Raw genomic sequence first — 72,089 nt, forward strand, 5'->3', positions numbered from 1 at the left:
ACCCAATGAACCCATTTTGCCATCTCATGATTTTTGTAAAACTTCCAACCCCACATGTACATGACCAATTAGACTATTAGAGTATCCACAATTCACGTTTCAATGCACGTTTAAAGAAAATTGAATGTATTGTATGTTGATGGTGTGGAAGTCAAATTAGTGGAGAGTTCAATGTCAGAATGAAAAAAAAAAAAAAAAAAAGTAAGCCCAATTTATATAGTATTACAATAATTAAACTTTATAGAGTCAAATAGATTGTGAACGTTGATATAACAATTAAGCAAGTATAGGTGACAACCATGAGACATATCCAAAGCAAAAATTAATAAAAAACAAATCTAATTACTTGAAATGAAAAAGTATTTCATCTCCGGCAAAAACCACCATAAAACAAAAAATATAACATGAAAACATTAACTGTATTTCCACCTCATTTTTGATCTCCTAAGATTTTCCATGAATCCATAATCAGCCATGGTTTTCTTCTACGTATGCACACAAAATCATAAACCCTTAAACCCAAAAACACCCAAACAAAAACCAAAAAAAAAAAAATGAAGCTTTCCGATTAATCAGAATAAGAAAAGAATACACAAGAAACTAAAAAGAAAACTACAAAATATTTGGAACCTGAGAATCCAACCTGTGTTGCAACTCTTTGACCTTCACTGAAAGTTCAGACTTCTGTTCTTTATAATTCTGAAGCAAATAATCCTTCCCTTCAATCAACTCCTTCAACTCCCCCACTTCCCTTTTCAACATCTCCACTTTCTCCGATTCCATTCCGCTCTCAACCTCCAAATACCCGTTCTGATTCCCCACGCAAATATCCGCAATCGCTTTCCTCAGCCTCTGGATTTCCCTCTCCGATTCAAACAACTCCCTGTTTGCCGATTCCAGTTGCGATTGGAGATGGGCGGAATGGGAATGCTGGGAGCTTAACGAATTCCGGAGTTCCGCAATCTGGTCTTGCATTTCAAGTATCATATCGTCGCGCCGTTTCAACTGTTGTCGTAGTTTTTGGATTACGTCCCGTTTGCTGAAGATGTCGGAACCGGATTCCGACACGCAGGGGGAATCGGAGCTGTTTGAGTGGTGGAATGGCTTTGGTAATTCCAGTCTGTCGGGTGATGACGCCCACATTACGCCGTTTTCTTTGGTGTATAAGGGAGCTGAGACTGTTACTAATGGGAGTGCCATTGGAGGGTCTGTATGTAATTGGCCATTGTGTTGTGGTTTTACCTCTGCCTCATTTTCGGTTCCTGTTTAAAATAGCAATGTACTTTCATTTCTTTGTTGACAAATAGAATGATATATTTCTTTGTTAAGTTGTTTATTTATTTTTGATAAGTAAGCTAGAAGGAATGGTGGATTCCATGAATGAAGGAATCGGAATTGAATTCTGGAATCCACATACAAAAAGGCTTGCAAGGTCTTGTATCAAAACATAATTAAAATAAATGGAGCTGTAAAAATTCATACCAGAATTGCAATTGAAGCAACCATCATCCTGTTCAAAACAATACAAGTTTGAATGTGAATGTGAACGACAGTTTGACCTCTTTCTGCCTGTAAATTTCCCATTCTCTGCATTTAAAAAAAAATATACTGTGAAAATAAAAAACAATACAAGGTGAAGAACGAGTTATCACATTCCATGATCCTCTTTGGTTGGAATTGTCCATTCCATTACATGATGAAAAACAAACAATGGAATGGACAATTCCATTCTTTCATGGCTTACAATACCTTTTAACCCATTTCTGGTATTTTGAGGCTGCTTGGAGTCCAGGGCCTGTTTGAGCCTGTAGCCAAGACGAACTGATATTGTACTTAATAAAGCACCACCTGCTATGAGAATCCAGTTTGGCCCTTGACCCTGAAACTTTCTTTCCCTTTGTGCCCCCAACATGTCATTTGCATTTGGTTTCATCTTTAACTTTTACTCATATAAGGCATGTAAAGACTCGTTCATCCAGATATATAATAACCTGCATTCATGTTTCATCAATGTCAGTCAACATCCAAAGCATGTTATGTCAAATACTCATATGGATATCTTTTTATGTTTTTCATTGTTCAAATGAAAAACTAATAGAAATGGAAGAAAAGATATCATGCTTACATAAAATCTTTAGAACTGATTCTCTACTACAGTCATAAAAGAGAGACTTAACAATGGTTTTAAATCCTCCCACTTAACAATGCAAAATAATACCCTAAATCAAAGACAACAAACTATGATATTGAATTCGAATTCATCAAACTCCTTATGAGGTCAAATTCAATCAAATATGTAATACAAGTACAATCTTCAAATCAGCCATACGTCCATGAGAAAGGATAAATGTTTGTCACCGCAGAAGATACCAATCAAGCCTCAACTAAAACCAACAGAGAATATCCCTAAAAATCTACTTTCCATCAAAACGAAATCAAATACAACCTAGAATAAGAGCCTAATGTCGTAGGAACGAATCAAACGAACTTGAAGTTCAATCAATGAAAAAACGATCGAAGTACCTGAAGGAATCAAACGAAAAAATCACGTAAACAGCAAAAGTCTATGCTAATTGGGTAACTTGGCATACGAAGACTGAAATGAAAATTTCTGTTATGTTGATTAGAAATTAGGGTTTTGTGTGGAAATACAAAGAGGGATGTAAGTCACATACCTTTAAAAAGCAAAAGTGGAAGTATTGATGAAGACAAAAGTGAGCAAGACAGATAATAAATGCGTGAAGCGGACAAGCAATATGTAAAAGACATAGATACATTATAGAATAATGGCTTGAAGTTGTCAAAATTGAGAGAAACACACCTGATGATGAGAAAACCAGCTGGAGCTTCGATTATTGGGGGAATCAGTTTAGGTTAAGTATGGCGACGACCAACGGAAGACCGATCGGAGACCGGTGTAGAAGGGGGGAAAGAAGCGGCGGTGGCGGCGGAGGAGGACATTTTAACCCTATTGTAAAAGCCTTCAAATATAATGCAGATTATCGAGTATACTCCCAGTATTTGGTTGTAAAATATTTTTCTTTTTATAATTATTAAAATACTAAAGTTGATAAAGAAAAGCAAATAGTTTTTTATATAATTTACGATATCTATTCATTAATAAATTTAAAATTAAAATGATAAATACATTGCAAGTGCATTGATATCACTAATCACTAATAATTATAATATAAATTTTAAGGGAAATTAACAAAACTAACAATATTTTAAATTAATATTAAAGAAAATAATCATTCAAAAATAAGCAACAAATCTAAAATGAGTCATTCTGGACTGTTCAAAAAGTTCTTATGAAGAAAAAAAAATGGACTGCAACTTTGGATTTTTGGATCTTTGAAAAAAAAAAATTTGAATTTTAAAAACAAATCAAAAATCCGATTAAAAATTATGGAATTTCAACAAAATACTTCAATTTTTATTAAAATCTAACAGTAAAAAATTAAAGAAGCATAGTAAAATGTAGTATATACAACACAAAAACTTAAAATCAAACATTTTTTTATTGAAAAACGGTAATATTAGACAGTTATTCTGACATTAATATAACTAATTTTTTGAAAACAATAATTGCAAAGAAAAGAACTTTGGAACTTCAAGATAAGTTTGAAATAAGACATTCCGGAGAAAATTGCTATTTATCAAAAACTAAAAAAAAGTTATTTTTGTTAATAAGTTTGTTCACGAGAGATTTTCTAACATGTGCCCTAAGGGCACACATAAGAAGCATTAATTAAACTATTAATTATGATGAATATTACCATAATTAAATATGAAATTTATTAATTATAGAAAATATTCTTCATAATTAATGCATTTACATTTAATTATGATAATATTTTCTATAATAAATAGTTTTTATATGTGCTCTTGGACACATATTAGAAAATCCCAAAAATAATTATTATATAGTTAAAATGATGAAATACATAACTTTTTTTTCTTGTATATCCACTAATATTAAATTGCCGTGAGAAATCTCATATTATAGTAACTTATTTTAATAATTGTACTTATATAGTTTTATCTTAAAACAGCATTAATATTGTTTAGAATTATTGACTAAAGCATATTTTATTTAATTACAAAAAAAAAAAGTTATAATGAATTGCATAGGTTTAAATGAAAAGTCACAATTTATATTGAATATGTGTAGTATAGGTTTAAATGTGAAATGGTTATATATTACTATATTTTTATGTAATTGCATCATAATGCAACCATTATAATTTTTTTGTTATGTCAATATCATCCACCGAAATATTGGTTACAAAATCATAACAAACTGGAGAAAACACCACTAAACTAACCCATAACTTCAAAAGCGAAAAAACAAAATACTACTTTAAGGAAAACTTAAATTGTACTTATAAAAAATGGCAATAGAAAAATAAAAATAAAAGTCATAAAAACCATATATTCAATTAAGTTGTTAGATAAAATTTCTAAAACGTTTTTCTTTTTGCTATTATATATCACGAAATACAACAATTTTATACTTTCTTGGATTTTTACTTAAAAGATAACATATTCCATTGCTATTTTTATATATTCATGCAACCGATAAAGCAATCTGATTGGACCTAGATATGGTATACTACAATTTTTATGAGAACACCGATTTAAAACATGAAAAAAAAATATATAACACAAGTAAAATGCAAATAATGCATTATCCATGAGAAACACATTGCATTCAATAATAATAAAAAAAAAACAGAAAAAAGAAAAAGGAAAAAAGTGAAGAAGAGATCCATGTCTAAAGCCTAAACATACCCTACTTGTACTTTGATTCAAAACAAATGGGGTGTTTAATGACCCTTTTAACCCTACTCCCATCCCTACAAGTCTACAACATTACCTGCCCTATAAATTTAAATTATAATTAAAACAAAATCCTATCTTGGTATATATCCAAAGCCTCTATCACCTTCTTCACAAACAACTTCCTGTGCAACCTATACCTGCATCACAACCAGAAAAGGGCATTTACGTCTTTTGCACATATGAAATATATGAAAATGTCATTTCCGTCTTTTGCACAGATGAGATATCAAGAACCATTCCCCGGGCGGAACAAAAAATAAAAATTTTGTCCTATTGACATCAGACAGACTCTGTCACAGTCACAGTCAGTCCAATGCAGACCAAACACAATACATACTTGATTGCAGCTTCACGTGTGCAGCTCATTTCCGGTGTAGAATCTAGTCAAAATTTTAGAAAATGATATAATTAACAAATAATCAAGAAAAGTAAATTTGCTATAAAATTATAAATTAAGTTACCTAGGATATGTTGATCTTGTTTTGAAGTAGTGGAATATTGTGAAAGAATTTGTTGACATTCTTGTTGAAGAGATTTTACAGCTTTTATCTCTTGACTTGGGATTGGAGGGGTATCCTTTTCAGACCATGTAGGCAGTGTTCTTGCAGCTGCTATAACAGCTCCATCCACAAAACTATTTTCTTCATTTCCTAATTTAGCTGACAAATAAATATTATCCAGCTTCAAAATTGATGTGGAATTATTAAATTTTTTATAGAAAATTAGAAATTGTACCATTATGGTAATAATCTTGGTGAGAACCGAATATGTTGAAGACTGATAAAAAGGAATCTAAATGGATCTTTGCATTTCCAGAGAATGGAAGCACATCCCAAGGATTCTGTAAATATTAAAAAAAAAAAAAAAAAAAAAAAAAAACAAGATTGGAAATTTTATAAAATTAAGAATCAATTAATTATTTTGAGGGAACTTACATCGGGTGAAGAAAGGCCATATCTTTGCATAAGTGTTGTGTTCCTCTGGCCACTCATGTAATTCACTGTCATCTGAAAATAAATAAATAAAGGTTAAAATTTTTATAGTATTGTAGTTTCATTTCTTAAAATTATATTGATCATGATTTTTACCTCTTCCCCTTTTTTAATCCTTTGTCCAGCATTTGTCATCACCTCAAACATTCGGTCTCTGAATCTCCAATGAAAAAAGCAATTTGGCTTGCAAGAATGGTTCAACATATCTGCAAAAAAGGAACATACTTTTGATACTCTGTTTTGATGTAAAGGGTAAAAAAGGAATAAGAATAAAAAGGGTATACCTGCATAGGGAGCAAACATATTTGCATTTTGAATTAATGAACCAATTCTTATTCTGAAATTAATATGTCGTGTTTGTGCCATACTAACGGCCCAAACAAATCTTTCTGGATCTCGGGCAAGCCTTTTTACTTTCAAGGGCATGTTAGAGTGCTAACAACATATAAAAAAAAATTGCTACCATTAGAAATCAAGAAATACGATCAAGATAAGGAGGGTATTCACGTCTTTTGTGCAGACACTTTTTTGGGTGGGATCCATTGCCATTAGTCATGAATCATGATCACAATACAAGGTTGTCTTATCTTGTTTTGTTATGACTTATGCATAATGAATAAGGTATTAAAGGAATGAAAAAGTACCCAATTTTTTATCCAAAAATCTAAGACTCGTGATCTTTCTTTTCTCATGGTTGATGCAAGATTCTCATCATGTAGCTCCATGAGGTCATCCTGTAGTATGCCAATAGAACTAGTAAATGATATTTCAAATTTTGTGTCACAATAATCCGTAATGAGTGTTTGGGTAAAAAGATTATGATTGTGATTTAGGATCAAAAAAATTGTAATAAAAGTAACCAGTCAACATTAATAACTCAAATTGCAAAGAGTTAACCACTTGATTTTAAGATATTATATGTTGAAACTTGAAAGCATTTCCATATATACAAACCTCTGTAGCTAGAAGCAAGCTAGTACACTCTTCAGCACTAGGCAAAAAATCACCATAAAGTTGCCAGAAATTCTTGTCGTGATCAAATGCATATAGAAGAAGACACGCCAATCTCAGGTCCCAACCCGTCTGCCAAACAAATCAAAATCACCAAGTAAGAAAAAGTCATACAAGAAAATGAGAAATACAAAGAAACAAGGTGAAGACCTCTGGATTTGTTGAGTTGATAACGTCAAATATAGGATCCCCGATTGGTATGATATCTGGAAAAAACATCCATGGGGTTTTTTGACTTATAGTTAACATCAATTCCAGTGGGATTTCCATGACAACCTGAGAGATGAAGCAGAAACATGATCTTCATTTATCGAACAATTCAAGAGAGTTTGGACGAAGGAAAGAGCTACAATAAATGCAACATGACTCACCTTGGCACGTTTAGTAGGTTCAATGTCTTTCGAGGCATAAACTCCAAATCCGTCTGGACCTTCCCTGAATTCCACCCCATAAGCTCGCATGCTTCTAACGAATCCCATTTTATAAAATTCAGGGTCTGCGAGCTCCAACTGTTTGATAAAATGTATGTAAGTTGATCAATGTAGAACAGAATATCAATTCTTTATTCCTACACAAAGGGGGCGAAACTCAAATATAGATAAAAAAAACCATTGTTGGACCTTAGAAGCAGGTGTGACTTCTTGTTGAGAATCGGTTTGAAAGAAGGGGAAAGCAGTAGGAGAAGTAGCAGTCTCAATAGTATCAAACGCAGCTCTAGCTCTAATGCCTCCAATTCTCCTACTACAGGTACATTTCTGCATCAAATTGGGTTTTGTTGCCGCCAATCCATGCTTCAAATTCTTCCCTAACTGCTTCAATTCCGACAAAATGAACCCAGTTAACGTTATTGACACGTACATAGATAAAAATGGAGGGAGAGAAAGAGGGAGAGTGGGCACCTGGTAGTTGTAGATGAAGCAATTAATGGATTGCTGAAGAAGAATCGAGGAAACCATTGTTTATTAAGATGTGCTGAATTCAGATTTCAGTGATGAATTGTTGTTGCTTCCATTTTTGGTTCGAATTTCTTGCTGCAAGAAGGGGGGGGAGCTGAGGAGAAACTATTTGAAAGGCCAAAGCATGAACGCGTTATCCTTAACCAAATATTGGAGGAATTTCAGTTAGATCCCCAGAGTATTGCCAAATTTTGAATGTATCACATTAGTTTGGAATAATTGTTATCCGACACCTAAGGAAGTAAGGATGATAAGAAGGGCCCTATAAAATATAAATACGCTATATATGGGCTTTTAAAGTATATTTCTTATACAATAGACCTATAAAATTGTGAGTCCATTTATAAATTAGTCGAATACCATCTGTTTTAGGGCCTAAATGGTTTAATAAATAGATAAATAAATAAATATTGGAATAGAAGGTAGGCCGATATGACTCGATCTGATCATCTTAAATATTTTGTCTGAAGGTCAAGTAGATGCTGCTATTGCTCGTGTCCCCCACTAAAAAACATCTTGGATACACCTCATATGTTTTATTTTTCAACATCAAACCACCCACGGTTGAAACATATATGATTCGAACTTGAGTCAACTCTATTTTAATGTATTTTATACCAATTATCACTTATGAGCAACAAATTTGGATGAAACTTCATTTCTAATGTGATACTTGATAATCTTCTCTAGTGTGCCTTCTTTTTAAAGCACAATAGCTTCATAATATATTTGAAGCTACAAAATGATCAATTTTACTATAAAACTAAAAGGTAGAATGGTAGAATTTATTCTAGAACGGGAAATGTACCATGGTTTTATATTTAAAGCTACAAAAAATTTATAGTGGTTATTACATGTTTCACTATGGAACTTACATAATTAATTTCATGTTTTTAAATAGCCTTTATTAGTGTTTTTGCTCAATTTCTTGTTTAATTTATCCACTAATATTCTATAAAATCTCAAACTAAAACTTCCGATTTCCAAATCTACATGGCCCTTAGTAAAATTCTTATCAAGTTAAAAGTTGAAAACCAATTCGTTTTGACTTGTAGAAGTCAAAGGTGGACTCAATTTGGGAAGCTTTAAGCCTATAAGTATATGTTTGTTGTTGGTGATTTATTTTACTAATAGTATTTAAGTGTAATGGATTACATTGTTGACCAAAATAATCTTGATAAACATTAAACAAGTAAGGGAGATACGGAGTGCATACTTGTTTAAGTTTGTTTAAGATTCAAAGTACATTGTTATTTAGGAGCGAAGCCCCTGGAAGCAGGGTCCAAGGGGTGGCAACCCCTGGCAGGGTCGAAGGGGCCCCTGGCTAGGGTCGAGATTGAAAATTTTTTATTTGGGTTGTATTGCTATGTTAAAAATGCATTAGAAATCCAAATTCTTAAAAAATTGACCCGATTTTGACTTTGGTTTGACTCTTATTGAAAATCCGTTTTTTGTGACAGTTTATGATTGTTGGGAACTGTTTTGTGACAGTTTTGAGACATCAAAATGTTTTCAGACAAGGAGTTTTTTTTTTTAAAAGCAAGAAAGTTATTATTATAGAAATTAAGCTAGCGATTGGCTAGAAGAAAGTTGCAAGCATACCCGAGACGGGTTAGTACACCAATCAAGCCATTTGATTTGATTACCTTTTTCTAAGAAGGGTTAATAATCAGTTTTGGTCATCATTCTTGGTACACTAACGAAAATTATATCAATTTCATTCTCTGTTCTTGTTTCTCTCATTCTAAGTCTTATCCAATTGTTGATTTTGGAAGTACCACCGAAATACTTCAATTTGAAAGTGACTACACAATTCCTAGAATTCTAAAATGCTATTACATTCCAAAAATTAGCATTCATCTCACACCTGGTTTAATACATTCTTCATTCTCTGTTCTTGTTATATGTGTATATGTTAGGGAAGAAAATGGGGCAGGGTTAACCATCCATGTCCCCATCCCCGAGTGTCTAACCTCGTCCCCATCCCCATCCCCATCCCCATCCCCGACGGATGCGGGGAATCAAATCCCCTCCCATTTATATTTTGTGCTTTTCCCCGGCTCATCACCGGCCCATCCCTAACCCATCATCAATCTATCAACATAATAAACTCAACTTACACAAAAAAAAACAAGGTTAATAAGCGATCAAAACCAGATGCCATAATAAAATTATGTTTGCATCAATCATAAAGTTTAACAAGCATCAAAACGAAAAGTGACGATTGACGAACTCTTGGAATTGGGAACATTATTTGATATACACACTCTATCTTTGATGGTCTAATATAGATCAATTCATTTTAGTGGACTTAATTTGTAACACCCGGTTCCTGTTACGTATTTAAATTTAAGTAATGTTTTAATTTACTCTGGGACTCGGCGAGTTGGAGGCCCAACTCGTCGAGTAGACTCGACCTTATGTGAGAGTTTTAATGATCTACTCGATGAGCCGAGAGACCGGCTCGGCGAGTAGGAGCTGTCTGGACAAAACCCTAATGTTTAGGGTTTGCACCCTATTTAAACACTTTATCTCGTCCCAAACCAGCCTCCATCACCCTCCCAACTCAGAGAAACCCTAGATTGAAACCCTAAACCCTTATTGAGTGTTCTTAAGCCTTTTGGTGCTTTTTGTGTGTGTTTGAAGTTGGAGAAGAAGAAGGAAGCTTGGAAGTTCAAGTAGAAGCAAGGAGATCCAGAAATTTTACTTCATTCTCAGCTCATTTAAGGGATTGAGGATTCGAGGAGAGTTGGTTTTCATACCAAGATCAGTGCAGACACTACATGACTTTGAGGTGAGTTTTCTCCTAGTAGGAGTGGGTCTACGGCCACAATGCCGGCCCACAAGTAGGAGTGTTGTATAGATAATTGTCTTTGTGATAATTATCTAGTATTGATATGGGATATGATTATTGTGCCTGATATGATTATTGTGCTTGATATGTTTATTGTGCTTAATATGTGTTAGCAGTAGTAGGGGTGAAATAGTCCACGGGTACCGGTTGAAAGATACCGAAGGGGAGGGTAGCTCCCAGTTACCGGTTGAAAGATACCGAAGGGGAGGTTAGTTCCCGGTTACCGGTTAAAAGATACCGAGGAGGAGCCCAGCTCCTGGCTATGCCTGATAGTTACCGGTTGAAAGATACCGAAGATTATGCATTGTTTGGTATGGGTATGATGGGGGAACTCACTAAGCTTTGTGCTTACGGTTTTAGTTTTGGGTTTCAGGTACCTCTTCATCTAAGGGGAAGGAGTCGGCGGGGTAGCAGCGCATCACACATTCACACATGATATTCCGCATTTGAGAAACCTGGGATTGTACTCTGATATTATACTATTTGATCATATGGTTTTGAGACTTGTGATTTGTGACTTTATGTTTGAAATGATATCAATGCTGTTTTCCGCTAACTGTTTTTACAAGTATTATACTAAAAAAATTGGGTCTCAATTTTGGGATGTTACAAGTTGGTATCAGAGCCTTGGTTTGAGGGATTCTGGCACACCTTCGGGGGTGCCTGGACTCAAACCGAGGGCTTGAAGGGTTTTTACAAGAAAAACAGTTTGCTAAAATTTAAAATAAGGAGTTTCGAGAAAGAACAAGGTATGTGATGCGTGCGACCAGCTGAGCTCAAGTAAGTTTCCCCCAAGATACCCATACATGTTATGTTATGTTATACGATATGATTATGAGAACTGCATGCTAGACTAGGGCTAAGGATACAGGGAGGATGCCTTGTATGCCTGTTATATGATTATGAGAACTGCATGCTAGATTATGGCTAATGATCTAGGAAGGATGCCTTATATGCCTATTGTATGAGCTTATTGAGCTATATGCTAGGGATGGTTAGTCAGCAGTATGGTAGCCTAAGTAGGTTATACTTGGTAATGGTTACTCAATGCACGAATGCTGCTTGCTTTGTGCTGATAGGGGTTTCGACTAGCTTTAACTAACTAGGGAGCGGATATGTGATAGTGTCCGCAAGCTAGTTAGGGAAAGATGGTAGGGACTCCTTGTGCAGCTGATGGCGGAGAGTAGGTCGGAGAGTGCCCTAGGACAAGCCTAGGATGAGATTAGTTGGAGAGTAAAGAGGGACTTGATGAAGTCAAGGCAATTCTTGAGGAAAGTACGGATAGATGTGGAAGGTAGTATGTGTTAGGTTTTGAGCATTATAACACTCCTATGGTGTACATGCAACCCTATAAACCTTGGATCTATGTTTTCTCTATTATACATGCAAATATTAACTATTCCAAGGTTTCATCCTAACTAGCATATTATGAAGCACCTATACTACAAAGTTCTAGTTAGATGACATACCTTTTGATGTAGCTTGATGTCTTCAAGCTTTAAGAGCTTAGCCCCAATAGTGTGGAAGCCTCAAATGGAATCACAAATCACCAAAACACCTTGGAAGAACTTGAGAGAATATGTATGCACACTAAAATCGGCCCACTCTTATTTTCACACACTTGTTTCAATTTTGTGAGCCAAGGACCCCTTTATATATTATGGAGGATTAGGGTTACATCCATGTAAACCCTAATACCCATAACCTTTCATTTACATAGGATCCATGGGTTAAAAGCTCCATGGACCATCCATGAAAGCTTAGCCCAACCTAAATGAACTTGGCCCATTCCTTATATATAAGAGTCCATATTTAATTAGTTCTTTTTGATCACTTAATTAATTCTAAATTAATTCTTGATCAATACTAATTAAATAATATGATTCCATATTAATATATTAGAACTTATAATATATTAATATAAATCATAAATATACTATTCTCAAAAGACTATCCATATAAATTGTGCCGGTGAAGTGCAACCCAAATGGACCATGCCGGGTCGGGTCAAGTACATACCAAATATAGTTATGGACTTAGACATTAATCCAACAGTCTCCCACTTGGATAAGTCTAAAACTATTATTGAGTATGACTTCAAAACCTAACTGGCAATCGTAGCTCTTAAAGCCGCTGTCGAACTCTGACCTTGTCAATGACTTGTCCATTAGATAAGGGATCATATATTCCTCCATTCTAGATATCATATGGACTGAGACATGGATTATAATCATTCTCTCTGTCCATTTGTTGTTTCCCGATTTTCGATTTATGATGACTGACTGATTGAACAAATCAAATCAGTCCTGGCTTGGCCAAGCACTCACATGTGTCATCGCTAAATCATCGAGGGGCCCACAAATATCGCTTTTATCCCGAAGGTAAAAGGAATGGATAAACTTCGACTCATATGGCTTGTTCTACTACTTGTTGAATCATACACAAAGGCACGTTTTATAACATCGAGTTACCAAATGCGTTTTCGTGCAATCAATGTATAACCAACTCATAGTAACAACTCATATCTCTAGGTTTGAAGAATATAAGATATTATCGTCTCATGATCACTCGTGATAAAATCCATGAAGTGATTCAAATGAGCGCGGGTTGAATCCAATACTCAGAACTTATGAGCACTCATGATTGTTGTAGCACCACTTTGTCCACCAACTTGGACCTCTACAAACCAACCCATGACAGTCTTGATTCATATCTACTTCCAACATATGACCGACTGTGGATGGTTTGAATAACTTAATCATTCAGGAAGAGCGGCTTAGTTATTCTGGAAGTCAAAACATGCAAAGTGAAACACAAGAATAAATGAATCAAATATGGTATCAAACCCTATGAATATAAATAAACACTTTTATTTATCACCATACTGATTACTCATTATTCATTGTTTCGGTTTTATCAACTTTATACTTGAATTAAAAACACTAGTTGTCCCATGCTCCAAGCATGTACACTATGTTTTTCTTAAACAATAGCTTTGCCATACACCAAGTATGCACTCTATGTTTGTCTATGATCCTTACTTTGTGAAATAAACCAATTGAACATAATTTCAATGATTCTAATTTCACACTCCCAACTCCTTATCGAAAAATGTGAGAATTTCAAATTCCTATCATTTATCGAAATCTGTTTAGATTTTAAACTTATATGCACTGACCCTCCTGTAAGGAATATGTACAAAGTCACAAAGACTTGTCAACAGTCATTATAAGGTATTCCAATGGAGATCAACTCCATGGAAACTAAGTCTCATATTCAAAGTACATTGCTTTGGACATGCTTCTTGCATTAAGTTTTCTAATCTTACACAGATAACTTCCACCTATGGAGACAACTCCATATTCTCATTTTGACTATCACTTCTGAATAAGAGATGCCACTTTTCAGAATATGTCAATATGGTCCTTCCAAAATTAGCACTATACTTTCAACTGTCCCTGAGCAACCAATCTTTGGTAAACCTCAAATTGTCCTCGACAATTGCTTAATCATTTTAGTCATATCCAATTCTAGACCTTTTCCCTTCTTAATGCCTCTGGGCATTTGGAAAAATTTAGAAATGACAAATATTATAGCACATGCAATCGATCCTGTACCCAAAGCAAATGGTACACGATTCATAAAGACATGATTCTAGACCAGTCTTTTGCTACAATATTTTTATTTGCCATGTTTTCAAAATTTGACTATGAAGAGGGATGCCGTAATCATAATTGAATTTTGAGAACGCAATATATAGAATTTCCTTAAGTTGAACCAATCCAACATGAAATTTATATATATATTCTTGACTAAAGATGATTAAGGTCTCAATCTAAGCCTTTAGAACTGAAATGAAGTATATCCTCTCCCTTAATTATAGCAAAACAACTTTTTCAATCCCTGCAGCCTCACGAATTGAAACTTTTGTTTTCTATAATTAACATTGCTAACTTGCAATACTAACAATAATTATCATGCTCCCACTAACATGATGATTATTAGCATAACACTTATGCTCCCACTAGCTTTGACATGTACTCAGAAATCAGTTGGACTTCTAGAAATCAATACTTTATTGACTTTCTTACCAAAGTTCAGCTTTCTGATACGAGATGCTTTGATAAAACTTTATCAAAATCATACACCTTTCCTTAGATAGCATGCATGTGTGTCTAAACAATTTCAGAACTATGAAAAGGGATGCCGTAATCATAGTCTCAATTGTTTAGATCTTTTGCCATCTGCTTCAAATCTACTTGGTGGAAGTGTTTCCTCACCATCATTTTCATGAATCGGAGAGAAACCTTATGACCCTTAGACTTTATGGTGTATGTGTTCTTATCCATGTGAATCGTCAAAATCATAGTCATAAGACAAGGATAATGACAAATCCAAACTCATATGGACTGAACTTATGGATCCTTAACTTCTTGCCACCTGGCAGTACAGGGTCTGCCATTGCTTCCAAGTTGTTATGCAACCAATTGAGAACTTTCAGAACTCCTATGCAAAGCCAACTTTAACTGGAATGGGCACAGAATATGTCAACATAATAGGTTATAAACATCAAGTCGTGTGCTAGTGAAGAACCTCAAGTTTTATTCTTGATTAATTCTTGAAATTCTTTTTAGGATCTTTAAGACTCCCACTATCCTCTTGACATATAAGACTATCTTGCCAAATATTCAAGAGATAGTGCGGATTCTTTATCAAGACAAACACTTCACACAATTGGCCTTAGTTGGTCTTTGTTTTATCCAAAACATCACAACTTACCAATTTCAAATGTACAAGAGTAGAACACTTTTACTCTTACATTTGACAAGTGTTTTAAACCTTTCTTTAAGATATGTCACTCAAGTTACAATCTTGGAGTATGACTCTAAGAATTGTTTTGGAACGAAGTATGACTCATCTTCCTGATCTAACCATTTCAACAATTCATGACTCATCTTCTTAGTCATAAGAATGCACTAAGATGACCTTTAGAGGACTAATTGTGATATGATTTCTAAATCATCAAGATGATCACAAACATGATACTAAAGTACTCTCCCATCTTTTCAGATTTGAGAAACTTTTATCTTTCTGCCTAATTTGATTCTTCCCATTCGTTCTGCCATACATTGAGACTTTTCCAATGTTTCAGAATTATACTTAAACTTGTAAGTATAACCATATTTACTAAACTTTAGTAAATCAAATAGTCTTAACGAGCTTTGTGGTGGACATGACCAGTGCACAAGAATGTGTACTCGATCCCTTTAGTCCTTCACTTGACTCACACATCCATGTGAACAAGTAATTAGTCTTGGATTTTCCAATGCTTGAAAGTTCTCATTCATCATACTATTCAACTTGCATGATTCCAAGTTTCGGTCCAATTGAAACTTGGGTGATGAGGAACTTTCCTGATTTGGTAAATTTTGACACTACCACAAATGAAAGAATCAAATCAATTTTCCAATATTGTTGTCAGTGGAATCATATAAGCAACAATTTTCCACAAATATCATTGTAAGGATACTTCAAATAAATAAAATTAAACAATTTTCTTTTATTTTAAAACTTTGCGGAAAAACTTATCCTTACAATCCACATGGAAAATTGTTGTTATCTATTCCTTAGCAATATATCATAACTTCTTAAGCAACTGCTCAAAATTCTGATGCGATCGAAATCCACCTTCGCGATCAGAATCAGCATATACTTCCTTTAAGATTTCTCTCTATTCTTTGATTCTTAAAACATCAACATGTGACCCAGTCACATCATGTAATGAGGATCTCAGAATAGAACTTAACAAAGTTAGATAATGGGCTCTACCTGATGTAGAGTCAAACTTATTGACTTTAACATCCTTAGGTAAATTTGGCAGCTTTGCAATCAACGCCCCTTCCTTTGGCAAAATAAACATATGGACCCTTTGGTAATGGGACTATCTCAGACTTAGCCTTTCTCTTTACCATTTGGTCAACCGGGTTGACTATGGCCAATCCCTTTCCATTGGGAAGAGAATGCTTTTTCTGGATTTCCAGTGTCACCATTGTCACTGTCCATAAAGTTTTTGGGAAGTTGATCTTCTAATCAAATTTGCTTTACTATCGTTCCAAATCATTGCTGATTCAGCAGCACCAAGCAAATAGATATGATCATTAAGGTTCATGTCATAGTCTGTTTCATAGTAGTCCTAAAGGAACTCACTATGTGACTTAGAAAGTGATTGAACATCCAACTTTCTCAAGACTTTGACACCCAACTCTCCCGGCTTGTCAATATGTGACTTCATCTCTAAGATGTGATCACACATAGACCTTGCTTGCCATTAGGGCTTGAGTGACCTTGAACTTGTGGGTTAGGGAGAATAATTGGAGGAGGTGGAGGAAGAGAAGTATGACTTCCATGAGCCAAACTCGGGAAGTCATATTCATTAGGAAAGCTTGGTTTGGGAAGATCATTGTTGTCTAAACCAGACATCAACAATGGGAGAAATTCACGTAAAGTTGATTTAAGTCCTTAATATAACACCCAATATGATATATTAAGGCTAGGACCCAACAAACTATTTTATAACTTGGAAGAGGGATGCCGTAATCCAATCTATAAAATATTTGAAGGTAGGTGAATGACGATTCACCAATTTCCACCAAGATAAACGAAATGTATTATTAGGTTTTAATTGGTTTTGAAACTCCTAGATTCTTTTGAGATTCATTGAACTTTTCAATGGCATGTTTCAATCTCGAGTGTGCCCTTCAGGTTTTGTGACTGGGATGCCGAGGATCACAAAACAAGGTGTGAAGTAACCATGCAAATATATTTGGTACCCTTAATATTTACCCCTCAATCGATGTGCCGGTTAACCACACACGCTCCAACGATACTATGATAAACATTAAGTTACCCTTTGCCTACCTTGTTAAGTTCAGGTTAGTGTGCCGGTTAACCACACACGCTCCACTAACAGCTTAAACAAAATACAAAGTGTAATTTCATGGATTAGCACCTTATTCACATTTTCCTAAGTAACTAAGATTGAGAATTTATAAGTGTTTAGTTACTTAGTATTTATCATTATACTTATAATGAAGGGAGAATTATAGTCCTTGTCCTACCTGTTCGGCTAACGACCCTCCACCGGTCAAGGAAGCGGTGAGTGAGAGTGGACACCCATTAAACTGCCATTTTATAGGCAGTAACCTTATACCCCCCCTTATAGACCGGCTTCGTGAATGAGGCTTACTAATGGTAAGACGACTTGCTCTTATACATATAATATATTAAACTTCTAATATTATAATAGTATAAGGGTGTATTTTAGACATTTAAAATACTTGGTGGTTTAATCTATTAATTAAACTAGACTTTTAATTTAATTAAACTCAAACCATATATTTATGGATTTAATAATACTCTTTTAATTAAACGCTTTAATTAACTATTAATAAAGTCCATAAGAGTTAATTTGAACTATTCAACAAAACATCATAATTCCAATTATTAAACTCAAAATTGAAACCATTTAATTAATTGTTTAAGTTATGAACCCAAGAGTTTTAGAATTCAATTCTTTTTTTCATAAAAAACTTTTCTCAAATTTCAAAACTTGAGGGCAAGTTTTGTAATTCTTGAAAACCTTTGGATTCCATAACTTATGGAATTAATGTTGTTTTATGATGAAACTTTCCATGTTCCATAACTTAAGAACAAGTTATGGAATTCTTTAAAACATTAACACCAAATTTTGTAACTCCATAAAAACTTTGAATCAATTTTTTTTTTAAAAAAAACTTTCATATCCATAACTTATGGAAGTTTCAAAAACCCTTAAGATCACAACTTTAAAAAAAAACTTTTGAGCTCCAAAATTTTATGACAAAATATGTAACTCCTAAAACATTTAGATCAAACTTTTAAAACTAATAAAATAATCATATCATTTTATCTTTTACTAAATTTGACCTAATTCAACTCATATAACAAATGATTCAAATTTTACAAATAATTCGTTTTTCACAAAACAAGTAATTATCTTAAAATTTGACAAACGTCATGTTTTTTTTTCCTTTTTTTTCCAACTTGAAAATAAAACATTTGCATCAATATAACAGAAAACAACCCATGGCTCTGATACCACTGTTGGGTTTTGAGCATTCTAACACTCCTATGGTGTACATGCAACCCTATAAACCTTGGATCTATGTTTTCTCTATTATACATGCAAATATTAACTATTCCAAGGTTTCATCCTAACTAGCATATTATGAAGCACCTATACTACAAAGTTCTAGTTAGATGACATACCTTTTGATGTAGCTTGATGTCTTCAAGCTTTAAGAGCTTAGCCCCAATAGTGTGGAAGCCTCAAATGGAATCACAAATCACCAAAACACCTTGGAAGAACTTGAGAGAATATGTATGCACACTAAAATCGTCCCACTCTTATTTTCACACACTTGTTTCAATTTTGTGAGCCAAGGACCCCTTTATATATTTTGGAGGATTAGGGTTACATCCATGTAAACCCTAATACCCATGACCTTTCATTTACATAGGATCCATGGGTTAAAAGCTCCATGGACCATCCATGAAAGCTTAGCCCAACCTAAATGAACTTGGCCCATTCCATATATATAAGAGTCAATATTTAATTAGTTCTTTTTTATCACTTAATTAATTCTAAATTAATTCTTGATCAATACTAATTAAATAATATGATTCCATATTAATATATTAGAACTTATAATATATTAATATAAATCATAAATATACTATTCTCAAAAGACTATCCATATAAATTGTGTCGGTGAAGTGCAACCCAAATGGACCATGCCGGGTCGGGTCAAGTACATACCAAATATAGTTATGGACTTAGACATTAATCCAACAGTATGGGCCCGTACTACTGGAAGTAGAGGATCCGTACTCGAATCAAGGAGGGCTGAGATAGAACCAGGGAACTTGGAGTGTGTGTGAGACCTATTGAGAGTATGAATGATCCTGATGTTTATGCGTTTTATTTCAGTATGGCGATTACGCGACATGGAGCAGGAGGTTCAGGGTCTGGATCAGGATCAAGATCAGGCTCGGGTGCAGGATCCAAGCAGGTTGATGACGGGCTACGCAAGTTCATCGCGTTTGAGATCACGAGAGGTATCCTTGAGGCGACCCAGTTATTTTCGGGTCGATCAAGGAGGGGATTATTGAGCTGATGGAGGATCGCCTCCGGACATTCAAGAGTGACTTGGTGTCCAGCCAGTCGGGTTCGCGCACACTGTCCTTCAAGGACTTCAGGGGGAGTGGTGCGCCAGACTTTCACGGGTGAAAGACCCCATTGTGGCCAGGAGATGGATTGCAGACATCGAGTCTGCACAGTTGACGAGCTTCTTCCCGGAGGGGTCGAAGGTCCGATTTGCTGCAGGTTGTTTGAGGGATCGAGCTAGAGATTGGTGGGAGTTAGTGGGTGATTCACTGGGGGCCCCAGCCATTGAGGCTATGACTTGGTCAGATTTTGTGACCAGGTTCAGGGCTGAATTTACGCCGACTGTGGAGCTTCAGCAGCTGGCTAGAGAGTTTCTTGATATGAGGCAGACTACTGAGACTGTGGCGGAGATCACCGCCAAATTCCGGGAGAGGACGTTGTTGGTACCTCAGTACGCAGGGGATGAGGAGATGCGGAAGACCCGCTACCATGATATGTCGAGGGCTGACATTCGGGAGCATGTCAACTATTCTGCTTGCCCGACTCTGGATTCCATGATTTCCAGGGCAAGGGAGAGGGAGATTGATTTAGAGCGCCTCAGGAAGAGGGAAGCGGAGACAAGACAGGTTGTTGGGGTTTCAGGGAAGAAACCCAAGGGATTCGACGCTAGGTCGAAGGGCCAGCAGGGCCGAGACCGCTGTGGGAAATGCGGTAGGTCACACGAGGGAGTTTGACGCACTGGGTCGGGATCAGGCTGCTATAAGTGCGGCAAGACCGGGCATTTTGGTAGGGTTTGTACTAATCCTACCCCCACTGTTCAGATGTCAGACCTGATTTGCTTCCATTGCAATCAGAGGAGCCATAAAAAGGCCAACTGCCCCAGGTTGATAGCAGCAGCAGCAGCGCCAGTGGTAGCGCCAACTCCAACGACTACACGGGTTACGGATGGCCGGAAGGTCAAGTCAGAGGCTCTAGTGGTGAGGAGCCGAGCTTTCCAGTTGACAGCCGAGGAGCCACGCGCCGCACCCGATGTGGTGACGGTTATGGTTTCTTCTCTCTAACTTTTTTTATATATATGTCGCTTGTGATTTTGATGTATTATACTATATGTTTGTTTAGGATCGTTCCATGTGAACAGTATCCCGGTTCAGGTGTTGTTCGATTCGGGTGCTACCCGATCATTTGTCTCTCTTGCGCTTAGCAAGAGGTTTCCTGAGTCCAAGGTTTTCAGAGATTGTGTTCTGAGGATGTACGAGGAGCGTTACTTGGTAGATTTGGTTCCCATACCATTGCGGGGGAACAAGGTTATCATAGGGATGGATTAGTTGAGCCCCAATGGGGGCAGTGATCGACTGTGCGCAGCAGTTGGTTCGGATCAGGACCCCAGGTGGGGGAGAGCTGGTGATTCAGGGCGAGAGGCCACAGAGTGGACCAGCTTTATGTTCAACAACGAGGGTCAGGCGCTACCTCCAGCAGGGTTGCGTGGGGTATGTCGCCTATGTTATGGATACCCGGGAGGTGGGTCAGGCGACGGTGAGTGATGTGTCAGTGGTACGAGAGTACGCGGATGTATTTCCGGAGGAGCTACCTGGGATACCTCCGGAGAGGCAGGTGGAGTTCAGGATCGACTTGGTCCCTGGTGCGGCCCTGATAGCCAAGGCACCGTATCGGTTGGCTCCTCCTGAGATGCAGGAGTTGTCTACACAGCTGCAGGAGCTGTTAGACAAGTGATTCATCAGACCGAGCAGTTCGCCTTTGTCACAACTGGCATTTAGCTAGAAAATTCTATTCCTGTGTAACCATTCAACTATTGTAAAACTTATATTCTAAGTAAATCTCACTCAATGCATATTTAAATTCACCATTCATGTTCATCAAAGAGTCTGAAGCCCTAAGATCCATGGTTTAAGTTCATATTGGACTAGGAGTTCCTTATTGGGCCTAATGGACCAATAAGCACCCAATTCAACTTTATTGGACTTAGAAGCCCTAATTGGATCCTAATTGGACCCAATTCAAAAATCTAAAACATTTTGGACCATTTGGGCCTAGAATGATTCATTTAAACCCTAATGCGCCTAATTGGGCCATAACTAATCAAATTAACCCTAAACGACCATAAATCCATTCCTTTATACAATTTGGGCCGTGAACTACTCTAAAGGCCCAATGGGCCGAAAACTTTCTCTATGGGCCTTAAAAATCTCGAACCAAGATTTGAAGTGGGCCAAGTTAATCCATTTCTTCTCCCTTTAGCCCACTCTCGTCCCATGTTAAAAATAAATAAATAAATATAATACAAGGGTGATTAGTGAGGTGCCACCTCACTAATAACCTTTATTCAACCATGCAATATACACAACATACATCTATGAACTCTCATGTTTCCATGCACCTATCATCTCAACTCTCTTTCCCTCCCTCTTCTTCTATTTTCGGCCGAGACCACACAACCACACCACCATCTTCAATTTTCTCTTCAAACTCTCTCAAACACTCAAGAACATCTCCTTCCTTTCATCAAAATTTTCGAGATTTCCAAGTGCTTCAAGAGGATCTTTCACTAACATCACCAACCTTGGTAAGTTCTTACTTAGATCTATGGGTTAACTTCTTGAATTCATCCAAAAATCTCTTCTTAACCCACATTATTTCGTGATACATACTCTTGGACCTCATAGAACTCGAGATCAACTCAAGGAAACTTACTAGGATCGAAAACTCTCTCCATTTCTTCTTCAAATCGAGAACAACAAAGCAAAGGTGAGTTCATACCCCCTTGTTTTCGGTTTTCATATGATTTTTGGGGGAGAATACAAGTAAAATGTGTATATCTATGTGTTATATGCATCTTTAGTGTGAATTCTTAGTTTATTTGACAAAAATGTGTTAGATCTTAGTGATTCTCGAAATTTTAAGCATTATGTAGCAAAGATCTAAGAACTATAACACTATATATATATATACATATATATATATATATATATATATATATATATATATATATATATATATATATATATATATATATATATATATCATATTACCAAGCCAAAGGAGAACACATGTTTAAGATGCAAAAGAATTCAACAAAAAACCTTGTTAAAGGTCAAAATTGTCAAGAAAACAAAAGATAAGGGTAAAAAGCGAAAATTCTGTTTTAAAGAGGGCCAAACGGGTCCTACATGTATAAAAAGGTATTTTTATGCTAAACATACTTTTACAAGGGTCAAAAATGCAAATTTAAGCTTATTGGGCCAAACTTTTGGGCCTCATGGCCTTTGGGCCCAATTTGCGAAAAAATGAGGTTTTGAGGTTTAAAAATGTTATTTTGGCAAAATTTTGAGTCATAAATGTAAATAAACCAAATTTAGAGGTGAAAATATCATTTATTCTCAATTTGGACCGAGACGGGCGACCTAGTCATATCATGCATGGTTATAACGGCTCATATAAGGATTCAATACCAAAAGATAACCATTTGAAGATAAAATATTTGATTGTGTTAATGCAAACGACTTATTTAACGATACAAGAAGTTAGACGTTATTATAAAACAAAAAAATATCGGATTTTCTGGGGAATTTATTTATATACAATTATCATTTATTCAAAATACAACGAACCTAAACTACACTCTTACAAGTTTTATCTATTAAATTCACACATGCATTTATACTCGATTTTCACATCATTTTTAAAACATTTTACAGAGAATATCGGATTTTCTGGGTTTTTTACAAAAGATACAAAGACTTTTACTCAAATATACTTATGAACTCACCAACATTATATATGTTGACCGTTTTCAAAATAACTTGTATTCTCAGGTAATCGTTAAGCTGGAAGATATGCAAGTGTGTCTGGTTTTGTTTATGTAACATCACTTATCGTACTTTGAACAATTAGAACTTATGTATTTTAACAATGTACTTGATGTGAACAATGCTGGTTGTATTATGTAATGTTGGTGATGAATGTGTTATGTTTCATGTATATTCATTGTAATGATTATTCAATTGATAGTCACACCAGCCCCCGAACGTTTCCGCCGTCTGGTTTGGGGGTGTGACAGGTTGGTATCAGAGCAATGTTTATAGTGAACTAGCATATCTAACCATACATGATATGCAACTATAAACACAATGGGACTAAATAACTCTGAACAAAACAAAAATCTCACACTTATGTGCGCATACTAGGATAACAATCTAACAACATCTAATAAAAGCTTCTGGAGGAGATCGAACACTATGATTAAACCTGGGCAGTTATGTAGTCATATTAGGGATAAATATAGTCTGATCAACTATATTTATTCAGAATATGACCAACATGTGTTCGGGAGTAATCATAGCGGGAAATGAATCCAAAAGCCTACCTTACTCTCCAAAACTCTAGGGAACTCGAATTTAAATAATTAAAATATACTATAGGAATAATCAAAACATGACTTGTTCCCGCGCCCCCATGCAGCCGCCATGGATGATGATCAGCATGGGGCGCACTTCTACCAAGCACTAGTGGCTCAAGGGATGCTTGAGGAGGATCCCGAAGAAAGGCAAGGGAGAGCGCATGATGCTGGACCCGACGTAGAACAGGAAGAATATGTGGTAACTGATTTCGAATATGACAAATCTGACCAGGAGTTAGATGAAGAGAAGGACGTAGAGGAGGCACGTAGTGAACCCCACCTATCAAAAGCCGCATCAGATCCCCGAACGGTTCAGAAGGATGATACAGACTATCTACGCTCCCTCTAGGAAGCAATTATCAGCCTCAAGCTTCAATTTTTTATAGCTGAAGCAAGGGCTGTACGAGCCGAGCAAAGGGTAGAGGTAATCACCCAAAGAGGTGGATGAATTGGCTGAACTCCTGATACGTCAGCTCGACTATTGAGTATCATTGTCATCTCCTCTGATAGGACTTGCTCTACTACTTGCTATATAGGTCTCACCGTTTGAGGAATAAGCCGTATCCCCTACTAATATTATGTTTTCCCCCTGGCGCACTCCACCATGACTAGGACATGCAGTAGCTATCGTTAGTATTAGGTTTCTATTAGGCGTTTTATGTTATGTACTACCGACTCTATGTTTAAGTGATCACACTACTCATAGAGCCGTTATTGTTGGATAAGGTGTCTAAGTCCATAACTTATTTGGTATATACTTGACCCGACCCGGCATGGTCCATTTGGGTTGCACTTCACCCGAACTATTTATATGGATAACATTATGAGAAGAGTATATTTGCGGCCTACTAATATATTATAAGTTATAATATATTAATATGAAATTATATTATTTAATTAGTATTGATCTTAAATTAATTATGAATTAATTTAGTGATCATAAGGTGACTAATTAAATAATGGGCTATTGTACTTATATAGTGTGGGCTAACACTCATTAGGAAATGGGCTAAGCTTAAATGGGAGTCCATGGATGATCCATGGAGCTTTTAACCCATGGATCCTTGGAATAGGAAAAGACATGGGTTATTAGGGTTTGCATGGTTCATAACCCTAATCATCTACACTATATAAAGAGGTTTATGGTGCTTGAAAATGACTATGTGTGTGTGCATAAGGTGTGGCCGATTTCTAGAGTATTAGAGTGCTCTCTCATAAGTTTTCCAAGTTTGTGGTGATTTGTGATTTCCATTTGAAGCATTCACATTATTGGTGCTTGGCTCTCAAACTCCCAAGGAATCAACTTACTAACAAAGGTATGTAATTCTTCTAGTATCTTTTATGTTTAAAAGTACCCCATGTATGCTAGATAGGTTATGAACCTTGGAAAATTATTTTGCATGTATTTTAGACAAACATAGATCCAAGGTTTCTAGGGTTGCATGAACACCTTAGGAGTGTTAGTTTGCTCAAAACCCAACAGTGGTATCAAAGCCTAGGCTTGTTTGTTTGATACTTGATGCAAACTTGTTGAAAAACTCAAGTTTTCTGCATTCTGCAGCATGAACTCGCCGAGTCCATGGGGGGACTCGCCGAGTCCATGAGTAAATTCATCCTACTCGTCGAGTAGGTTCGTGCACTCGACAAGTAGAAGCCTCAGAATGCAGATTTTCGAGTTTTGCTGCTGGAAATGGACTAGAAACATTACCCTAAACTGTTTTGGTGTTATAAAACCTGTTTTAGATGGTGTAATGTTTATGCTAATCCATTTACAATGGCTTATATCAAAATTGCATGATAATATGTGTTCATATGTTCTTGGAATTTTTGATATGATGTTCATGTTCTTATGAATTATTGTTAGATCATAGGAATTATTTGCTAAATTGTTTATTGATAATTCTTGATCATTTATGTGTTTTAATGGAGTCCATAATTTGTCCTCAAGTTATGGATTTCCAAAGGTCACTTACATTTATGCACACTTAAAACACATAAGTTACATGAAAATGAAGAGTCTTCATTTTATGAACCTTTAATTCATAAGTTATGAAATGAAAAGTTTTGAATAGTTTCAAAACTTGTCCTCAAGTTTTGGAATTTGTAAAGTTACACACACTTTAATATACTTTAATTCCAAACCCTTAGAGTTTTAAAAGTTAAAATTCAGCCCTTATACTATTTATAACATTAATGGTTAATTATTATATATATGTATAAGATTAAGTCGTTTTACCGTTAGTAGGCCTCATTCACGAAGCCGGTCTATAAGGGGGGTATAAGGTTGTTGCCTATAAAATGGCAACTTAATGGGTGTCCATTCTCACCCACCGCTTCCTTGATCGGTGGAGGGTCGTTAGCCGAACGGGTAGGACAATGACTTTAAATTCTCATTAAAAGTATAATGAATATTATAAAGTAACTAAACCTTTAATAAATTCCCAATCTTAGTTACTTTAGGAAAATGTGAATATGGTGCTAACCCATGAAATTCACACTTTGTACCTTACCAAGTCGTTGGTGGAGCGTGTGTGGTTAACCGGCACACTAACTTGGACTAGTAAGGATCACGAAGGGTGACTTAATGTTTATCATAGATCGGTGGAGCGTGTGTGGTTAACCGACACATTGATTAGGTGATAATATTAAGGGTACCAAGTGAATTTGCATGGTTATTCACACCTTGTTTTGTGATCCTCGGCATCCCAATCACAAAACTTGAAGGGCACAATCGAGATTGAAACATGCGATTGAAAAGTTCAATGAATCTCAAAAGAATCTAGGAATTTCAAAGCCAATTAAACCTAATAATTCATTTCGTTTTCATGGTGGAAATTGGTGAATCGTCATTCACCTACCTTCAAATATGTTATAGCTTAGATTACGGCATCCCTCTTCTAAGTTATAATATATTGTGTTGGATCCTAGCCTTAATATTACATTTGGGTGTATTATTAAGGATTCAGTATATCTAATCTAAACTTGTTTTCTTCTTTTCAGATGTCTTCCAACAACAATGCTTCGGGCTCTAACCCTACTGGCTCCTATTCCCTCATGAACCTCTGTGGGAGGGTCATCTTTGATGGTTCCAACTTCATGGATTGGATCCGGAACATCAGGATGGTCACTCGTTACGAGGACAAGGAATATGTCCTCGATAAGGAGCTTGATGAGTCCATTGCTACTCCTGAGGAGGTCGCTGAGTATCAGGTACATGAAAGAGATGCCACCAAGGTGGCATACATCATGATGGCCACCATGACAGCTGAACTCCAAAAGTCCTATGAGGACTATTACCCTTTTGAGATGCATCAGGATCTGATGGAAAGGTACCATCAGAGTGCTCGTCAAGAGCGGTATGAAATAATCTCCTCCATGATCACTACCCGTATGAAGGATAGCGAACCAATCACGAGCCACATGCAGAGAATGCAAAGGTATGTGGACCGTCTAATGAAACTGAATGTGAACTTCCCTGAGGAGTTGGCAATTGATATCATTTTGCACTCCTTGCCCTCGTGTTATGATCAATTTCGTATGACATACCACATGAACAAGGAGGAAGTCACACTCAGTAAGCTTCAAGGACTTATGAAGACTGCCGAAAGTGGTCTTAAGAGTAAGTCGGTTACTACTCCTACTCCTACTACTACCCCTGTTTTGGCTATCGGGCAAGGCAAAGGGAAGAAGAGGAAGCACCCTTCGAAGGGTACCAAGGGAAAGTCCCTTGAAGGCTCCTCATCTGGAACCAAAGGTGGTTCTATCACTCCTTCTGCCATCCCTAAGGACGCTGAATACTTCTACTGTCAAAATAAGGGGCACTGGAAGCGAAACTGCCCAAAGTACTTACAGGATGTCAAGGATGGGAAAGTGAAACCATCCCATGCAGGTATTTACACTATATTGTCTAATAACTCACCATATTCTAATTCTTGGGTTCTTGATACAGGTTGTGGTATTCACATCTGTTGTGACTTGCAGGGCCTAAGAAGAAGTGAGGATGTGGAGCACGGAAAGATAAACTTAATCATGGGGAACAAGAAGGTTGCACCTGTTGCCAAGATTGGAGTTTATACTTTGTTGCTAGATAGTGGGTTAAAGTTAGATTTGAATAAATGTGTGTACTCATCTGAAATGGCAAGGAATATTATTTCCTTTCATGCTTTGTACAAACAAGGTTTTACCTTTTCTTTTGATAATGAAGTTGGTAGTATTAATGCTTTCTTTAATAATGTTCTTTATTTTAAAGCATTACCTTGTGATGGTGTGTATGAAGTTGTATCGGTTGTAGATAGTTTAGGAAATAATGTATTATGTATTGATTCTTCTACTAGCTTGGATAAAGCATCTTTGTGGCATTGTCGTCTTGGACATGTAAGCAAGAAATGCATAGGCCAGCTCCAAAAGGATGGAGTCTTGGAGTCGTTCGACCTCAAGTCGGATGATAGTTGTAAGTCTTGTCTACTTGGAAAAATGACAAAATCACCCTTCACTGGTACTTGTGCAAGGGGTGAGTTGTTGGACCTTATACATACTGATGTATGTAGACCATTCAAAACCGCCACAAGGGATGCTAATCGCTATTATGTGACTTTTATTGACGATTTTAGTAGATATGGTTATGTCTACTTAATCAAACATAAGTCAGAAACTTTTGAAAGGTTTAAAGAGTTTAAACAGGAAGTAGAAAATCAATTGGGCAGGAACATTAAGATGCTTCGATCCGATCGAGGTGGTGAGTATCTTAGTACTGAGTTCCTCGACTATCTTAAGGAGTGTGGGATTGTCTCACAATTGACACCTCCCAGGACACCACAGCTGAATGGTGTAGCTGAGAGGCGTAATCGAACTTTGTTGGACATGGTTCGCTCTATGATGAGTCGAGCTTCGCTACCAATATCTTTTTGGGGGTATGCCTTAGAGACTGCCGCCCACATCCTTAATCTAGTCCCTACAAAGAAGGTTGCCAAAACACCTCATGAAATGTGGACTGGGAAAGTTCCCAATTTGGACCATATCAAGATTTGGGGTTGCGAGGCTTTCGTGAGGCGCGAGACTCATGACAAGCTCGAACCTCGAAGTGAAAGGTGTATTTTCATCGGCTACCCACAAAAATCCTTTGGTTACCTCTTCTACAGACCCAGTGAGAATGTGGTATTTGTGGCTAGGAGAGGGGTCTTTCGAGAGAGAGAGAATTTATAAACCAAGGAGACAGTGGGAGGCAAATTGACCTTGAAGAAATTCAAGACTCAATTGGTGAAGGAACCTCAGACACTAGCAATCAACTTGAGGAGGAAATTCATGTTGATCCAGCTGACGAGTCTATACTTCCGAGGAGTTCCACAAGGGTTAGGAACACACCTGAGTTTTATTATGGATTTCATATTACTATGGAAGGTGATACATTTATCAGTGACGGTATACTGGTAAATCTGGATGAACCTAACAATGTTAAGGAAGCCATGGCAGGCCCAGAGTCTGCTAAATGGAAGGAGGCTATGGACAGCGAGATACAGTCCATGTATGACAATCAAGTTTGGAACTTGGTTGACAATGTACCAGGCCGTAAGACAGTCGGGTGCAAATGGATCTTCAAGAAGAAGACCGGCATGGATGGAAAAGTGCACACTTATAAGGCTCGACTGGTTGCGAAGGGTTTTACTCAGACTCAGGGTATTGATTATGATGAAACCTTTTCACCAGTAGCAAAGATTAAGTCTATTAGGGTTATGCTAGCCATTGCTGCATTTCATGATTATGAAATATGGCAAATGGATGTCAAAACCGCTTTCCTTAACGGAAAGTTAGCTGAGGATGTTTACATGAATCAGCCAGAAGGTTTTGTCAGTGCAGAGTACCCCAATAGAGTGTGCAAGCTTGAGAAATCCATTTATGGATTGAAACAAGCATCTCGAAGTTGGAATCTTTGTTTCGATGAGAAGGTCAAAGAGTTTGGTTTCTCAAGAAGTGAAAATGAGTCCTGCGTGTATGTCAGAGCTAGTGGGAGTATAGTTAGCTTTTTGGTACTGTATGTGGATGACATACTACTCATAGGAAATGACATCCCAACCTTGCAGGAGGTTAAGTCCTGGCTTGGGAAGTGCTTTGCTATGAAGGACCTTGGAGAAGTTGCCTATATCCTAGGGATAAGGATATTAAGAGAAAGGAGTAAAAGACTAATTGGACTTAGTCAGAGTATCTACTTGGATAAGGTGTTGAAAAGGTTCAACATGCAGAATTCCAAGAAAGGAGAATTACCGATCCAAAGCAATGCCAAACTGAGCAAGGCTCAGAGCCCGAGTACAGAAGATGAGATAGCTGAGATGAGTCGATTACCTTATGCTTCCGTTGTTGGCTCGATCATGTATGCTATGACTTGTACCCGTCCTGATGTGGCCTTTGCTTTGAGCATGGTCAGCAGATATCAGGGGAACCCTGGCAAGGCTTATTGGACTGCGGTAAAGAATATTCTCAAGTACCTGCGGAGGACTAAGGATTGGATCCTTACCCTTGGTGGGAGTGATGACTTGAGAGTAGTAGGGTATAGTGATGCTAGCTTTCAGACTGATAGGGATAACTTCCGCTCTCAGTCGGGCTGGGTCTTTACCTTAAATGGAGGGGCAATCACTTGGAAGAGTTCCAAACAGGAGACTGTAGCTGATTGGACTTGTGAATCAGAGTACATAGCAGTGAGTGAAGCGGCAAAGGAGGCGATATGGCTGAGGAACTTCATCGGAGACCTTGGAGTTGTACCAGCTATTAAGGAGCCTATGGAGATTTTCTGTGACAGCAATAGTGCGGTTGCCTTTGTTGGATTAGATGTCTAAGCCCATAACTATTATTGGTATGTACTTGACCCGAGAGTAGCATGGTCCATTTGGGTTGCATATCATCAGGACAATTTGTTAGGATGGACTTTTAAGAGAAGGTTATTTATGGTTTATTAATATATTATAAGTTATAATATATTAATATGAAATCATATGTTTTAATTAGTATCGATCAAAAATTAATTTGGAATTAATTTAGTGATCAAAAGAGACTAATTAAATCTATGGGGACTAATTATGATAATTAGTTATATTTATATGTGTTGGGCTTATGATCCATGTTGGACCAAGTTTATGTATGGATACATAAAGAGTTGGGCCACATGAACCATGGATCATAAAACCCATGGGTATGGATTATGGGTTATACCCATGACCCTTGGAATCCTACATATAAATAGGTTACTCCATAGCCAAAATCACCACTTCTTTTCTTAGAGAAATATGGAGGTGTTTTGGTGCATGGAATTCTCTCTCAAGAGCCACCTTTGTCCTAGGTGTGTTGTGATTCCATTTGAGGCATTTCATACTATTGGTGCTAAGCTCTTAAGGCCAAATACATCAAGACTTCAAGCCACATAAAAGGTATGTTTCCCTAACTAGTATATTATATGGTTTATGTCAAATGCATGCTAGTTATAGGTTTAATGCCTTGGAAACCATTTGCATGTATAATAGAGAAAACATAGATCCACGGTATTTAGGGTTGTATGTGCACCATAGGATGTTGTAGTATACTAAAACCCAACAGCCTTAGCCAAGGAACCAAGAGATCATGGCAGATCCCGACACATTGACAGAAAATATCACTTCATAAGACACAAGATAGAAGAAGGACTCCTCGTGGCTAAGAGGGTATCGTCAGATGAGAACCCTGTGGATCCCCTTACGAAGGGACTGACAAGGGTAAAGCATTTGCAACATGCGAGACGCATCGGGCTGAGGGACGATATTAGTTTTACAGATTAGATAGTTATTACTGAAACTTGTAAAATGTAATCGACGTTTGATGATGAATAAAAGTTATGATTTATTTATGAGTAAGGTGTTGCTATCATTGTCAATTATTTACTATTGTTTCAGCTTTGCATGTTTTGACTTCCAGAATAATAAGTTTATTCAAACTCTCCACAGTCGGTCATATGTCGGAAGTAGGTATGAATCAAGACTGTCATGAATTGGGATTGTAGATAACTAAAGGTGTTTAGCCATAGCAATGGTTGCTACAACATTCATGAGTACTCATAAGTTATGAGTATTGGAATAAACCCACGCTCACTTGTATCACTTCATGGAATTTATCTCGAGTGATCGTGAGACGGTAATATCATATAAGTCTTCAAACCTAGAGATATGAGTTGTTACCTATGAGATGCTTGTGCATTGATTGCACGTAAACACATCAGTAACTTGATGTTATAAAACGTGCCTTTGTGTGCAATTCAATAAGTAGTAGAACAAGCATATGAGTCGAAGTTTATCTGTTCCTTCTAGAAATAGAAGAGATATCTGGGCCCCTCGATGATTTTGTTTTGACCTATGTACCGGGCCCGGTCAGAACTAAATTGATGTGTTCGATTAAGTTCTTTGTCAAACAAATCGGAAATCGGGAAACAAACTGCTGGACAATAAGTAAGACATTGTTCCATGTATTTGTCCGGCTGATATCATGAGAGCAGAGGATTATGTGATCACTTATCTAAAATGGCGCTTCATAGTTCAACAGAGTTTTCGAGAGCTACGATTGCCGGTTGGTTCCTGAAGCTATATAGGCAAATACAGTTATCAGACTTATCCAAGTGGGAGACTGTTGGATAAGGTGTCTAAGTCCATAACTTATTTGGTATATACTTGACCCGACCCGACATGGTCCATTTGGGTTGCACTTCACCCGAACTATTTATATGGATAACATTATGAGAAGAGTATATTTGCGGCCTACTAATATACTATAAGTTATAATATATTAATATGAAATTATATTATTTAATTAGTATTGATCTTAAATTAATTATGAATTAATTTAGTGATCATAAGGTGACTAATTAAATAATGGGCTATTGTACTTATATAGTGTGTGCTAACACTCATTAGGAAATGGGCTAAGCTTAAATGGGAGTCCATGGATGATCCATTGAGCTTTTAACCCATGGATCCTTGGAATAGGAAAAGACATGGGTTATTAGGGTTTGCATGGTTCATAACCCTAATCATCTACACTATATAAAGAGGCTTATGGTGCTTGAAAATGACTATGTGTGTGTGCATAAGGTGTGTCCGATTTCTAGAGTATTAGAGTGCTCTCTCATAAGTTTTCCAAGTTTGTGGTGATTTGTGATTTCCATTTGAGGCATTCACATTATTGGTGCTTGGCTCTCAAACTCCCAAGGAATCAACTCACTAACAAAGGTATGTAATTCTTCTAGTATATTTTATGTTTAAAAGTACCCCATGTATGCTAGATAGGTTATGAACCTTGGAAAATTATTTTGCATGTATTTTAGATAAACATAGATCCAAGGTTTCTAGGGTTGCATGAACACCTTAGGAGTGTTAGTTTGCTCAAAACCCAACAGTTATGCTGCCGGATTTTTATTTTCCTTATGCACTGTATGTCATCTGGCAAATTTTCATGTATCAAAACTATTAGTATTAATGAAAATGCTTTATGTTTTATCATGACATTGTTATCTGCTATGTGTTTTACTTCCTTGTTTTATGTCAACGTGTGAAAATACTTAAGTACATGTTATACCCATAGTCTATAGGATCACAAACTAGCAAAAACCATAGGCACTCAACATCTTTCCGTTCCATGACAGAAAGATGCCTCAAAGACCCAACCGTGGAAACAACGCAACACCGACCCCACCTGAGATAAAGTCGGTTGCATTCCAGGCAACAGTGTCCGTCGCGGTCACTGCAGCACTTGCGCAGATTCGCAATGGAAACAACGGAGAAGGCAACGGGCAGAGAGACGGAAGCACCAATCAAGGGACGAACCACGGAGCCGCACGAGTATGCACCTACAAGGATTTCGCCAACGCCAAACCTCGGACCTTTAACGGGACAGGAGGCGTAATAGCCCTGAAGAGATGGATCGAGAAGGTAGAATCCGTCTTCGAGATCTGCGGATGTCCGGATGAGTGTAAGGTCAAGTTCGCAGCCTGCACGTTCATTGACCAAGCTCTCTCCTGGTGGAATGGTCACGTAGAGGCCATGACACTCTCGGTGGCAAACGCGATGCCTTGGGAAGAGCTGAAGGAGATGTTGTTAGCGGAGTACTGTCCTAGAGGTGAGATTCAGAAGATGGAACAAGAATTGTGGAACCTCACAATTCAAAACTCCAACATCGACGCATACATATCACGGTTTAGCGAGTTATCTCTTCTGTGTCCCGGGATGATCACCTCAGAAGGGAAAAATATTGAGAGGTTTATCTGGGGATTGACTGCACCTATCCAAGGGAATGTCATTGCGACAAACCCTGAGATGTTTGATAGCGCCAAGAGACTGGCCAAGAAACTGTATGATCATGGCAACAAGAAGGGTGCCAAAACAGTGGAAACGGAGGTTAAGAAGGAAGAAGAGAACAAGAAAGGGAAAAACAACAAGAGAAAGGGAAGGTAAAACTCGGAATCATCTAAGAAGCAACAAACGGTGTCTGCTCATGCTGCAACACAAGCTACCACCACATCACATGCTCCAGCCTCATCCACACCGAATGCTTCCAAGCAGTACTCGGGAAATCTCCCCAAGTGTGACAAATGCAACTTCCACCATCATGGAGAGTGTAGAGAGATGAGTTGCACAAGGTGCAACCGGAAGGGCCATACAACAAAGTATTGTAGGACTCAGCTCCCACAGAACCAGATGACGAACAACAACAACAATAACAACAACACCAATGCTGGAGCCAGCTATACCTGTTACGGATGTGGGAAGACCGGGCATTTAAGGCGAAACTGCCCCAACGCGAACAATCAAGAGGCAGGAGCAGCAGGGAGAATGCTGACAATGGGTCAGGGTGAAGCAGTGCAGGACCCAGCCGTAGTCACCGGTACGTTCCTACTTAACAACTCGTATGCATGCATCCTATTTGATAGTGGGGCGGAACGAAGTTTTGTTAGTAATAAATTCAAACACTTACTAAATCAACAACCCCGGAAGCTCAACGAAGCCTTTACGGTGGAAATGCTAATAGGAAATCAGAAACAATAGAAGATATCTATATAGGATGTACGTTAGCACTAAACAATCACACCTTCCAAATAGACTTAATGCCTGTAAATATTAGGAGTTTTGATGTGATCATCGGCATGGATTGGTTAAGCCCCCATCATGTCGATATTATGTGTCACGAGAAGGCCATTCGCCTTCATCTTCCTAACCACGAAACCCTAATAATCTACAGAGATAAACCCGACACAAATCTTCACCTTATCTCATGTATCAAGGCACAAAAGTGTCTACAAAAGAGGAACTACACATTCCTTGCTCACGTGGTGGACAAAACCAAAGAGGAAGCAAGCATTCGCAACATCCCAGTGGCGTGTGACTTCCCGTACGTGTTTCCAGAAGATCTTACGGGAATACCCCCAGAGCGGCAAATCGAATTCCGAATCGACCTAGTGTCTGGAGCCACTACAATAGCCAAATCACCCTATAGGTTGGCCCCTGCTGAAATGCAAGAATTATCAAGCCAACTGGGCGAACTCCTGGAGAAAGGATTCATCAGACCCAGCTTCTCGCCGTGGGGAGCTCCGGTTCTTTTCGTTAAAAAGAAAGACGGATCCTTCAGGATATGCATCGACTATAGGGAATTAAACAAACTCACCATCAAAAACCGGTATCCACTTCCATGAATTGATGATCTATTTAACCAGCTTCAAGGAGATAGTTACTTTTCAAAAATAGATCTGAGATTCGGTTATCATCAACTCAAAGTCCGAGATGAGGACATTCCTAAGATTGCTTTCCGAACTCGATACGGTCACTACGAATTTGTCGTAATGCCCTTCGGTCTAACAAATGCCCCCGCTGCATTTGTGGACCTCATGAATCGAATATGCCGCCCATTCCTTGAAAAATGCGTCATCGTTTTCATCGACGATATTCTCGTGTATTCTCGAAATGAAGAAGATCATAGCCAACAACTTTCGACAAATTTTAGAAACCCTACGGGCTGAAAAGTTGTATGCGAAACTCTCCAAGTGCGAGTTCTGGCTCCGTAGTGTAAACTTCCTGGGCCATGTAGTCAGTCAGAAAGGAATACATGTGGACCCCTCCAAAATCAAAGCAATCGAAAGCTGGGCAGCTCCGGCAACGCCAACGGAAATTCGTCAATTCTTAGGTCTCGCAGGCTACTACCGAAGATTCATTCAGAACTTTTCCAAGATAGCCAAACCTTTCACCACGTTAACCCAAAAAGGCGTACCCTTCAATTGGACCGAAAAGCAAGAGCATGCCTTCCAAACCTTGAAGCAAGCCCTCTGTAGTGCTCCAGTGCTATCCTTACCGGAGGGAACCAAAGACTTCATAGTTTACTGTGATGCTTCAAATCAGGGTTTAGGTTGTGTCCTCATGCAACGAGAGAAAGTAATTGCTTATGCATCCAGACAACTGAAAACGCATGAAGTAAATTACACCACGCATGATCTAGAACTGGTGGCGGTGGTCTTCGCTTTAAAAATTTGGAGGCACTACCTATATGGTACCAAGTGCACCATCTTTACATACCACCAGAGCCTCCAACACATTCTAAATCAAAAGGAGCTAAACATGAGGCAGCAAAGATGGGTTGAGTTGTTAAACGATTACGAATGTGAGATCAAATATCATCCCGGCAAGGCTAACGTGGTAGCCAATGCCCTGAGCAGAAAGTGTTGGATTAGTGTCTAAGTCCGTAACTATATTTGGTAAGTACTTGACCCGGTTGTGCATGGTCCTTTTGGGTTGCCTTCACCATAGCAACTTGACAGGGTGATTTATGAAAAGAGAGAAGATATTATGATTTATTAATATATTATGAGAATAATATATTAAAGGAATAATCATATTATTTAATTAATATTAGTCATAGATTAATTAAGAATTAATTTGGTGACTAAAAGAGATTAATTGAATATAGGGGACTGAACTGCAATTATTGGATAATTGAGTTATTGGGCTGGGGAACCAATGGAGCAAGGGGCGAACGAAATTATGATGGGAGTCCATCATATTTTCGTCCATGGCCTTAATCCAGAAGGTTCCATGGGCTGCTTGGTGATTAAGTTGTCCATTAGGGTTTTGGCTGAAACCCTAGAAGCTCACAGTATAAATAGACCCCTTGGGTTGTGGAAATCGGCTACACTTGCTTCCTTGGAACCCTAGCGCCGATTTCATACCTCTCTCCTCTCTCTAAATCATCCTCTTTCTAGTTGGTGTTTGTAAGCCATTAGAGGAGTGACAATTGTGACTCTAAGCTCCAAGACAAGAAGAATCAAGAAAGCTACAAAGAGGTAATCATCTAGATCTGAGTTTCTTATGTCTTATTTGAATTGTATACACTAGATCTAGGGTTTGCAAGACTTGGATAAATTACATGTTCAATAGAGAAACCTAGATCCAAGCATTAGGGTTTGCATGTGCACATAGGAAAGTTCTTATGGCTCAAACCCATCAGTGGTATCAGAGCCTTGATTGGTTTCTATTGAATTGATGCCTTGTTTATTTGTTCAAGCTTTGAAAAATCGTTTTTTCTGCCCCCTGACTGACAGACTCGGCGAGTCCCATTGTGGACTCGACGAGTCCATAAAGGGACTCGGCGAGTCGGAGCGACTGTCAGAGTGATTTTCGGGATTTCTTGCTGTTTTGCTTAAGGATTCTTACCTAAATCGTTTTGGTTTAATAAAATCCGAATTTTATCACATGTTTGACAATATCCTTAACAAAACAAAAGATAATTACCAATTGTTTAAATATTAATTTCCTTATTTGATAATAATTGATTATTTGAATTAATTGTTGAATTATCTTGCAAGTAATATTGACTAGGTCAAATTTAGATAATTATTAAATTAATTGGTTAATTTATATTATTTGCTATTTGATCCTTTGTGTTTTGAAAAGTTCAAAAACTTGTCCTCAAGTTTTGAAATTTAAATTTTGTGATTAAAAGTTTAATTTGAACTATTTAAATTTCAAACCTTAGAATTTTACAAGTTTCAAAATTCAACCTTATACTTTATAGTATTATAAGATTAATATATATGTATAACTTAAATGCTAGTCTTACCGTTAGTAGGCCTCATTCACGAAGCCGATCTATAAGGGGGGTATAAGGTTATGGCCTATAAAATGGCCGTTTAATGGGTGTCCATTCTCACCCACCGCTTCCTTGATTAGTGGAGGGTCGTTAGCCGAACGGGTAGGATAGGGCAAACTTTCCTCATTTAAAAGTATAATGAATCTATATAAAGTAACTAAATGTTTTTACAAAATTCCCAATCTTAGTTACTTTAGGCAAAAGTGAATTTGATGCAATTCCATGAAATTACACTTTGTACCCTTGCTAAGACGTTAATGGAGTGTGTGTGGTTAACCGACATATTAATTGGGTTCTAAGCAAAGGTGGCAAAGAGTGACTCATTGTTTATCATAGTTCGATGGAGCGTGTGTGGTTAACCAGCACATCGAATAGGTGACTGTAACAATGAGGGCGCCATGTACATTTGCATGGTTATTCACACCCGCTTTGTGATCCTCGGCATCCCAGTCACAAACTAGAGGGGCATATCGAGATATAAACATGCCATTGAAAAGTTCAATGAATCTCAAAGGATCTAGGAGTTTTTCAATACATTTAAAACTTAATCTCTTTTTCGTTTTTCATGGTGGAGAATTAGTGAATCGACATTCACTTACCTTCAAATTATTTGCTTGTTAGATTACGGCATCCCTTTTCTAATTTGTGAATAATGTTGTTGGTTCCTAGCCCTAATTTCTCATTTGGGTGTTTAATTGAGGAATTCATTTCTAATCAAACTTTGTTCTTTTTCCTTTTCAGATATCGAACGTCAACAACAACGCTTCTGGTTCAAACTCCTCTGGCTCATTCTCACTCATGAACTTGTGTGGGAGAGTGATCTTTGATGGGTCCAATTTCAATGATTGGATCCGCAACATTCGCATGGTCACTCGCTACGAGGACAAAGAGTATGTTCTCGATGAGAAGCTGAAGGAGATTGACATCAACACTGCCTCTGCTGAAGAGATCGCGACCTTTGAGGCCCACGAGCGTGATGCCACGAAAGTCCGTTGCATCATGCTAGCGACTATGACTGCAGAACTCCAAAAGTCCTATGAGGACATGTACCCCTATGAGATGCACCAAGATCTGCTGGACCGGTACCACCAGAGCGCTAGGCAAGAAAGGTACGAGATCATCACCTCGATGATCACTACCAAAATGGGTAATGGAGAGTCCCTTACCGCTCATCTGCAAAAGATGCAGAGATATGTCGATCGCCTGCTAAAGTTGAATGTGAACTTTGATGAAGAGCTGGCAATTGATATGATCCTTCACTCCTTGCCTCCCTGCTATATCCAGTTCCGCATGACCTACCACATGAATAAGGAGGAGGTCTCCTTGAGCAAGCTTCAGGGCTTGTTGAGGACTGCTGAGAGCAACCTCAAGGATAAATCTGTTGCATCAACTCCAACTCCCGCTGCTGCTCCTGTCTTGGCAATAGGACAAGGGAAGGGTAAGAAGAGGAAGGATCCCTCAAAGAGCCACCACAAGGGAAAGTCCCAAGATGGTACCTCTTCTAGTGGAACCAAAGTTGGTTCTGCTAAACCCAACTCTAACCCTAAAGAGGCAGAGTGCCACCACTGCCACAAGATAGGGCATTGGAAGAGAAGTTGCCCAGAATATCTGCAGGCCATCAAGGATGGGAAGATCAAGCCATCTTTCGGAGGTATTTACACAATTAAATCTAATGGTTTATCACATGCTACTTCTTGGGTTCTTGATACAACATGTGGTTTTCACATATGTTCTGATTTGTAGGGACTAAGAAGAAATAGGGATGTGGAGCATGGAAGGATGAATCTGATCATGGGAAACAGAAGATCGTCGCCTGTCACCAAGATTGGAGTATATTCCTTAGTGCTTAGTAATGGATTAGATTTAGATTTAAACAATTGTTGCTATTCGCCAGATATGACAAGAAACATCATTTCATTTCATGGTTTATATAGACAAGGTTTTAGATATTCTTTTGATAATGAAAAGGGTTCTATTGTGCTTATCTTAATAATGTTTTATATTTTGAAGCATTGCCTTGTAATGGAATATATGAAACTGTGATGGTTGTAGATAACTTCGGAAATGATGTGTTGTGTGTGGATTCTTCCAATAGTATGGATAAAGCATGCTTGTGGCATTATCGTCTTGGACATGTCAACAAGAAACGGATAGCCCAACTCCAAAAGAATGGAGTGTTGGAGTCATTCGACCTTAGGGATGATGACGTATGCAAGTCTTGTTTACTTGGAAAGATGACCAAGTCACCCTTCACTGACACTTGTGCGAGGGGTGAGGGTTTATTGGATCTCATACATACAGATGTATGTGGACCCTTTAGATCCACCATAAGGGATGCGAACCGCTTCTATGTAACTTTCACAGACGATTATAACAGATATGGGTATATCTACTTAATCAAGCACAAGTCAGAAACCTTTGAAAAGTTCAAAGAGTTCAAGCAAGAAGTGGAGAATCAGTTGGGCAGGAAAATCAAGATGCTTCGATCTGATCGAGGTGGAGAGTAACTAAGTCTTGAATTCCACGACTACCTCAAGGAATGTGGAATAGTTTCACAATTGACGCCACATAGGACACCGCAGTTGAATGGTGTAGCTGAGAGGCGTAATCGAACCTTGCTAGACATGGTTCGTTCCATGATGAGTCGTGCTTCACTACCTATCTCATTTTGGGGGTATGCCTTAGAGACTGCCGCCCATATCCTTAACTTAGTCCCTACGAAGAAGGTTGCCAAAACACCTCACGAGATGTGGACAGGGAAAGCTCCCTCGTTAGCACATGTCAAGGTTTGGGGTTGCGAGGCTTTCGTAAGACGAGAGACTCACGACAAGCTCGAACCTCGAAGTGAGCGATGTATTTTCATCGGCTACCCGCAGAAATCCTTTGGATATCTCTTCTACAGACCGAGTGATAATGTTGTCTTCGTTGCGAGAAGAGGGGTTTTCCAAGAGCGAGAACTCATAAGCCAAGGAGACAGTGGGAGATAAATTGATCTTGAAGAGCTTCAAGAGTCGAGCGATGAAGGAACCTCTAACACTGGCGCTCAACCTGAGGAGGAAACTCCGGTTGAACCGATTGACAAGTCCTTACCTCTTAGACGTTCCGAAAGGATTAGTGTTCCACCCCAGTTTTATGGTTTTCATATTACTACAGAAGGGGATACGTTCATTAGTGATAGTACACTAGTGAATCTGGACGAACCTAACAGCTATAAGGAAGCCATGGCAGGCCCGGAGTCTGTGAAATGGAAGGAGGCTATGGACAGCGAGATTCAGTCCATGTATGACAACCAAGTTTGGAATTTAGTTGACAATCTACCAGGTCGTAATACGGTCGGGTGCAAGTGGATCTTCAAGAAGAAGACTGACGTGGATGGAAATGTGCACACTTATAAGGCGCGATTAGTTGCGAAGGGTTTCACTCAAACTCCCGGAGTTGACTACGATGAAACCTTCTCACCAGTTGCGAAGATAAAGTCTATCAGGGTGATGCTGGCCATTGCTGCATTTCATGACTATGAAATATGGCAAATGGATGTCAAAACCGCTTTCCTTAATGGGAAGTTGGCTGAGGATGTTTACATAGCTCAGCTAGAGGGTTTTGTCAATGCGAAGCATCCAAATAGAGTGTGTAAGCTTGAGAAGTCCATTTATGGACTTAAGCAAGCGTCTCGCAGATGGAATCTTTGTTTTGATGAGAAGGTCAAAGAGTTTGGTTTTCTGCGAAGCGAGGACGAATCATGTGTATATGTCAAAGCCAGTGGGAGTATAGTAAGCTTCCTCATATTGTATGTCGACGACATACTACTCATAGGAAACGACATTCCGACATTGCAGGAGGTTAAGTCCTGGCTCGGGAAGTGCTTTGTTATGAAGGACCTCGGAGAAGCTTCCTATATTTTGGGAATAAGGATAGTGAGAAACAGAAGTAAGAGACTAATAGGACTTAGTCAGAATACTTACTTGGACAAGGTACTAAGGCGTTTTAGTATGGAGAATTCAAAGAAAAGGGAGTTACCAATCCAATGTAATGCCAAGTTGAGTAAGACTCAAAGTCCGAGTACTGAAGTCGAGATAGCAGAGATGAGCCGAGTACCTTACGCTTCTGTAGTTGGCTCGATCATGTATGATATGACTTGTTCTCGCCCTGATGTGGCCTTCGCTTTGAGCATGGTCAGTAGATATCAAGGGAACCCTGGCAAAGCACATTGGACCGCAGTCAAGAATATTCTTAAGTACCTTCGGAGGACCAAGGAATGGTTTCTAGTCCTCGGTGGGAGTGATGACTTAAAGGTGCGAGGGTATAGTGACGCCAGTTTTCAGACCGACAGGGACAACTACCGTTCGCTGTCGGGCTGGGTCTTTACCCTTAATGGAGGAGCAGTGACTTGGAAAAGTTCCAAACAGGAGACCGTAGCTGATTCAACGTGTGAATCAGAGTATATAGCGGCGAGCGAAGCGTCAAAGGAGGCGATATGGTTGAAGAACTTCATTGGAGACCTTGGAGTTGTAGCGGCCATACAAGAGCCTATGGAAATTTTCTGTGATAATGAAGGAGCGGTTGCCTTGACCAAGGAACCGAGAGATCATGGCAGATCTCGACATATCGATAGAAAATATCACTTTATTTGACATCAGGTGGAAGAAGGACTCCTCGTAGTGAAGAGGGTATCGTCAGAGGATAACCCAGCAGATCCGCTTACGAAGGGATTGAGCAGGGTTAAGCACTTACAGCATGCTAGGAGCATCGGGCTGAAGGACGATATTAGTTTAGATTAGATAGTTAAGAAATATGTAATAGATAAATTGTAATTAACATTTGATGATTAAATAAAAGAGTATTATTTATTAGTAATGTTACTGTCTTATGTTAATCATTTACCTATTGTTTCATTTTGCATGTTTTGACTTCCTGAATAATTGAATTATTTGATAATAATCGAATTATTCGAACGGTCCACAGTCGTTCATATGTTGGAAGTAGATATGAATGAAGACTGTCATGAATTGGTGTGTAGATTGTCTGAAGAGTATTAGACATAGCAAAAGTTTGCTACAACGTTCATGAGTGCTTATGAACTTAATTTGAGCATTGGAATAAACCCACGCTTGCTGGAATCGCTTCATGGAATTCATCACGAGCGATTGCAAGACGGTAATATCATATGGTCTTAAAACCTAGATATATGGTTTACTGTTTGCTAGTTGGTTGTGCATTGATAATGCGTAAACGCATCAGTAACTTGATGTTATAAAACGCATTGTTGTGTATGATTTGATTGGTGGATAGTAAATGCATATAAGTCGAAGTTTATCTGTTCCTTTTATCCTAAAAGGGTAAAAGCGATATCAGGGCCCCTCGATGATTTGATTTGACTTATGTGTCGGGCCCGGTCAGGACTGAATTGATGTGTTCAATTAAGTTCTATGTCAAATGAATCTGAGATCGAGAAACTAGCTGATGGATAATAAGTATGACTATGTTCCATGTAATTGTCCACATGATATCTAGAACAGAGGATTATATGATCCCTTATCTAAAGGACAGGTTACTGATAAGATCAGAGTTTGACAGCGTCTTTGAGAGCTACGATTGCTAATCAGATTAGGCTTGCATTTGTAGTTACTAGACTTATCCAAGCGGGAGACTGTTGGATTAGTGTCTAAGTCCGTAACTATATTTGGTAAGTACTTGACCCGGTTGTGCATGGTCCTTTTGGGTTGCCTTCACCGTAGCAACTTGATAGGGTGATTTACAAAAAGAGAGAAGATATTATGATTTATTAATATATTATGAGAATAATATATTAAAGGAATAATCATATTATTTAATTAATATTAGTCATAGATTAGTTAAGAATTAATTTGGTGACTAAAAGAGATTAATTGAATATAGGGGACTGAACTGCAATTATTGGATAATTGAGTTATTGGGCTGGGGAACCAATGGAGCAAGGGGTGAACGAAATTATGATGGGAGTCCATCAGAAAGGAGAATGCAAATCGTCGTGTGAAGACTCTGTCGATCACCATCCAATCTCATCTGGCTTCGCAGATCAAGGAAGCTCAATTGGACGCATTGAAGCCAGAGAATGTCGCTAGTGAATCGCTACGAGGAATGGAGAAGGAGCTTGAAGTTAAAAATGATGGAACCCATTACTTCATGAATAGAATCTGGGTTCCCAAAATTGGGAGATTTAGAGAGATAGTCATGCATGAAGCCCACAAGACGCGATATTCTATTCATCCGGGGTCAGATAAAATGTATTCGGATATCAAGCAGCAATATTGGTGGCCTAATATGAAGGCATAGATAGCTACTTTCGTGGGCAAGTGCCTTACTTGCGCCAAGGTGAAAGTAGAATATCAAAAACCCTCGGGACTATTGCAACAACCAGCGATACCCGAGTGGAAATGGGAAAGGATTACTATGGACTTCGTGACCAAATTGCCAAAGACAGCGGACGGATTGGATGCTATATTGGTAATCGTCGATAGATTGACAAAATCCGCTCATTTCCTGCCAATAAAAGAGTCATACAAGATGGAAAAGCTGACCCGAATCTACATCAAGGAGGTCGTGAAGCTCCATGGAGTGCCAGTATCTATTATCTCGGATCGAGATAGCAGATTTACTTCAAGGTTCTGGCAATCTCTTCAGAAGGCAATGAGAACACAGCTAGATATGAGCACCGCCTACCACCCGCAGACGGATGGTCAGAGTGAGCGTACCATCCAGACACTCGAGGATATGCTCCGAGCTTGCGTGATTAACTTCGGCAAAACATGGGATGCCCACTTTCCTCTGATCGAATTCTCTTATAACAACAGTTACCATACGAGCATCAAGGTTGCTCCCTTCGAGGCTCTCTATGGTCGTAAATGTAGATCGCCCCTATGCTGGGCCGAGGTGGGTGACACTCAACTAGCAAAAGGGAAATCGCTAGCCAGTGCTCTTACAGGACCCGAAATCATTCGTGAAACAACCGAGAAGATAGTCCAAATCAAAGCTCGACTTCAAGCATCGCGAGACCGACAAAAGAGTTATGCTGATAAGCGACGAAAGCCACTAGAGTTTCAAGTCGGGGATCGCGTACTATTAAAAGTCTCTCCTTGGAAGGGAATGATTCGATTTGGGAAAAGAGGAAAATTGAACCCGCGGTACATTGGACCGTTCAAGATTCTTGCCCGAATTGGTCCAGTGGCTTACAAGCTGCAGCTACCCGTCGAGCTCAGCAACGTACACCTAGTGTTCCACGTCTCAAATCTGAAAAAGTGTCTATCAGACGAAACCCTTGTCGTCCCTTTAGAAGAGATTGAGATAAACGAGAACCTCCTGTTCATCGAAGAACCAGTCGAGATTATGGATAGAGAGGTGAAGCGTACAAAGCAAAGTCGCATCCCGATTGTGAAGGTTCGATGGAGCGCGAAACGCGGACCGGAATTCACGTGGGAACGTGAAGATCAGATGAATCAGAAATACCCTCACCTATTCACTCCTCCACAATCCTAGTTTTCGAAAGAATTTCGGGACGAAATTCCCTCTAACGGGGGGATGATGTCACAACTGGCATTTTAGCTAGGAAATTCTATTCCTGTGTAACCATTCAACTATTGTAAAACTTATATTCTAAGTAAATCTCACTCAATGCATATTTAAATTCACCATTCATGTTCATCAAAGAGTCTGAAGCCCTAAGATCCATGGTTTAAGTTCATATTGGACTAGGAGTTCCTTATTGGGCCTAATGGACCAATAAGCACCCAATTCAACTTTATTGGACTTAGAAGCCCTAATTGGATCCTAATTGGACCCAATTCAAAAATCTAAAACATTTTGGACCATTTGGGCCTAGAATGATTCATTTAAACCCTAATGCGCCTAATTGGGCCATAACTAATCAAATTAACCCTAAACGACCATAAATCCATTCCTTTATACAATTTGGGCCGTGAACTACTCTAAAGGCCCAATGGGCCGAAAACTTTCTCTATGGGCCTTAAAAATCTCGAACCAAGATTTGAAGTGGGCCAAGTTAATCCATTTCTTCTCCCTTTAGCCCACTCTCGTCCCATGTAAAAAATAAATAAATAAATATAATACAAGGGTGATTAGTGAGGTGACACCTCACTAATAACCTTTAGTCAACCATGCAATATACACAACATACATCTATGAACTCTCATGTTTCCATGCACCTATCATCTCAACTCTCTTTCCCTCCCTCTTCTTCTATTTTCGGCCGAGACCACACACCCACACCACCATCTTCAATTTTCTCTTCAAACTCTCTCAAACACTCAAGAACATCTCCTTCCTTTCATCAAAATTTTCGAGATTTCCAAGTGCTTCAAGAGGATCTTTCACTAATATCACCAACCTTGGTAAGTTCTTACTTAGATCTATGGGTTAACTTCTTGAATTCATCCAAAAATCTCTTCTTAACCCACATTATTTCGTGATACATACTCTTGGACCTCATAGAACTCGAGATCAACTCAAGGAAACTTACTAGGATTGAAAACTCTCTCCATTTCTTCTTTAAATCGAGAACAACAAAGCAAAGATGAGTTCATACCCCCCTTGTTTTCGGTTTTCATATGATTTTTGGGGGAGAATACAAGTAAAATGTGTAGATCTATGTGTTATATGCATGTTTAGTGTGAATTCTTAGTTTATTTGACAAAAATGTGTTAGATCTTAGTGATTCTCGAAATTTTAAGCATTATGTAGCAAAGATCTAAGAACTATAACACTATATATATACATATATCTATATATATATATCTATATATATATATATATATATATATATATATATATATATATATCATATTACAAAGCCAAAGGAGAACACATGTTTAAGATGCAAAAGAATTCAACAAAAAACCTTGTTAAAGGTCAAAATTGTCAAGAAAACAAAAGATAAGGGTAAAAAGCGAAAATTCTGTTTTAAAGAGGGCCAAACAGGCCCTACATGTATAAAAAGGTATTTTTATGCTAAACATACTTTTACAAGAGTCAAAAATGCAAATTTAAGCTTATTGGGCCAAACTTTTAGGCCTCACGGCCTTTGGGCCCAATTTGCGAAAAAATGAGGTTTTAAGGTTTAAAAATGTTATTTTGGAAAAGTTTTGAGTCATAAATGTAAATAAACCAAATTTAGAGGTGAAAATATCATTTATTCTCAATTTGGACCAAAAATGTAAATTTTTCAAAAAATGGGCCGAAAATGTAAACTTTCACCAAAAAGGGGCTGAAAATGTATCATTTTGGGTCAAAACTGTAAATTTACCAACATTTGGGACAAAATTGCAAACTTTTATAAATTATGGACTAAAGTGTCATTTTTACTAAACTTTGGGCCTTAATTAAAGATTTGAGTATCATTAGCCAAAAATGTCATTTTTACAAAATGAAAGCCTTTTATCATCAATCTATTAAGCCTCGAACTAAAACAAACAATCGAATCAAAAGAACGAACGAATTACGTCAAAAGCTATTTATTGGGTCCAATATACACATTTCTTGGCCATTGGGCCCTAAGGGCCCAATTAAGTGTGTATTGAGCCCAATATTTTCCATGACATGTTTATTGGGTCTTGTGGCCCACTTACATGTTAATTTGGGCCTAAGTTATGGATTACATGTTTATTGGGCTTTTGTGGCCCATTTACATGCCTATTGGGCCTAAATTACCCTTTTACATGTGATTGGGCCTTTGTGGCCAAATTTCATATTAATAGGGCTTGGAATGGAAATTTTCATTTGTTAGTAAACCGTAATGATACCCTTATGTAATCATTAAAATCCGTAAACATATTCAAGTACCTTTCGAATACCAAAAACACCTCACAAATACGTAAACATTGAACATAATACAAAGAGAGGTTAAGAATCTAGTGAGACTTGTCGGTTGGCACCACTGAGTGTACTATCGTAGCCTGTAGCTATAATCAGAGTTTCCTGTTAGGAAAGCGGGAGTTTGTGTATAGATCTATACGGGGTGACCCCCCACGCCTTAGCTGTTCGCTATAGCTAGACTAGGCCAGTCTAGGGCGACAACATCCTTAGCAAGACCGACATTTGGAAAAATACCAAGACGGACAACCTAGTCATATCATGCATGGTTATAACGGCTCATATAGGGATTCAATACCAAAAGATAACCATTTGAAGATAAACTCTTTAATTGTGTTAATGCAAACGACTTATTTAACGATACAAGAAGTTAGACGTTATTATAAAACAGAAAATATCGGATTTTCTGGGGAATTTATTTATATACAATTATCATTTATTCAAAATACAACGAACCTAAACTACCCTCTTACAAGTTTTATCTATTAAATTCACACATGCATTTATACTCGATTTTCACATCATTTTCAAAACATTTTACAGAGAATATCGGATTTTCTGGGTTTTTTACAAAAGATACAAAGACTTTTACTCAAATATACTTATGAACTCACCAACATTATATATGTTGACCGTTTTCAAAATAACTTGTATTCTCAGGTAATCGTTAAGCTGGAAGATATGCAAGTGTGTCTGGTTTTGTTTATGTAACATCACTTATCGTACTTTGAACAATTAGAACTTATGTATTTTAACAATGTACTTGATGTGAACAATGTTGGTTGTATTATGTAATGTTAGTGATGAATGTGTTATGTTTCATGTATATTCATTGTAATGATTATTCAATTGATAGTCACACCAGCCCCAGGACGTTTCCGCCGTCTGGTTCGGGGGTGTGACAGCCTTGGGGAGCCCCGATACTGTTTGTGAAAAAGAAGGACGGGTCGCATCGGATGTGTATAGATTACTGGGAGCTGAATAAGGTAACGGTAAAGAACCGTTACCCACTCTCGAGGATTGATGACCTCTTTGACCAACTCCAGGGAGCATATTGGTTCTCTAAGATTGATTTGCGTTCAGGATATCACCAGATGAGGGTCAGAGAGGAGGATGTGTAGAAGACTGCCTTTCGGACACGATATGGTCACTATGAGTTTGTGGTGATGCCTTTCGGGCTCACTAATGCTCCAGCCGCGTTCATGGATCTCATGAACCGTGTGTGCAGACCGATGTTAGATCGATCGGTGATAGTTTTCATAGATGACATCTTGGTCTATTCCAAGACTCGGGAGCAGCATGAGGAGTACTTGCGGGAGGTGTTGGATACCCTGAGAGGGAGAGCTTGTATGCCAAGTTCTCCAAGTGTGAGTTCTGGTTGTGCGAGGTGCAGTTTCTTGGGCACCTTGTAAACCAGAACGGGATTTCGGTCGACCCGGTCAAAGTGGAGGCCGTGATGAGGTGGGAGGTCCCGAGGTCTCCATCTGAGATTCGGAGCTTCCTGGGATTGGCAGGTTATTATCGGAGATTCATTCAAGACTTCTCCAAGATAGCCGTGCCCTTGACCCGGTTGACAAGGAAAGACGTTGTCTTTCGCTGGGGGCCTGAGCAGCAGGCCACATTCGAGATGTTGAGACATCGGTTGTGTGAGGCGCCAATCTTAGCCCTGCCAGAGGGTGTGGAGGATTTTGTTTTGTATTGCGATGCGTCCATCTCGGGTTTGGGCGCGGTATTGATGCAGATGGGGCATGTTATCGCCTACGCTTCGAGGCAGCTGAAGCCTCATGAGGCGAACTATCCGACACATGATTTGGAGTTGGGGGTAGTTGTTTTCGCCTTCAAGATTTGGCGTCATTACCTCTATGGGGTCCGCTGTACTATTTACACGGACCATAAGAGTTTGAGGTACCTTATGGATCTGCCGAATCTGAATATGAGGCAGCGTCGGTGGCTTGATGTGGTGAAGGATTACGATTGTGAGATCCTCTACCACCCGGGGAAGGCCAATTTCGTGGCCGATGCGCTTAGCCGCAAGGCAGCACCGATCAGAGATATCTGCATGAGGATGACTGTGGTGACTCCGTTGTTGGAGCGGATTCGAGAGGCACAGCAGGAGGCTATGAAGGAGGAACATCGTAAAAGTGAGCGTATTGTGGGCCAGGTTTCCTCCTTCGATTATGACAGCCGTGGATTGTAGACTCCACACCGTAGAGTGTGGGTCCCATATCATGGAGGTGTGTGCCAGGTATTGATGGAGGAGGCGCATAAATCCAAGTTTTATATCCATCCAAGGGCGACGAAGATGTACAGGGATCTTTGTCTTGATTATTGGTGGCCCTGCATGAGGAGGTATGTAGTTTGGTTCGTTGAGAGATGCCTGACCTGCAGAAAGTTCAAGGCCGAACACCAGAGGCCTCACGGCAAGACCCAGCCGTTGGATATTCCGTTGTGGAAATGGGAAGATATCACAATGGATTTCATCACAAAGCTTCCCAGGACCGCGCGGGGAGTGGATTCGATTTGGGTCATTGTGGATCGATTGACCTAGAGCGCCCGTTTCATTCCGATTCAAGAGAGCATTTCGACCGAGAAGTTGGCCGACATCTATATCAGAGAGGTAGTGGCTCGACATGGGGTGCCAGTTTCGGTGATTTCCGACAGGGATGTGCGGTTCACTTCCAGGTTCTGGAAGAAGTTTCATGACGAGCTGGGTACTCGTCTGCATTTTAGCACCGCTTTTCACCCGCAGACGGATGATCAGAGTGAGCGGACCATCCAGACTCTGGAGAATATGCTGCGGGCGTGTGTTTTAGACTTCGGAGGTAGTTGGGATACTTACCTTCCTTTGGCTGAGTTTTCCTATAATAAAAGCTATCATACGAGTATTGACCGTCCTCCCTTCGAGATGTTGTACGAGAGGAAGTGCAGGACCCCGATATGCTGGGGTGAGGTTGGTCAGAGGGCATGAGGAGTACCGAAGTGGTACTCAAGACTACAGAGAGGATCCAGCAGGTGCGGAGCAGGCTTCAGACCGCTCAGAGTCGGCAGAAGAGTTATGCCGACAGGTGTCGTTCGGACCTGGAGTTCCAGGTCGGGGAAATGGTGCTCCTGAAGGTGTCGCCTTGGAAGGGCGTCATTCGGTTAAGGAAGCGGGGCAAGCTGGGCCCCAGGTACATTGGACCTTTCAGGGTTGCAGACCGGGTGGGCAAGGTGGCGTATAGACTGGACCTGCCAGCCGAACTCAATCAGATTCATTGCACTTTTCACGTCTCCCAGTTACGGAAGTGTCTGGTGGACGATTCGGCAATGGTGCATTTTGAGGACATTCAGGTGGATGGCAGCCTGAATTACATCGAGCGACCAATAGCTATCCTCGACAGGAAGTCGAAGGATCTGAGGAACAAGAGGGTCTAATTGGTGAAGGTGCAATGGCAGCACCGCAATGGCTCGGAATGGACTTGGGAGCCGGAGGACGAGATGAAGGAGCACTATCCCGAGCTTTTTCAGGGCTTAGCAGCAGACTTCGAGGACGAAGTCTAAAATAAGTGGGGGAGATTTATAACACCCGGTTCCTGGTACGTATTTAAATTCAAGTAATGTTTTAATTTACACTGGGACTCAACGGGTTGGAGGCTCAACTCGTCGAGTAGACTCAATCTTATGCGGGAGTTTTAATGATCTACTCGACGAGTCGGGAGACCGACTCGGCGAGTAGGAGTTGTCTAGACAAAACCCTAATGTTTAGGGTTTGCACCCTATTTAAACACTTTATCTCGTCCCAAACCAGCCTCCATCACCCTCCCAACTCAGAGAAACCCTAGATTGAAACCCTAAACCCTTATTGAGTGTTCTTGAGCCTTTTGGTGCTTTTTGTGTGTGTTTGAAGTTGGAGAAGAAGAAGGAAGCTTGGAAGTTCAAGTAGAAGCAAGGAGATCCAGAAGTTTTACTTCATTCTCAGCTCATTCAAGGGATTGAGGATTCGAGGAGAGTTGGTTTTCATACCAAGATCAATGCAGACACTACACGACTTTGAGGTGAGTTTTCTCCTAGTAGGAGTGGGTCTACGGCCACAATGCCGACCCACAAGTAGGAGTGTTGTATAGATGATTGTATTTGTGCTAATTATCTAGTATTGATATGGGATATGATTATTGTGTTTGATATGATTATTGTGCTTGATATGTTTATTGTGCTTAATATGTGTTAGCAGTAGTAGGGGTGAAATATTCCCCGGGTACCGGTTGAAAGATACCGAAGGGGAGGGTAGCTCCCAGTTACCGGTTGAAAGATACCGAAAGGGATGTTAGTTCACGGTTACTGGTTGAAAGATACCGAGGAGGAGCCCAGCTCCTGGCTATGCCCGATAGTTACCGGTTGAAAGATACCGAAGATTATGCATTGTTTGGTATGGGTATGATGGGGGAACTCACTAAGCTTTGTGCTTACGGTTTTAGTTTTGGGTTTCAGGTACCTCTTTATCTAAGGGGAAGGAGCCGGCGGGGTAGCAGTGCATCACACATTCACACATGATATTCCGCATTTGAGAAACCTGGGATTGTACTATGATATTATACCATTTGATCATATGGTTTTGAGACTTGTGATTTGTGACTTTATGTTTGAAATGATATCAATGCTGTTTTCCGCTAACTGTTTTTACAAGTATTATACTAAAAAAAAAATTTGGGTCTCAATTTTGGGATGTTACATAATTCAAATTCAATAAATGGATATATATATATATATATATATATATATATATATATATATATATAGTCATCAAAGCGGGGGTGGGGCGGGTTGAGGCCAGCCCCATCCCAGGTTTTAGCATAATGGGGATCAACTGGGTTCCCCACTAGGTCAGATGAAATTGTGATCCCTATTGTGTGTTGCTTTTTCCTAAAGTATGAAATATACTTTTGTAAATATTTAGATTTCTTCGCACGGATGTTTAAACAAAAGCACATAATATGTTTTTATACTTTTTGTAGTTAAGTAGTTTTAGGGCACGAAGTTAATAAATTGCACATCCAAAATCTTTTTGTAACGATAGTGTATATAGTGTATACCCATTTTAGAAAATTTGGATATGTCACTATACATATAAAAACACATCTATACCATAATTTACATAAAAAAGTTAACATAAGTACATAACTTAATACATTGCATACTCAAATTACTCAAAATCCTTCACAACCTCTAATGCTTGGTTTTCTAACAACTTGTGAGGAGGGTAGTACTGAAAGCTTGATACATCATCCGCACTTACATACACAACCTTGAATACATCGTACTTCATAAACACCGTAGCATCATGAAAACAATTTTGTAGTATTTCTCGATGATCATTATTTAGTGCAAATGAATAACACGATTGCAAGTTCTTCCACACGTAGAAATTGATCACTGTTGATATGCTTTCATACTTTAAGCAAACCCCGGCCACAGTCCCATTCATCTTGTGAAAATAAGATTGAAATACAGAAAAACACGTGTACACAAAATCTTGTTCGTTCATTTTGTTCATTTTTGTGTCCGACAAAAGATGGGTTGTGTTGAAACATACAATGTCACCCGTTGAGAACTTTGCAGCTGGGGACCCGTCCCTAGCCTCCCCACCATACGCGACCATAAAGTCATGGTCGAGTAAGACAGCCATGCTTTGTAGATTAGCCAAAGCCAAAAGCTGCAATAAGAAAAAATGATTCAAGTCATGTCATGATCTAATAAGATGTGGCTACTCAATTATAGCATTGAAAACTTATTTGTATTTTTAATTTATTCTATTATAAATATTATACTTTCAGTTTTTCCCTTTATCAAAATATTATATTTTGAAAATCTATCCAATTATAAGATTGAAAATTGATTTATATTTGAATAACATTGCTATAGTTTGATAAAAGTTTCAAAACATGTAAAATGATATAATAAAAAAAATGAAAGTACGTAAGATACTATATATGAAATTAGCTTCCAGGTTAAAATTAAGATGCTGTATATAATAAACAGTGAAATGAAAGTATTTATTATCATTCAACTTACAAGAGCTTCATGTAGGAGTTCCTTGTTCTCATTAGATCTCTTGATCCATGCTCCATACCATATGATCTGAAGACCATAAAAAACAATGAATATACTGGATTTGCTTTAAATTAAAATATACATAAAACCACATATTTCTTAAAGAAAGGACAAGTATATGCATGATATATATATATATATATATATATATATATATATATATATATATATATATATATATATATATATATATATATATATATATATATATATATATATATATATTATCAGGTATCTTCTCCATCTCGGGACGATGACAACTATTACGAGTTCAAATCACATCAATAATGATTAATGGCTGTTTCCCTTCTCAAATAGAGAAAAATAACGAAACATACAATTCTCATTAATTAGATTCAAAGATAAAACCTAAAGACTTAACTCATGAGCCAAACTGTTATCACGTAGTTCGAGCTCAACTCAGTTAAACTACTTCATCAATTTGGATTTGAAAGTAAATATAACTTCACAATATCGAGATTTTCAACCTATATGAATTTGTATGTGCGTGTGTATGTATAGAGAGAGAGAGAGAGGGGGGGGGGGGGGGGGGGGAGGGAAGGTATATACCATGTTGCCATGGATGCTGTTGAAGATGGAAGAATGAATGCAGCCAAGTCTTTCCGTAAAAAAAGAAAACTGTTTCAATGTGTCCACAAGGTCATCAATTATGGCGACTGTTGGCCTCAAAACGCAGATGAATATGTCCAGATTCTTGTTGGTGAAAGGCATGAAGCAAGCCATGTGTGTGTGTGGGTTTTGGTGTGTGTAATTCGTAATATTGGATCTGAAAAGAATTGTGAAGGAGATATAGGAGGAGATTGCAAATGGTGGATAATTAATTTGACCAACAAAATGGATGTGCACTGGAGACTACTGGCCGTTGAATTCCATAAAGGAATGCTCTTCTAGTCGCATTTGGCTTCTTTGCCTTCCATGCAACCAATTATTATAATCACCAATTAATTAAATCAAAAACTATGTTTTCGTGTTTTATGAGAGCAAACTACACATAAAATAACATATTTACAATCAAATATGATTTTATGGAATGATTATTAAATCAAAGTTTAAGAACTTGTGCTATAAATATATGGTAATGTCATAAAAAACATTAATTTTTTTCCATTTTCTTATCCTTGTTTTTCAATTTTGTTCGATGTTAACAATTTCTCCGTCATCTTAAGATTACCCGGTTGCCGGCTAACATGACATGTTAACGTGTTACTATTTGATGATGTGACGTTGACATGGTAAGATGACGTGTCACTATATTTTGGTGACATCACATTCTGAATGTCAAATTTTAAAAAATAAAAAATAAAATAAAATAAAATGTAGTTGACTTTTGTGATAGTTATTCCAAATTTAGTGACTTTTGTGCAAATTGTCTCCTCGAAAATTCCAACACTACATTCAAATTGCCCTCTTTATTCTTGATTCTGGAAGTCGATATAGCAAGCTAAGGCATTTGTACATCTTAAGTAGTCGAACACCTTGGATCTGCCAACCTTTGCAATGCCTATTTTCCCAGCTATCCAAGATATCCTTTAGGGAGGAGGGAGTCATTTCCTCCCAACCCACTGTCACATCATTTTTTCTCTTTTATTTTTCTTCATCTTTCTCAACCCACAACACACGGAAACCCTATCTTTTTGAACTCACTCAACCCACTCAATTAAAAAAAAAATACAAAACAATCAAAGATAAAATCTTAATTAGCAATAGAGTTACCGACGGTACCACTCCCGCTTCAATGGGTTGGTTAATTGGTTTCACGAACCCACTTTATCATCTCTCTCTACTTTCCTTCTCTCATTTTCTCTTGTACCATGTGTTTTAAAACTTGTACCTTAGTTGTTTTGTATTTTTTTTAATTGGGTGGGTTGAGTGGGTTGAGAAAGATAGGATTTCCGTATGTTGTGGGTTGGGAAAGATGAAGAAAAATAAAAGAGAAAAAAATGATGTGACAGTGGGTTCGGTGGGTTGGGAGGGAACGATGTATCTTAGTTGTTTTGTATTTTTTTTTAATTGAGTGGGTTGAGTGGGTTCAAAAAGATAGGGTTTCCGTGTGTTGTGGGTTCGGAAAGATGAAGAAAAATAAAAGAGAAAAAGTGATGTGGTAGTGGGTTCAGTGGGTTGGGAGGGAATGACTCCCTCCTCCCTTATGCATATAGAATCTTCTCTTAGGTCTCTCAAGATATACAAGTATGTGCTATACCTTCCTAACCCTTTCGTGATAAAGCTCTAGTCAAAGTTACTAGTTAGGCGTTTTTAAGGAATTAGAGTTGAGCTGACATCCTTGTATGTATGTGTTTTAAGCTCTGATCAAATGTTTCTTGAAAGAAAGTCATATCCTAAACGTAGTGCAATTAAACTTTTCATTTGTATCATTTTCCTGCAATCTAAAAAGGACTATGTCTCGCCATGGAGGAAGTTCGACCCATCATGTTTCATGAACTCGGTGGTGGCAACAAGTATCTTGTGAATTGTAGAAACATCAAGAGCATTCTGCATAAGACTCAATTACATTATATAATTTTCAATACACATATTATAAAGTTTATGAAGGTGATGACAAAGGATTATATTCCATGCATGAATTTTTAATGCCGTCCATTCATAATTAAAAAAAAAACATAATGGAAACATTTTGCAAAACTCCCATCTGTTAAGATCCAAAAGATAAAGAATACATCATTCCTTTTGAATTTTGGTCGCATAAAACCCAATAATCACCAAGATTAACACCATATTTTATTTATAGTCTTGTACATCCTAAACTTGACACTTCTTGCCTCTCTTTTACCATTTATGCTTTATGTTCGGACCTATCCACCATGCTGCTTTGATTCTACATACATATCAATTACATGTATCAACCTCGATTAAGCCCACACAACTACACCCATCATGTCCACCCATAGTTTCACTTAGTATTTACCTTTGAAATAATCATCAACCTCATTTCCCCACCTTTGCTTACGTTTTATTCCCCTCGTTTAATCATCAATGGATTATAAAATATCATTACATCATTGAAGCTTAAACACTTACTCCCTAATGGTTATCTAATTAAAAATAAGAATATGATGCTTGATTCAAAACACTTTATAGATTCATATGTTACCTTACGATCCGATGTAAATAGCCGCTATAATCCTCTGTCATCACCTTCATATACTTTATAATCCATGTATTTATGCATTAAGACTTATGAAGAATGTTCTTGATGTTTATATGATTCACCATACGACTTATTGCCACCACCAGATTCATGACACATGATGGTTCGAACTTCCTCTATGTCGAGACAATCTCTTTCAGATTGCAGGAAAAACAATACAAATGAAAGGCTAACTGAACTACGTTTAGATATGAGTTTCTTTGTATAATTGTTCTCGTAGTCTTCATCATTTTTTTAGTCCTTTACTGGATCCACATCATATATATATATATATATATATATATATATATATATATATATATATATATATATATAGAGAGAGAGAGAGAGAGAGAGAGAGAGAGAGAGAGAGAGAGAGAGAGAGAGAATTAATGAACGAATCTGAGTCACTCATTTCGAATCTACCACTAAAACATTCCAGCATATCAGACCGACGGAACAGATCTATTCATATATGAATATGGCGACGGTGGTTGGTGGTGGCTAGTGGCGGAGGTGGTGGCGGCGGCGGTGGTGGTGGTTTGCGGCGGAGGGGAGGTGATGGATTCATATATAAATATTACTCATCTTCCGCCGTGCCGGTACGGCTAAACATTTTGCAGCAATATAAATGATTGGTTGAGAATGATTCCTCAATTCTCAACATTTTTTTATTTTTCTCAATTGAACTATATATATATATATATATATATATATATATATATATATATATATATATATATATGGTGAGGTTCAATAGAGAACCATAATTAACCAAGGAACCAAGGAACCAATCTTTTTTTCAACTTTTAGAACTTATTTTTTATCAAAAAAAAAAAACTAAAAATACAGAAATTCATAACTTTTTATCCTTTTTCCAATGATATCAAATTCGATTTTTTTTACATCAAATTCACAATGTGAATCTTTGAAAATTCACAATGTGAATCCGGATTCACACGGTGAATCCGAAAAATATTTTTCACATTCACATTGTTAATATATGAATTTAGATATTTTTAGATTTTTTTTTCGATAAAGAATAAGTTCTAGAAATTGAAAAAAAGATTTGATTCCTTGAAAAACCAATAATTATGGTTCTCTATTGAACTTTTCCATATATATATATATATATATATATATATATATATATATATATATATATATATATATATATATATATATACTATTATATTTTTAGACCGACTAAAACTATTAAAATCTTGAAAATAAGAGTAAAATAATTTCACTAATAAAAACAAAGTACAAAATCAGAACCAATATGGAGAATCCTTTGACTGTCCTATTAGTAGACTCGTGTTCTTGTTGCTAACTCGAAGTCAACACTAAATTGTCTTCAATTTTGAGCTTAGATTCAACATTTTATACATTCCATTTGTTTGAATTTTGACACATAATTGAAAATTATAATAGGATATTGGAGATGATCCGACATGTCCATCCTTTAGGCCGTCCTTTTTACACATAATATGATCATCATTTTGCTATATACATAAATTAATCATTTGTGAAATAACTAACATCCTCCCTATCAAATAGTCAAAGTGCAATTCGTCCTTTTGTGATAATTATAATACGATCTCAGAGCGATTTTCTACAAATTTGTCGCCTATGACTTGTAATCAATGGTAGAGATAAGAGTTAATCATGTGTTGTGAAGTGGAAATCATGTGTTGTGAGGTGGGATGCTGTGAGGTGGGACATTTTTACCACATTCCATTCACTGTCTGTACTCATTTCCTTTTTTACCACAAAAGTATGATTCTTTGCTATATTTTTTTTAATAATTTACTTGATAATAAAAAAATAAAAACATTACATTGCACTAACTGAAAAAAACATATCATAATATTAAAAAAAATCCTAAACATTTAGGAAAAAAAATAGAAATCTTAAATCTATAAATTAAAAAAAAAAAAAAAACACATCAAACGACTTCACTCCATTCACTGCCATATAAACGTCATGTCATTTTTTATCACAAAAGTGTGATTCTTTGCTACATTTTTTTTTAATAATTGAATTTAAATAAAAACTTCATTTTTAATAAAAAAAACATAATATTTCATTACTTGAAAATAAAAAAAATAAAAACATTACATTGCATTAATTATCATAACATTAAAAAAATCCTAAACACTTAGGAAAAAAAATAGAAATCTTAAACCTACAAACTTATAAAAAAAAAAAAAAAAAAAACAACAAAAACAACACATAATCGCCTTCAACTTTAAACCTACTTTGCATAACGTTTTTTGGCGTCAGGTTTCATCGTCATAACAGCTTCAAGCTCCTCCCCGGTCATGTTCGATGTGTCCTTCATTAGTATCTTCATGTCACTATCAATTTGTGTCTAAAGCTCTCTTTCGGAAGCAATTTGCAAAATTTTGTCAATTCTTTCTTTTATACCCTTCATATCCTCTCCGATTTCTTTCAAGTCATCTGAATCTGATGCTTTGCATTTTCGTTTGATTTTTGCTTTGTCATTTCCCATTGGTCAGGAAGGTGGTGAAACTTGAACGGGTACAACATCGTTGAGGTCGAAACCAACACGAGCATTGGGTGTAGTGTGGTCGGATTCAGATATTCTTAAGCGTTTTGAACCACTGGCGTATGCTCTTCGGATGTTTTGCTCACTTGCCATTTTTTGTTATCTTTCACGAGATTCAAAAAGTTAATAAACTTGAAAGCCTTCTTCTTTTCTTTTTGGTACATTTTTAGAGCTTTCTTCAAAATCACTTCATCACTTTCTCCGCTTTTTCATTGATGTTTCATGTTGTTATACAAATCATTAAACAACATGACTTCCTTGCTTGTCTCCCCCCCTTTTTAGTAAATTTGGTGTTTTGAACGATAGTCGGGAAGCTTCGTTTATTTGTGGAACATTTTTGTAACCAGCATCCAAAAACAGTAATGTTTTTGGTCTTTTCCTGTCATCACATATTCTGAAATATCGATATATGATTATGCCAATATGAACGCTTCTTCGGGATCCCATCCTTTAGCCACCGCCTTCTCTTTTCTTTTATTTGGTGTTCGAGTGGGTTGAGTTTTTTGAATGAATTTCGGTTCGGAATCAGAAATGGGTGTTTGTGGTTGTGATTGTGTTTGTTGATACTTTCATTTTATTTACTTCTTTTTATAGTTTATTTTAGCATATTTCATTCATAATTTAGTTAATTTCCATGCATATTTTCTTTTTTGTTATTTTATGATCATTTTCGGGTACTTTCGAATTTTGTGAGCATAATTGCAGGTTTTTGGAGTCTAGTGGAGCGGGAATGTTCGGGACTTATGGAAAGCGGTTGGACTTGGAGGAAAACAAGGATCTTGGGCTTAATATCTAATGGAGGTGGTGCAAAGATGGGCTTTAGATGGATTGAGCATGGAAGAAGATGACCTCTTAACTAAAAGAAGATGGAAGAATTTTTCAAGCGTGCGGGAATTAATGATCGGGCGATCACGAGAGCTATGGGTGATTTGGAGAAGACAAATTGGGCTCAAATTGAAGAAAACTTAAAGAAAAACGGACTAGAAGCTGATCGGACTCAAACTGGGCTAGTGGACTAAGCAGTGCAGGCCCAACAAATGAAAAAGGCACATACTCCGTCAGTTCATGCGGCCCGCGTGGAATTCTTATGCGGCCCCAGTGGATTCCTGCAGGTAGGGATGCAAACGGGGGCGGATATTGGTGGATACTACAATACTCGTCCCTACACCCGAACTCTGATCCCTATACCCATCCCCACCCCCGCCCCGCCAAATCCCCGACGGGTACGGGTAGAAAAATCCCCGCCGGATTCCGGGAACCCGATGGATATCCGTTTATTAAAAAAATCCATCTTTTTGTAAATCAGAAATATATATATATATATATATATATATATATATATATATATATATATATAAACATAATAACAATCATCATATCCAAACATTCATAAGTTATGATTTCATTTTCATACCAAAAAAAAACCCCACAATATTCTCAATGTTTGTCCCAAAAAACTAAAATAAAAACAATAATTTTTCATAGGCTAAGTATCAAAATCCACAAATCTTGAACCCGCTTCATCATCTTTTACAACTTCAATCTTTGAAAAATGTTTTTCTCTATTTAAATGTGCACCTAGCAATAAAAAATTAAACAAATAAATATTTTATGTTAAAGGATTCCATAGATGCAGTTAACATCATAGCCAAAAAAAAATATTACATTTATACACTTAATCATAGTAAAAAGGATTCCTTAAATGCACTTTAATCAAGTTTCTATGATTTAATCAAGTTTCAGAATTCAAGTTTCTATGATTTAATCAAGTTTCAGAATAATCTTATAAAAACAATCACAGTAAAAAAGATAGTTCTCTTGGTTTTGTTTCTAGTTTTTGTATGGGTGTTCCTTTATACTTTTCTTTTTGGCTTTGTCATTCTCACTTGGCCAAATCATCAAAGAGTGAGTATGCAATGAAATTTACTAGAGAACAATTTTTGGCAGTCTAAATCTAAGTTAGGCAAATCCTCGAACACTTGGCGGGCATATAACTTTGTATATAGCTTTGATTTCGTTTGGAATAAAAAACGAGGCCGATAATTGTGTATAATCAGTTTAATCAAGATTCAAGCTTCTTCAATCTAATAGGGCTACAATAAAATCGATTTCAGATACAATCTAATATAGAAATTCAATTTAATCAATTTCTTATATAACTTAATAATACAATAAAATCAATTTCTAGGAAATCGTTAGTAAAAATCGTTTAATCGATTACAAGATATTCATTATGGATTACAGCTAATATATGGATTAATCACTTACAAACTGATTGGAGTTAATAAATCGTTTGTAGAAATTGATTATAATAGGCACATAAAAATCGTTTGTAGAAAACCAAATCGAATACTAACCTGGGTTCATGATTTTTGGATGAAGCTATAACTTTTTGTAGATTGTTCTCCTCTAATCCCATGACCGTCAATGAGAGTAGGGTCACTAAGGTGGATGAAGTTGAAGGATTATTGATTTGTAGTCGTGAAGCACTGAACCAGAAATAATGAAGCTTGATTGTTTGAAGAGTGTAAAATTGAAGACCAAGGGATGAACTGAACAAGGATTCTTGTCGTATTTGAATTCTTGATTCTAGGAAAAAAGTCTAGAGAGAATGATCATTGAATGGGTTAAAGAAACGAGGAGTCGATTCCTTGATTATTGAAGCGTCTGTCCTTGTTCTATGAATAAGATTTCCCATAAACATTATATATATATATATATATATATATATATATATATATATATATATATATAATCGGGTTTTAAACGGGGCGGATAGTGCCACACCCGTCTCCGACCCGTCCCCGCTTTGGGTATAAAAATATGCATCCGTCCTCACTCCGTTACCTGTTAAGACGGGTAATACCCCCCCCCCCCCAGTTAGGGTCGGGTACCCGCGGTTCGCGATTAATACCCGATCCATTTGCATCCCTACCTGCAGGGGCAAATTCATGATTTTACTTTTGGCTTCTATTTGAGGAAGTTTGGTGGGATTCTTTTGGAACTTTTGCACATCCGAACTTGGGAGTATTCTCTTGTCACAACTAGCAAATTTAGGGTTAAAATGGTGATTCATGTACAAAAATTTCCTCCATGTAACCTTGCAACATCAAATTGATGAAATTCAAACTACAATGTTATTTGAATACATATGTGCATACATTGTGAATCAAGTTGAAATAGCCTCATGAAAGCTCAAAACTTGATCCAATAGCTAAGCCCAATCAATTTTGGGCCTTGGTCCAAGAATTCTCGGCCCAACACCCTATTGGACCGAAAACTCTTCCTTGGGCCTTATTGGGCCGAAAACTTTTCTTTGGGCCTTATTGGGCCAATAACCCTTTTATTGGACCCAATTAAACCCAAAAAGCCCATGCACACTCCAAAATGAAAACCCTTCCACCTTTGGGCTTTAATGGACCGAAAACCTCTTAATGGGCCAAGCCAAAACCGAAAACCCATTTAAGAAGCCATGAAGGCCGAAAACACTATAGGGTTTCGGTTAGGGCATGAGTAAAACAAAAAAAGAAAAAGAAAAAGAAATTTGCAAAAAGCTTGCCACCTCATTTTTATCCCACAAACAACAAAGCTATTGGCCATCACATTTCTAGGCAAGCTTCACATCAAGCATCACAAAGTCAACCCATCCCCCCTCTTATTACTTGCGGCCGATCACCACAACACACACACACACCAAACACTTTCCTCCAACTTATTCTCAAGAATTTCCTCCCATTTCTCTCTCAAAAATTCGTGTGTGTGCCATCTTCAAGGATTCTTCTTCAAAAACTCATAAACTTGGTAAGTTCCTTGTAAAACTCTAGTGTTTTTTACACACACATTTCGCATGTAGCTTCTTAGAACATCATCCATCTCGAGTGGTCTTCAAGCTACACAAAGCTAGGCTCAACAACTTCTTTCTTCTTATTCCTACCACACGAAATCAAGGTGAGCTTCATACCCCCATCTTTTCGTAAATTTCATACTTTTCAGGGGGAGGATACAAGTCAAGTCTCGTTTACCCTTTGATAATTGCATGCATCATAGTTATGGGTTGAAAATGGAACAAGTTCTTGAATAAAAAAAAAGGTTCTTAACATATGTTAAAATCATGAAGTAAATGTTGACAACATCTTTGTGATATAAAATTTGTGGTCATGATTATACACACAAAAATGGCGAAAAAATGAGTGTTATACTCAAACATGTTTAACTTTTGGACATATGCATTTTCAACTCTTATATTTTACACAAATACTTGAATATAATAAATCTCTAGGTTATTGTATGTGTTTTGTAAAAATCGTGACTTGCTAGGGTCAAAACAAAATAGAATCTTTTGTGTAACAAAACTTTCAAACCGGATATGGTGTGTTAAACAAACTACAAAACTTGATTATTTTGCTAAAAATAATTTTTATTAGTAAAATAGTCGTAACTATGTTGTCACTATTTTGATGGCTTAAAACTTAAGATATTATACTATTTTCACAACATATGTTACAACTAAACATATTCACTAATTATTATTTATAAAAAGTTTTTTAAATAATTTAACCAAAATGGTATACAAAACAGAATTTACGACAGAAAATTCCGCATGTCATAATCTGCCTATCATAAAGTTTTTAAAGCATGAGTAATAAGTTGTATGTCATAAAGCTGTAAAACGCGTGTCATAAAACTTCAGTCATAAATTCACACTAGTAATGTCATTTTCATTATTCAATAATGGAGTCAAAGTTCGCGTAAATCCGTTAAGGCTCTAGTGAGACACTGTCTTCACCGTACCTACCTAGTATACATTCTAAGTCTTGCATTATAACCAGAGTCTCCTGGAGGGAGAGCGAGATAGTTGTGTAAAGATCTATACGGGGATTGACACCCCCACACCTGAGCTGTTCGCTATAGCTAGACAAGGCTAGTTGTAGCACCCGGTTTCTGGTACGTATTTAAATTCAATTAATTATGTATTTTACTCTGGGACTCGGTGAGTAGACTCGAGTAGACTCGACATTATGCGGGGGTTTTAGTGACCTACTCGACGAGTCGGGGAACCGACTCGATGAGTAGGAGCTGTTTGGATGAAACCCTAATATTTAGGTTTTGCACCATATTTAAGCAACTTATCTCGTCCCAACCCATCCTCCATCGTCCCTCTCACTTCCAGAAGACCCTAACTCGAAACCCTAGCCATTTATTGAGTGTTCTTGAGCTTGGTGGTGCCTTTTGTGTGCATTTGAAGTTGGTGAAGGAGAAGGAAGCTTGGGGGTTCTTGAAGAAGCAAGTGGATCCAAAGATTTTGCCCCATTTCCAGCTTATTCAAGGTAAAAAGCTTGAACCTTGACTTATCATTTGATAGATCTTCTTTGAGACATGGATCTTGCCATTTTGGGGAGATTTCTAAGCCACCTTTGGGTTTGGATCATTTTGTGGAGTGTTAGCTTCAGATCTGGAACCATTGAAGGTTCCCATGGCATAAAGGTGCCAACTTTATGGCCATGGGAAGCCCATGCATCTTATAAACCCCATTTTATAGCCTTTTGGGCCAAAAACCCCATACATGGACATCAAGTTCGTAGCTTTACGTATAAAATGGACCCTAGGAGGCCAAATCTATGATTTTGATGCATTAAGACCCACTGAAATTGACTGTATAGTTTTGGACAAAGAGGGACTCAGCGAGTCGCTCATGGGACTCGGCGAGTCAGGTCATATTTCCCATCAAATCCTTCTGTTGATGGACCAGATGCTAAGATAGAAGAACATTCAGTTTTCTAGGCTCGTTAGGGACCTGGAAATCATGGAACTCAGCGAGTGTATGAGCGGACTCAGCGAGTTCAAGACAATGTCCCAACAACATGAATACAGACTCGGGGAGGTTAAGGAGAACTCGGCAAGTCATAGACTAAACACCTTCAAACGGATGAAGATGAACTCGACGAGTTCAAGGACGAACTCGGCGAGTCTGTTGAAGAAGGTCCCGATATTTTGTTAAAGGAGAACTCATCGAGCTCTTGCTAGACTCGACGATTAGGGACGGGGTTGTATCTTTTATGAACGAGGAGACTCGACGAGTTGGTGGACCAACTCGACGAGTCTAGTCAACCAGATGTTGACTTTGACCAAAGTCGACTTTGACCAGGGTTTTGACCTTGACTTTGACTTGGACTTGAGTTGACCCTTGTAAGGGTTATGAGTATGAAATTGTAATTTAGAAAGGTTGTTGTGTAGGGATTTAGGAGTTGAGAAGAGTTGATTTCCATACCGAGGATAGTTCGGACACTGCACGACATTGAGGTGAGTTACCTTCCAGTAGAAGTCGGTCTACGGCCACAATGTCAGCCCACTAGTAGGGATTGTTTGTCAAGTAGTTGTCTTTGTGATAATTACTTAGGTTTACCACTATCGGATATGTTCTATACGCTAGGTATGATATGATATTAGGTGATAGTGGTAGTATGGGGAATAGTCCCCATATTACGGTTGTAAGGACCAAAGGGGTAAGTTAGGCACCCCGGTATGCCTGACAGTATAATTATGTTATGTTATTATGTGGTAGTAGTAGGGGTGAAATAGTCCCCGTAACCGGTTGAGATAAACCGGAGGGGTAGGTCGGACACGCCGTATGTCTGACAGAGGTAGGTTAGGCACCCCGGTATGCCTAGCAGGGTAGGTCGGGCACCCAGATATGCCTGGCAGTATGTTATTATATGGTATGTGGTATGACGGGGGAACTCACTAAGCTTCGTGCTTAAAGTTTATAGTTTTGTTTCAGGTACCTCTTCATCGAAAGGGAAGGAGCCGGTACGGTAGCAGCGCATCGCACACACTCGATTTCCGCACTATGACGTTCTTGGGATTGTACTCTGACATATTTAGTATTTCATGACATGTTTTTATGACATTTGTCTCATGGGTTATGAATTGATATGATATTGATGTTGCTTTTCAGTAAACAGTTTTAATAAATTACTTAATCAAAAACGAAATTTTTGGTCTTGAAAATCGGGATGTTTCAAGTTGGTATCAGAGCCTTGGTTTGAGGGATTCAGACACACCTTCGGGGTGTCTGGAATCAAATCGAGGGTTGAAAGATTTTTATAACGAAATAATTTTTTTTAAGATTTAAATGAGTTTTGAGAAAGAATAAGGTGTGTGATGCGTGCGACCGGCCGAGCTCAAGTAAGTTTTTCCCCAAGATACCCATACATGTTATGATATGATGTGATATGATTATAAGAATCGCATGCTAGATTAGGGCTAAGAATCTAGAAATGATGCCTTATATGCTTGTTGCCCTTGTATGAGAACTGCATGCTAGATTAGGGCTAAGGATCTAGGAAGATGCCTTATGTGCCTGCTATATGTGCCTATTGAATTTTATGCTAGAGCTGATTAATCAATAATATGATGGCCTGAATAGGATACGCTTTGCATGGTTACTCAATGCTCGAATGTTGCTTGCTTTGTGATTTTAGGAGTTCTAGTTATATTTAGCTAACTAGTGCACAAATACGTTAAGTTACATATTGCAAGGACGAAATAATTTCAGAAGGTTAGGTCTAGCCCTACTGCGCAGCTCTTGTTTGAGTCCAACCGTTGTAGGGTAGGACCTCTCATTCGAAGAATTATCTGGTCTTAGTAATATGTAATGGTATTCGCAAGCTAGTTAGGTAAAGGTAGCAGGGGTTCCTTATGCAGCTGATGGCATAGGGGTAGGTCGGAGAGTTACCCTAGGGTAAGCCTATGATGAGATTAGTGCAGAGAGCAGTAGTAGTGGAAGGGACTTGGTAAAGTCAAGGAAATCTTTGAGGAAAGTACGGATAGATGTGGAAGGTAGTATGGGCCCGTACTACTGAAAGCAGAGGATCCGTACTTAAGTCGAGGAGGGCCGACAATTATGTGTTTTGTGTCAGAATGGTGATGATTACGCGACACGGAATAGGAGGTTCAGGGACAGGATCAGGCTGAGGATCAGGTTCGGGATCAGGTGTCGAGCCAGTCGATGAGGGACTACGTGAGTTCATTGCTTCTGAGATCACTAGAGGCATCCTTGATTCGACCCTGGTGATTTCCGGGTCGATCAAGGAAGGGATTATTGAGCTGATGGAGGATCGCCTCATGGCGTTTAGGAGTGACTGGGCGGCTAGCCAGTCAGGGTCGCGCACACTATCCTTTAAGGACTTCAGGGGATGCGGTGCGCCGGACTTCCACGGGGTGAAGGACCCCGTTGTTGCCAGGAGATGGATTGCAGACATGGAGTCTGCTCAGTTGACTAGCTCCTGCCCGGAGGGGTCTAAGGTCCGGTATGCTGCTGGATGTTTGAGGGACAGGGCTAGGGATTGGTGGGATTCGGTTGGTGATTCTTTGGGAGCCTCAGCTATTGAGGCGATGACCTGGTCAGACTTTGTGACCAGGTTTAGGGCTGAGTTTGTACCGGCCGTGGAGCTTCAGCAGTTGGCCAGGGAGTTTCTTGATATGAGACAGATGACAGAGACAGTGGTGGAGATTACCGCCAAGTTCAGAGAGAGGGCCTCACTAGTACCCCAGTATGCAGGAGATGAGGATATGCAGAGGACCCGCTATCATGATATGTTGAGGGCTGATATCCAGGAGCATGTCAGCTAATCGGCATGCCCGACCCTGGATTCCATGATTGCCAGGGCGAGGGAGAGGGAGATAGACTTGGAGCACATCAGGAAGAGGAAGGCGGAGGAGGGACAGGTTACTGGGGTTTCGGGGAAGAAATCCAAGGGATTCGACGCTAAGTCGAAAGGCCATCAGGGCCGGAGCCGCTGCGGGAAGTGCGGCAAGCCGCATGAGGGAGCTTGTAGATTGGGATTATCAGGCTGCTATAAGTGCGGCAAGACAGGGCACTTCAACAAGGATTGTACGGCCCCTACCCCCATCATTCCGACATCAGAGTTGCTGTGTTTTCACTGCAACCAACGAGGCCATAAAAAGGCCAACTGCCCGAGATTGACAGCAGCAGCATCGCCAGTGGCGGCGACAGCTCCAGCGACCCTGCGGATCACTGATGGCCGGCAGGGCAAGTCGGAGGCTCCAGTGATGAGGATTCGAGCCTTCCAGTTGACTACCGAGGAGGCACGCACCGCACCCGATGTGGTGACGGGTATGATTTCTTCTACCCAGATTTTATTATATATTGTATATGATGTTTATGTGTTATGGTATGTGTTTTGTTTAGGATCGTTCCATGTGAACGGTATTCCAGTCTAGGTGTTGTTCGATTCGGGTGCTACCTGATCACATCTCTCTTGCACTTAGCAAGAAGTTCCCTGAGTCTCCGGGCACGTTGGATTGCCCACTGGAGGTCGAGATTACTGACAACCGATCACTTCGAGAATCAGAGGTTTTCAGAGATTCTGTGTTGAGATTGTTCAAGGAGCGCTATCTGGTAGACTTGGTTCCCATACCATTGTGTGGGAACAAGGTCATCATTGATATGGATTGGTTGAGCCCTAATGGGGCTGTGATTGACTGCGTGCAGCAATTGGTACGTGTCAGGACCCCAAGTGGGGGAGAGCTGGTGATTCAGGGCGAGAGGCCACAGCATGGACCAGCTTTATGCTCAGCAGCGAGGGCTAGGCGCTACCTTCAGCAGGGTTGCGCCAGATATGTCGCCTACGTCATGGACACCCAGGAGGATGGTAAAGAGACTGTGAGTGATGTGCCGGTGGTGCGCGAGTACCCGGATGTGTTTCCAGAGGAGTTGCCTGGGAATTGGGATACCTCCGGAGAGACAGGTGGAGTTTAGGATCGACCTGGTTCCCGGTGCGGCCCCGATAGCCAAGGCACCGTATCGCTTGGCTCCTCCCGAGATGCAGGAGTTGTGTATACAGCTGCAGAAGCTGTTAAACAAGGGATTCATCAGACCGAGGAGTTCACCCTGGGGAGCCCCAATTCTGTTCGTGAAGAAGAAGGACGGGTCGCATCGGATGTGCATAGATTACCGGGAGCTGAACAAGGTAACAGTGAAGAACCGTTACCCACTCCCGAGGATTGATGATCTCTTTGACCAGCTACAGGGAGCATCTTGGTTCTCCAAGATAGATTTACGTTCAGGCTACCATCAGATGAGGGTCAGAGACGAAGACGTACAGAAGACTACGTTTCAAACTCTCTATGGCCACTATGAGTTCGTGGTGATGCCCTTCGGGCTCACCAATGCTCCTGCCGCGTTCATGGACCTCATGAACCGCATATGCAGACCGATGATGGATCGGTCTATTATAGTTTTCATCGATGACATCTTGGTTTACTCCAAGACGCAGGAGCAACATGAGGAACACTTACGGGAGGTGTTGGATACCCTGAGAAGGGAGAGCTTGTATGCCAAGTTCTCCAAGTGTGAGTTCTGGTTACGCGAGGTGCAGTTTCTTGGGCACCTTGTCAACCAGAACGAAATTTTGGTTGACCCGGCCAAAGAAGAGGCCGTGATGAGATGGGAGATTCCGAAGTCTCCATCTGAGATTCGGAGTTTCCTGGGATTGGCGGTCTATTACCGGAGATTCATTCAGGATTTCTCCAAGATAGTCGTACCCCTGACCCGGCTGACGAAGAAAGCCGTTGTTTTTCGCTGGGGGCCTGAGCAGCAGGCAATGTTTGAGACATTAAGACAGAGACTATGTGGGGAGCCGATCCTCGCCCTGCCAGAGGGCGTAGAGGATTTTGTGGTATATTGTGATGTGTCCATCTCTGGGTTGGGCGCGGTATTGATGCAGAGAGGGCATGTTATCGCTTACGCTTCGAGGCAGCTGAAGCCTAATGAGGCGAACTACCCGTCGCATGATTTGGAGTTGGGGGCGGTCGTCTTCGCCCTCAAGATTTAGAGACACCACCTCTGTGGGGTCCGTTGTACCATATACACAAATCACAAGAGTCTGAGGTACCTCATGGATCAGCCGAATCTAAACATGAGGCAGCGTCGATGGCTAGATGTGGTGAAGGATTACGATTGTGAGATCCTCTACCACCCAGGGAAGGCCAATGTGGTGTCTGATGCTCTTAGCCGCAAGGCTGACCCTATCAGAGACGTTTGCTTACGGATAACAGTGGTGACTCCGCTTCTGGAGCAGATCCGGGAGGCTCAGCAGGAGACTATGAAGGAGGAACATCGGAAGAGCGAGCGTATTGTGGGACAGGTTTCCTCCTTCGACTATGATAGTTGTGGGTTGTTGACGCTACATCGTAGGGTGTGGGTTCCCTATCATGGGGGTGTGCGCCGGGTTCTAATGGAGGAGGTGCACAAATCCAGGTTTTTTATTCATCCCGGGGCGACGAAGATGTATAGAGAACTTTGCCCTGATTACTGGTGGCCCTGCATGAAGTGGGACGTAGCATGGTATGTAGAGCGGTGCTTGACCTGCAGGAAGGTCAAGGCCGAGCACTAGAGGCCACACGGAAAGACGCAGCCGCTAGATATACCCATGTGGAAATGGGAAGATATTACCATAGATTTCATCACCAAACTTCCCAGGACCGCACGGGGAGTGGATTCCATATGGGTCATCGTGGATCGGTTGACCAAGAGTGCCCATTTCATACCGATTCAGGAGAGCATTTCGGCCGAGAAGTTGGCCGATATTTATATTCGAGAGGTTGTAGCCCAACACGGAGTGCCAATCTCCGTGGTTTCTGACAGAGATGTACGGTTCACTTCCAAATTCCGGAAGAAATTCCACGACGAGTTGGGTAGTCGTCTGCACTTTAGAACCGCTTTTCACCCGCAGACGGATGGTCAGAGTGTGCAGACCATCCAGACTTTGGAGGATATGTTGCGGTCATGTGTCCTAGACTTTGGTGGTAGATGGGATACCTATCTTCCATTAGTTGAGTTCTCCTACAACAACAGCTACCACACGAGTATCGATGGTCCTCCCTTCGATATGTTATACGGGAGGAAGTGCAGGACCCCGATTTGTTGGGATGAGGTTGGGAAAAGAGTCATGGGGAGTACTGAA

The 72,089-nt window shown here is 38.7% G+C and overlaps 3 protein-coding genes across 5 annotated transcripts; all 3 read right to left on the reverse strand.

Moving 5' to 3' along the window:
* Positions 1-322: 322 nt before the first annotated feature.
* On the reverse strand, positions 323-2,997 carry LOC145125482 (uncharacterized). 2 transcript variants are annotated; one of them, XM_079060938.1, is made up of 4 exons: positions 2,822-2,997; positions 1,750-1,991; positions 1,483-1,587; positions 323-1,262 (listed from the first exon to the last, which is right to left on the reverse strand). In XM_079060938.1, the coding sequence occupies exons 2-4, from the start codon at positions 1,931-1,933 to the stop codon at positions 613-615; spliced, it is 939 nt and encodes a 312-aa protein (XP_078917064.1). In that variant the 5' UTR covers positions 1,934-1,991; positions 2,822-2,997; the 3' UTR covers positions 323-612. The 2 variants fall into 2 exon arrangements, with proteins under 2 accessions (XP_078917064.1, XP_078917063.1); XM_079060937.1 differs by lacking the exon at positions 2,822-2,997 and adding an exon at positions 2,524-2,659.
* Positions 2,998-4,677: 1,680 nt separating this feature from the next.
* On the reverse strand, positions 4,678-7,923 carry PTAC14 (plastid transcriptionally active 14). Of its 2 annotated transcripts, none has more exons than XM_079061046.1 (13): positions 7,748-7,923; positions 7,469-7,657; positions 7,220-7,357; positions 6,999-7,124; positions 6,792-6,920; positions 6,482-6,571; positions 6,122-6,272; positions 5,934-6,043; positions 5,781-5,852; positions 5,581-5,686; positions 5,307-5,495; positions 5,183-5,225; positions 4,678-4,982 (listed from the first exon to the last, which is right to left on the reverse strand). In XM_079061046.1, the coding sequence occupies exons 1-13, from the start codon at positions 7,802-7,804 to the stop codon at positions 4,904-4,906; spliced, it is 1,479 nt and encodes a 492-aa protein (XP_078917172.1). In that variant the 5' UTR covers positions 7,805-7,923; the 3' UTR covers positions 4,678-4,903. The 2 variants fall into 2 exon arrangements, with proteins under 2 accessions (XP_078917172.1, XP_078917171.1); XM_079061045.1 differs by having other exon boundaries at positions 5,307-5,504.
* Positions 7,924-53,375: 45,452 nt separating this feature from the next.
* Positions 53,376-55,241, reverse strand: LOC145125387 (uncharacterized). Its single transcript, XM_079060852.1, has 3 exons — positions 54,935-55,241; positions 54,326-54,391; positions 53,376-53,966 (listed from the first exon to the last, which is right to left on the reverse strand). Exons 1-3 carry the CDS (start codon positions 55,106-55,108, stop codon positions 53,457-53,459), a joined length of 750 nt encoding a protein of 249 aa, XP_078916978.1. The 5' UTR covers positions 55,109-55,241; the 3' UTR covers positions 53,376-53,456.
* Positions 55,242-72,089: the final 16,848 nt, after the last annotated feature.

The sequence above is a fragment of the Lactuca virosa genome, chromosome 7, assembly GCF_052849685.1.
Source record: "Lactuca virosa cultivar CGN04683 chromosome 7, Lactuca_virosa_CGN04683_v6, whole genome shotgun sequence".
Taxonomy (NCBI): Eukaryota; Viridiplantae; Streptophyta; class Magnoliopsida; order Asterales; family Asteraceae; genus Lactuca; species Lactuca virosa.

What these genes read in the sequence shown, in the direction of transcription:
- LOC145125482 (XM_079060938.1), bottom strand. Translation starts at nt 1,933, where the DNA reads ATGAAACCAAATGCAAATGACATGTTGGGGGCACAAAGGGAAAGAAAG. An exon ending in TACCAGAAATGGGTTAAAAG is followed by an intron (nt 1,588 to 1,749) that starts GTATTGTAAGCC and finishes TTTTAAATGCAG; the next exon opens with AGAATGGGAAATTTACAGGC. An exon ending in TTGCTTCAATTGCAATTCTG is followed by an intron (nt 1,263 to 1,482) that starts GTATGAATTTTT and finishes TATTTTAAACAG; the next exon opens with GAACCGAAAATGAGGCAGAG.
- PTAC14 (XM_079061045.1), bottom strand. Translation starts at nt 7,804, where the DNA reads ATGGTTTCCTCGATTCTTCTTCAGCAATCCATTAATTGCTTCATCTAC. An exon ending in GCTTGCTTCTAGCTACAGAG is followed by an intron (nt 6,572 to 6,791) that starts GTTTGTATATAT and finishes GGCATACTACAG; the next exon opens with GATGACCTCATGGAGCTACA. An exon ending in ATTTTTGGATAAAAAATTGG is followed by an intron (nt 6,273 to 6,481) that starts GTACTTTTTCAT and finishes ATATGTTGTTAG; the next exon opens with CACTCTAACATGCCCTTGAA.
- LOC145125387 (XM_079060852.1), bottom strand. Translation starts at nt 55,108, where the DNA reads ATGGCTTGCTTCATGCCTTTCACCAACAAGAATCTGGACATATTCATC. An exon ending in ACAGCATCCATGGCAACATG is followed by an intron (nt 54,392 to 54,934) that starts GTATATACCTTC and finishes TATGGTCTTCAG; the next exon opens with ATCATATGGTATGGAGCATG. An exon ending in AACTCCTACATGAAGCTCTT is followed by an intron (nt 53,967 to 54,325) that starts GTAAGTTGAATG and finishes TTCTTATTGCAG; the next exon opens with CTTTTGGCTTTGGCTAATCT.